At 36.7% G+C, this 72,089-nt stretch overlaps 1 protein-coding gene across 1 annotated transcript; it reads right to left on the bottom strand.

The window, feature by feature from the left end:
• Nucleotides 1–25,700: 25,700 nt before the first annotated feature.
• On the bottom strand, nt 25,701–54,287 carry LOC123555187 (transformation/transcription domain-associated protein-like). The gene is made up of 4 exons (XM_053548873.1): nt 54,210–54,287; nt 48,234–48,376; nt 27,062–27,164; nt 25,701–25,812 (listed from the first exon to the last, which is right to left on the bottom strand). The coding sequence occupies exons 2-4, from the start codon at nt 48,311–48,313 to the stop codon at nt 25,720–25,722; spliced, it is 276 nt and encodes a 91-aa protein (XP_053404848.1). The 5' UTR covers nt 48,314–48,376; nt 54,210–54,287; the 3' UTR covers nt 25,701–25,719.
• Between the last annotated feature and the right edge of the window lie 17,802 nt (nt 54,288–72,089).

Raw genomic sequence — 72,089 nt, 5'->3', positions numbered from 1 at the left:
ACCTGAGTACCATTGCTTTCGCCAAAAATAAAAAGAAAAAATTCTTACAAAGTACAGATATGTCAATATACACCTAAAAATTGGGATACCATCCATGTTGTACCACAGAAAAGTGGTCTCAGTTTTTCCCTACGGCCAATAATAAAAAAGTTACTAAATAAGCTATTTATAGTAATATAAAAGGGAAGTAATAAAAAAATACTGCAAGCAAACAAAAGAAGGATCTGCCAAATAAAAACAAGAGCACTGCAATGCAACGCAAATGCAGAGCAATATTCACATAAAACAAAGTCATATGACCTTTGGTCCTTAAGTGTGATCTTGACATTGAGTTTAGCCATCCGAAACAAGCACTCTGCACGTCCTTTCAATGAGTGAACATTTGTGTCAGGTTTCTCTGAAATCCATGAAGGGGTTCAAAAGGTAACAGAGCGGAAGGGAAATTGCTAACCAACACACAGACAGACAGACAGACAGACAGACAACGAGGCGATAACAAAATACGTCCCTGCGGCATATAAAAAAGAATCAAGATCTTATGGTGATACAAGTTGTGTGCAAGTTTGGTTAAAATCAAATCAAAAATGAAGCTGCTATTGTGCAGACAAGGTCAAAATAGCCAATTCTGGCCCTTTCAGGGGCCATAACTCTGGAACCCATTATGGGATCTGGCCGGTTCAAGAATGAACAAAGATCTTTTGGTGACACAAGTTTTGTGCAAGTTCAATTAAATTCAAATCATAAATGAAGCTGCTATTGTGCAGAAAAGGTCAAAATAGCTAATTCAGGCCCTATCAGGGGCCATAACTCTGAAACCCATTAAGGGATCTGGCCGGTTCAAGAAAGGAACCAAGATCTTTTGGTGACACAAGTTTTGTGCAAGTTTGGTTAAAATCAAATCATAAATGAAGCTGCTATTGTGCAGACAAGATCAAAATAGCTAATTTTGACCCCTTCAGGGGCCGTAACTCTGGAACCCATAATGGAATCTTACCAGTTCCAGAAAGAAACCAAGATCTTATGGTGATACAAGTTGTCTGCAAGTTTGGTAAAAATCAAATCATAAATAAAGCTGCTATTGTGCAGACAAGGTCAAAATAGCTAATTCCGGCCCTATCAGGGGCCATAACTCTGGAACCCATTTAGGGATCTGGCCAGTTCAAGAAAGAAACCAAGATCTTATGGTGACACAAGTTTTGTGCAAGTTTGGTTAAAATCAAATCATAAATGAAGCTGCTATTGTGCAGAAAAGGTCAAAATAGCTAATTTTGACCCCTTCAGGGGCCATAACTCTGGAGCCCATAATGGAATCTGGCCAGTTCCAGAAAGGAACCAAGATCTTATGGTGATACAAGTTTTGTGCAAGTTTGGTAATAATCAAATCATAAATAAAGTTGCTATTGTGCAGACAAGCTCAAAATAGCTAATTTTGGGCCTTTCAGGGGCCATAACTCTGGAACCCATAATGGAATCTAACCAGTTCCAGAAAGGAACCAAGATCTTATAGTGATACAAGTTGTGTGCAAGTTTGGTAAAAATCAAATCATAAATAAAGCTGCTATTGTGCAGTCAAGCTCAAAATAGCTAATTTTGGCCCTTTCAGGGCCTATAACTCTGGAACCCATAATCGGATCTGGCCAGTTCAAGAAAGGAACCGAGATCTTATGGTGATACAAGTTGTGTGCAAGTTTGGTTAAAATAAAATCATAAATGAAACCACTATCGTGCAGACAAGAAATTGTTGACTGACGCACGGATGGACGGACGGACTGACGAAGGGCGATCACAAAAGCTCACCTTGTCATTATGTGACAGGTGAGCTAAAAACCAATCAACCGTGAAGTCAGTAGTCCCACAATAGCCGTTTTGCACGAAATTCACGTGCGCCTGTAATAACAAATTTTCTTTGTGAAATTTTATTGTGCATTGGAAATATTGAATAATTGGGCTAACACGAAAAACAGCATAAAGTTTTTAAAAATATTGTTGGTTGCACCACACACAAATCAAATTTAGCATCTAGCCCCAATTTGGAATACAATCACTGACATACGCTAGAAGATATAGCCTTTCAAACGTCTATTCAGGTACTACTGACTTCAAGGCTGATTGATTTTTAAAAATTTATCAAGTGTAATTTTGGTATGAAACAATTCAAATTTGAAAATTTTTTTTATTTCAAAATATATCAGTTACACTTCTGGATAGTTTCTTTTGCTGTCCAGTATACTAACCCATTTCAATTGCGCATTTCATACCTAAAACAAGCAGTTCGGTAAACGTGTACTATGGATATTAAACAAGTGGTAATTTATCTACCGTTGTGAGACGGTCGCATTTCTTTAATACTTCTTATCTTAGAATACAACGCTTAGTTTATAGCTTTTTTAAACGTTACACAAAAAACTTGCTTGAACTTCCTGGTGAAGTTTTTGTCTCAGATTACGAAAGCATTCTGACTGCATATTGTGTAAATGTAGTCAGTCGTCATTTACAATTGTTAGATAAAATGTGTATAGCAGCATAAATGTACAAAAGGAATTAAATAAACAGAAACAAATGATGTACTTTACCAATATGATTTCAAATTCAAAATCAGATCTAAATAAATTCATTTATCATTTCGTGTTTTATTGTAAAAAGTAAATATTTTGCATTCTTGTTTTTTGTTTATTACATTTCGCCAAACTTAGTGTACACTGCCATGACCTCTAACCAGAGTTCATGGCAAGTTTTTTCTGTAGCATTGACGAAAGCATAAATATGCGAATCATCTCTACAATAGGAATACTGAATAATGTGAATGGTGCACGATGGAAGTTAAATACACTTGTTCAATATAACTAGTATCCCATTTACAAGAACTGCGTGTTTTAAGAGAATGTATGATTGTGTTGGATAGTGGCACTTCCCTTCATGACCAATGGTTCTTATAGAATACCTAGTGGATGGTAGAACATGTACAAGGCATTTTCTTTCTGGTCTGTGCCAGTGGGCATGGCCCTCTTTTCACCCCAGGGTTATAATATAACTATTTTGTAGATGACCGCTTACCAAATCCCTAATACCTAGGTCTAGTGGTTTCAGAACAAGAAGATTTTTTGAAGTTTTTGATGTTGGTGAACAAGTCTATGTAAAACTTCAGGACGACCCGGGGCGGCGCTCTATGATGATTTCACCCCAGGGGCTAATTTGACCAATCTTCATAGAGATCATTAAATGAATATGACATCCAAATATTGGGGGCTCAACGCCAGCGTTTGGACAAGAAAATTTAGTAAAGTTTTTCCTTTAGGTTGCCATGGCAATCCAGAGTTTCAGTGTTGAATACAATTCTTTGAGACAACTTTGGAAGGGGACCTTCCAAGAACACTCTAGCCGAGTTTCCATCACTTCCACCCAAACGGAGAGATGTTGGTTCAATAGGAAAGTGTGGACGGATGACGGACGGAGCAACACCGGTCAGTTGAGCCAATACAGAAGAGCTAAAACAATGTGTTCCCCGCCCTATTATATCTTTAGGTCTTGCACCCATTTTATGCGCGAAGGCAGAACGTGTCATCGTTATGCACAACTAGCTTATTACTGATCACTCCTTTAAGTTTCATCGAAATCTGTCCAGTACTGACCTGTAAAGCTGTAATTTCCATTTTTTAGCTCTTATGGCCCTTTTTCTGCAGCGACGCAAACGTGCTTAATAACGCCACAACTATGCTGGTACTGATCTCCGGTGAATGTCGTTGAAAATCCAGCCAGCAGTTTGGACCTTGAAAACTTACAAGAATTTTCTTTCTTTCTTTGGCTTCTGCATGCCCATTTTTTAGAGAAGCGGAACGGCCATGATATTCACAACTAGTTAGCTCATCCTTAAGTTCGGGCCGTCGTAATCCAGCCACATTTGGACCTGTGAAAGCCAGATAAGATTTATCTATTTTCAGCTCGGTGGCCATTTTGTAGCAAGAGTATTCCTGCCATAGGCACAACTAGGCTGGTACTGATCACTCCCTGTAAACAAAGTTTCAATAAATCTAGCCAGCAGTATTGACCTGCAAGCCGGACAAAATTTTTTCTAGTTTCAGCTCTGGGCGGCCATTTCGGGCAGTGAACAAACGTGGCTAGCGACATGCGCAACTAGGCTGGTTCGCTGATCACTCTGTGAATGTTTCATCTTATCTGGCCAAGCAGTTTGACCTGTGAAAGCATGTATGCATATACAGCGACTGCCAAACAGAGTCAAAGGCCAAAAACAGTAATGTCTCCCCGATATATCAGAAGACATAATTTACAATCTGTATTTTTTTTTCAAAACTTTTTTTTCAAATGTTCAAGCATCCACAATTTTTCACACATGAGCTGGAAATTAATATGACAAGTAAAACTTTGCAGATGAACCTGTTTTCTAAAACAAACTGATAGTACCTTGATATACTGTTCTGATAGGTACGTGGGAACAAAGAGCCTAGACTCCTCCACAAATGCAGGTATTGCAATGGCATCACATCCTTCTGAACAACAAGGGCTACCACTACACAAAAGGGAAAACTAATCGCTCTAAGCAACAAAATGAAAATACAATGTCAGTTAAAAAGTGAAAATAATCAACAAAGGGTCATGAATGACCCTAATCGCTCACCCTATAATATGAGTCTACATGTTTCAAATGTCAAACTGAGATTTTTAGAACTTTTTTGGAAGATTTTCCGACGTACATTCAAGTAACCCCTGGCGGGCCTAATTTTACCCCAGGGTCATGATTGAATAAAGTTTGTAGAGTCCCACTAGGCAATGCACATGTCAAATATCTAAGCCTCTCAGGCCTTCTGGTTTTATTTTTAAAATTTTTTGAAGATTTTCCTATGTAAAATCAAGTGACCCGCTGTGCATGGTCATTTTGAACTCGGGGGTCCATGATTTGAACAAATTTTTGTAGAGGTTCCACTAGGCAATGCACATGTCAAATATCTACTCTAGGCTTTTACTGTTTTGAGAAATGATTTTTTAAGATTCACCTAGTAAAATTCATATGATCCCTCGGGCAGCGCAATTTGGACCCCAGGAAGCTTAACACCAGTCAGGATTAAAAAAAATTGTAGATGTCTACTATGAATGCTTCACACCAAATACTAAGCTCTAGGCTTCTGGTTTTTTGAAAGAAGATTTTAAAGTTTTTTCCTTTCGTTGCCATGGCAACCAGAGTTCTGCATGACTTCAATATTTGAAACTATTTTTTGTAGAGCAAAAATCACCCAAGAAACATTCCTGTGAAGTTTGGATGAAACTGGCCTAGCGGTTTATGAGGGAATGTCGTTTGAAGTAAAAGTTTACGGATGGACGATGGACGCCTGACGGTGAATGATCACAATATCTCTCCCTGAGCCTTTGGCTCAGGTGAGCTAAAAACAAACTTATATAGATAAACTTCACGACTATAGTAATCTTACATCAGTCTAACTAAATTTAACATACCTATAAATGCTTTTTAGAATATTCTTAATGAAAATCACAGAAGCAATTGTAATTGGTACCCCCTCCGAAAGGGTTTTTTTGTGAGGAATGGCAAAAAAAATATAATCCGCAAAAAGTTAAGGATGTTACTAAGAAGCAAATAATTTCAATAGTCAAATCAATTTAACAGAAAATGAAATGCTATTTTTTTTGTGTTGGGGGTAGGGGGCGGGATTGAGGGTACAAAACATCACATGTTGATTATAAATATTGATGGAAAATCAAAAAAAAAAAAACAAAAAAAAAAAAAAAAAAAAAAAAAAAAAAAAAAAAAAAAAAAAAAAAAGCCAAAAAAACAATAAAACAAGAGGGCCATGAAGGCCCTGTATCGCTCACCTGACCTACTGACCTAAAGATCATCAGATTAACTTCTGACTAAGTTTCATTAAGATTATGGTCATAATGTGGCCTCTAAGGTGGTTTTGATTTGACCCCATGACCTAGTTTTTGACCCGACATGACCCAGATTGAAACTTGACCTAAAGATCATCAAGTTTAAAACATTCTGACTTAGTTTCAGGAAGATACAGTCATAAATGTTGCCTCTAATGTTAACAGCTTTTCCTTTCTGATTTGACCTAGTGAACCCTTAGTTTTTGACCCCTACCGACCCAAATTTAAAGTTGACCTAGAGATCATCAAATTAATATTGGACCAAGTTTCATTTAAAATATGTCAAAAATGGGCCCTGAAGTGTTAACTACTTTTTCTTGCTTTGATTTGACCCCGAGACCAAATTTTTTGACCCATCCTTAACCCAGATTTGAACTTGATCTATAGATCATCAAGATTAACATTTGACCAAGTTTCATTTAGATAGGTCATAAATGTGGCCGCTACAGTGTAAACTAGCATTTCCTTTGATTTGACCGTGGACCTAGTTTTGACCCCAGACCACCCAATAACGAACTCCTCCAAGACTTTTCTGAGGATAACACGCTGACTAAGTTTCCATTAAGATGGATCAAATTGTGACGTCTAGAGTGTTAACAAAGCATTTTTTCATTGATTTGACCTGGTGACCTAGTTTTTTGAACCTACATGATCCAATCTTGAATTCGTCCAAGATTTTATTAAGGAACATTCTTCCAAATTTGTCATTATGATTGGGCCAAAAACTGTGACCTCTAGAGTGTTAACCTAGCGTTTCCCTTTGATTGACTCTGTGACCTAGTTTTTATCCCAGATGACCCTATATCAATTCGTCCAGAATTTTATTAAGGGTAACATTCTGACCAAGTTTCATTAAGATTGGGGCCAAAAATGTACCTCCAAGAGAGTGTTAACAAGCCTTCCTTTTATTTGACCTGTGACCCAATATCAAACTCGTCCAAGATTTTATTAAGGGTAACATTCGACAAGGTTCTGAAGAGTGGGCCAAAATGAGACCTCTAAGTGTTTAAACATCAAATGTTGACAAACGGAACAGATACACAGGTATCACAAAAGCTCACCTTGGACACTACGTGCTCAGTGAGCTAAAAACACCAAGAGGACATGAATGGCCTATTTCGCTCACCTGAGTAAAGTCTCTCACTTGACAGATTACCTATGCTAGAGGCCTCACGCAAATAAAAAGTTGTTCATCTGAGTGCCCCTCGTATATTTTCTTTGCTTGCGCTCGCCCCATTGGAAAAAAATCTAAAAACTCTGTCTAATTCAGACGTAAGAGTATTTGTTTCTCCTGGTGTAGACTTTGACATAAATAACTTATTCGAAGTTTCATATCAAAAGCTTTAATGGTCTGATATCATACAGAGATATATGATGTATTAAACAAAATGGTAAAAAACTTTGTAAAGTCAGCTAAAATCAACAATTTTCATAGCAGCAGATATTCAAGTCACTATGTAAAGTGATAATATGGTTTTAAGGTTATGCATGTTGTTTTATTACATATTTGCTAAACAGCATTACAAAAACGCGCCCGCACCGCTTAGTGCGCAGTAGTAAGAGCTTGTCTAATCACGATCACGGGTCGCGAGTATTCGATCCTCGGCGGGCGTATGTTTCACCGTGACTATTTGATAAACGACATTGTGTCCATAATCATTATCCTCGCACCTCTGATTCATGAGGGAAGTTGCAGTTTACTTGCCGGAAACAGGTTTGTACTGTACAAGAATCCAGAACACGGATTAGTTAACTGCCCGCCGTTACATGACTGAAATAACCTGTTGAAAAACGCGTCAAACCCAAAACAAACACCCAACAAAAGCAAACAATTATTTGATTACAGTGTACTGTAATCCAATGTATTACCGTTTTTTCACGAGTTCGCTTTGGTGTGCGCGCAGGTCAGATTTTCTCAATCGCCCTTGACTTACTTTTTTAATTTAAAAGGACTATACATTCTATTTTAAGTTTTTTATTATCAGTTCGAGAGCTAACTGAAGACATATATATTTCTTTTCCTTCTTCGCCTCGCTCCTGATTTTCTCAAAACCCAAAAGAAATATTTATACTATATTTTTTCGCTCGCCGCCTTCAATTTTTGCAGAAAAAAATCCGATGAACAACTTTTCAATTTGGGGTGAACCTTAAGCTTCAAAACAAGAAAGTTGGTCAGTAGGTAATATTCATGGTCACTGAAAGTAAGTCAGTTCTAAGATTATTGTATAAAACTGTACATATCATCCGAATTTCCAAGGATTTATCTTTAAAAACTAGAAAGTAGTCATAGGTCAAGGTCCCAGTCCAGTGACCCTTATCATTTAGGGTCATCAGTAACATTAGTATTAAACAGTCCCATGAATACGATCTATAATATTTTGAAGTATTTTTTTCTATATAACCCATACATCAAGTGACCCATGGGTGGGCCTCTTTTCACCCCAGGCATAATTCAAACTAAAGGGGTCATGATGACCCTTACTCGCTCACCTGAGTAAAAATTGTTTTTTCAAATGGCACAACTGTACATGTCCAGCCAAATTTCAAGCTGAATCTTAAACAGGAGTGCCACAAGCAAATTACACCAATGACACACAGACGACGTAAACCTACTGATTTAGTTTTTGAACGCAGTTGTCCCAGTTTCGAACTTGACCTAGATGTCATCAAGATGAATTTTCAGACTAACTTTCATACAGGTCCCATAAAAAATATCACCTCTAGAGAGGTCACAAAGTTTTTGTATTTTTAGACCTACTGACCTAGTTTTGGACCGCACGTGACCCAGTTTCAAACTTGATCTAAATATCATCAAGGTGAACATTCTGACCAATTTTTATGAAGATCCATTGAAAATATGGTCTCTAGGGAGGTCACAAGGTTTTTCTTTTTTTAGACCTACTGACCTAGTTTTTAACAGCATGTGACCCACTTTCAAGCTTGACTTAGATATCATCAAAGTGAACATTCAGACCAACTTTCATGAAGATCCATTGAAAAATATGGCCTGTAGACAGGTCACAAGGTTTTTCTATTTTTAGACCTACTGACCTAGTTTTGTACCGCACGTAACCCAGTTTTGAACTTGACCTAGATATCACCAAGGTGAACATTCTGACCAATCTTTATGAAGATCCATTGAAAAATATGGCCTCTAGGGAGGTCACAAGGTTTTTCTATTTTTAGACCTACTGACCCAGTTTCGAACCTGACCTAATCTGACCTAGATATCATCAAGATGAACATTCTGACCAACTTTCATAAAGATCCTATGAAAAATGTGACCTCTAGAGTGGTCACAAGCAGAAGTTTACGGACGAACGCACACACGCACGGATGGACGGACACCATGCGCACGTGACCTACTTTCAAACTTTACCTAGATATCAGCAAGGTGAACATTCAGACCAACTTTCATGAAGATCTATTGAAAAATATGGCCTCTAGAGAGGTCACAAGGTTTTTCTATTTTTAGACCTACTGACCTAGTTTTTGAAAAAACGTGACCCAGTTTTGAACTTGATCTAGATATCAGGGTGAACATTCTGACCAATTTTCATAAAGATCCACTGAAAAATATGGCTTCTAGGGAGGTCACAAGGATTTTTTATTTTTAGACCAGCTGACCTAGTTTTGGTCCGCACATGACCCAGTTTCAAAACTGACCTAGAAATCATCAAGATGAACATTCTGACCAATTTTCATGAAGATCCATTGAAAAATATGGCCTCTAGGGAGGTCACAAGGTTTTTCTATTTTTAGACCTACTGACCTAGTTTTGGACCGCATGTGACCCAGTTTCGAACTTGACCTAGATAACATCAAGATGAACATTCTGACCAACTTTCATAAAGATCCCATGAAATGGTCACAAGCAAAAGTTTATGGACGAACGGACGGACGACGGACGCCACGCGATCACAAAAGCTCACCTTGTCACTTTGTGACTTGTGAAATATAAAAACAAGAGCTGTCACTAATGGTGACAAATGCCCCCGCAGCGCCTTGACTTTTGACCTAGTGACCCAAAAGTCAATAGGGGTCATGTACTCAATAAGTACTTACAGCATGTGAAGTTTGAAGGTCCTGGGTGCAGTGGTTCGCGAGTAAAGTGCCTTCATGCAAAAAGTTAACATTGGCCCCTGTGACCTTGACCTTTGACCCCAGTCTGTAGGGGTCGTGTACTCAATAAGTACTATCAGCATGTGAAGTTTGAAGGTCCTGGGTGCAGTGGTTCGCGAGTAAAGTGCCTTCATGCAAAAAGTTAACATTGGCCCCTGTGACCTTGACCTTTGACCCCAAAGTCAGTACGGGTCGTGTACTCAATAAGTACTATCAGCATGTGAAGTTTGAAGGTCCTGGGTGCAGTGGTTCGCGAGTAAAGTGCCTTCATGCAAAAAGTTAACATTGGCCCCTGTGACCTTGACCTTTGACCTGTTGACCCCAAAGTCAGTAGGGGTCGTGTACTCAATAAGTACTATCAGCATGTGAAGTTTGAAGGTCCTGGGTCAGTGGTTCGCGAGTAAAGTGCCTTCATGCAAAAAGTTAACATTGGCCCCTGTGACCTTGACCTTTGACCTGGTGACCCCAATGTCAGTAGGGATTGTGTACTCAATAAGTACTATCAGCACGTGGAGTTTGAAGGTCCTGGGTCCAGTGGTTCGCGAGTAAAGTGCCTTCATGCAAAAAGTTAATGTTGTGACGAACGAAAGAACGGACAGCTGAAAACTAATATGCCTCCCTTTGGATAGAAATAAAAAGGAAAGAAAAATTATTTCTTTTTTTTTTCTTCTTTTTTTGGGGGGTTGGGGGTTGGGCGGAGAAGGGGGTGTGATCAAGGCAAGGTTGTGACCAGGTGTGGGTACACAACTTCACATGTTTATAATAAATGTTCATGGAGAAGAATGAAAGAAGTTTAATGAAATTCTACCAATGGGTTGGTTTGTTATGTACAAATCTGTAGATTTTAAACAATTAAAGGGCAATAACTCTAAGGAAAATTGACCAATTAAAAAAAAAATGACATGCATCATCGAAGTATGTTGGTTCATATTTATTTCAAGTTTCATGAAATTCTACCAGCTTGTAACTGAGAAATGTCTGCAGACATGGATTTTTCATTAAATCAAGGGCAATAACTCTAAGGGAAATTGACCAATCCAAAATAAAACTTGACGGGCATCATCGCAGTATGTTGGTTCATGTTTATTTCAAGTTTCATGAAATTCTACCACATAGTGACTGAGAAATGGCTGTGGACGGACACACGGACGGACGTTACGGACTGACAACGCCATTTCAATACCCCCCTTCTGATTTCATCAGCAAGGGATAATAAAGTCACTGAATCTAAACATATATTGTTCAATAAGATCTGAAATGAAAGTTTTGAAAGAGTTAGTTGCCCTTACCTGTTGTTGTTTTTTTAGACAGATCCTTCCATATCCTCGGGTATAAATCCATCCATGCCAGAAGGCTGAGATCAGTCATGCAGTGACAACAACTGGCTTAAAGCCCACAAATACTGCACAGTCTGTAAAACATCAGAAGTTCATATAACTACTGGGTGGGTTTTAAGTCATACCAATACAGTTCATGTCATTTGGCAAATTTTCAGTTAAATGTTGGAGGAAGACCCCATATACCACTGCACAATTATTTCAGGTACATGGGTGGAACAAGAGACCTTCTACAAGCAAACTGGTTAAAATTGCTTCCTGATATGATGGCTTGGGAGAGACTCAAACTTACAGGGTTAAGGCCACAAATAGGCCACATCAGGAAATATCTAAATATAGATGCTACAAAATCGCTAGTAAATTCACTCGTCATTGATTACTGTAAAGCGCTCTTGTATAGTGTTCCGAAATCCGTGCTGAATAGACTTCAAAATCTTCAGAACACTGCAGCTTGAATCATAACGAGAATATTGCGATATGATCACATTACAACGGTCTTAAAAGAACTGCATTGGATACCAGTTACTCAGAGTGGACTTTATGATTCTAGTTCACACAAAGTATTGCATGACATCATTCACCCATCTATTGTTAAAGACTTGCTAGAACTCTTAACAAGCTGTTGTATGACTGTGCAATAGAAGTTATTTATTGTTGTTTAGTGTTCTTTAAAATATGTAGTATAATTAATATGTAGAGTCAAACCTGATTCTAGCTAACTACTTTTAATGTTGATATTTTTTTAAATATATTTTTGTGTTGTATTGTGTGTCCATATCATTCTGTGATATGTAGTTTGTACAACGCTTTTGAGAGTTTATTTTATAGATGAAAAGAGCGCCATAAAAATCTAGTAAATAATAATAATAATAATAAGCAAATTCGATAAATTGGTATCCCCCGCCGAAAGGGTTTGTGGCGAGGAATGACAAAAACTATCTATCCGGCAAAAAATTAAGGACGTTACTAAGAAGCAACAAATAATTTCATTAGTCAAAATCAATTTAACAGAAAATGTATGGGTTTTTTTGTCTGTTTTTATTTTTGGGTGGGGTGGGGGGAGTTTAGCAGCGGTGACCGGGTGAGGGTACAAAACTTCAAATGTTGATTATAGATATTGATGGGAAATTAAAAATGAAAACAAAAAACTAATAAAAGAGGGCCAAGATGGCCCTAGGTCGCTCACCTGAAAAACACACCATAACACACCATAACAGTGTAAACATGTTTGACCTAGTGATTTCATGGAAAAAATTATTCTGACCAATTATCATTAAAATTGGAGCAAAAAATCTTGAGCATTAATAAGTATTTATAAGGTTTTTCTTTGATTTGACCTAGTGGCCTAGTTTTTAAACCCAGATGACCCATATTCGAACTTCACCTAGATTTCACCAAGGCTATCATTCTAAAATAATTTCATGAAGATCAATTGAAAAATACAGCCTCTATCCATACACAAGGTTTTTCTTTGATTTAACCTAGTGACCTACGTTTTGACCCAGATGACCCATATTCGAACTTGTGCTAGATTTCATTAAGGCAATCATTCTGAACAAATTTCATGAAGATAAATTGAAAAATACAGCCTCTATTGCATACAGAAGGGTTTTATTTGATTTGACCTAGTGACCTACTTTTTGACCCAAGATACCTGTAATCAAATTCAATGTAGATTTTATAAAGGCAATCATTCTGACCAAATTTCATGAAGATCAATTGAAAAATACATCCTCTATCGCATACACAAGGTTTTCCTTTGATTTGACCTAGTGACCTACTTTTTGATCCAAGATGACCCATATTCAAACTTGACCTAGATTTTATCAAGGCAATCATTCTGACTTAATTTCAGCTAATTTTGGCCCTTTCAGGGGACATAACTCTGGAACCCATAATGGGATCTGGCCAGTTCAAGAAAGGAACCGAGATCTTATGGTGATACAAGTTATGTGCAAGTTTGGTTAAAATAAAATCAATAGGAGCACCGCCTTGCGGGTGCTGACGCTCATCTGATTTTTTTTGTATAATAGAAAAATTGTCCTACCCCTGATTTTCTAAGTCCAAAAAGGGCCATAATTCTTGCAAAAAGCAGGATGGAGTTATGTTTCTTGATGTACAGTGTCCACTTATGATGGTGGACAACTGTTGCAAGTTTCAAAGCAATAGCTTGAATAGTTTAGGAGAAAAGCTGACCTAAACATAAAACTTAACCAATAAATCTGATATTTTCTAAGTCCAAAAGGGGCCATAATTCATGCAAAAGGCAGAACAGAGTTATGTTTCTTGATGTACAGGGTCAGCTTATGATGGTGAACAAGTTTTGCAAGTTTTTAAAGCAATAGCTTTGATAGTTTATGAGAAAAGCTGACCTAAACACAAAACTTAACCAAGAAATCTGATTTTCTAAGACCAAAAGGGGCAATAATTCTTGCAAAAAAGGCAGGACAGAGTTATGTTTCTTAATGTACAGGGTCAGCTTATAATGGTGAACAAGTGTTGCAAGTTTTAAAGAAATAACATGTTTATAAAAAATGTTCATGGAAAAGAATGCAAGAAGTTTAATGAAATTCTACCAATTGGTTGGTTTGTTATGTACAAATCTGTGGATTTTTAAACAACTACCTGATAGTTACTGAGAAATGGCTGCAGACGGACATTTTTGGGCATTTTTCATTAAATCAGCGGGCATCAACGCAGTATGTTGGTTCATGTTTATTTCAATTTTATGAAATTCTACCTGCTTGTTACTGAGAAATGGCTGCGGACGGACATTTTTCAGTAAATAAAGGGTAATAACTCCAAGGGAAATTGACCAATCCAAACAAAACTTGACGGGCATCATTTCAGTATGTTGGTTCATGTTTATTTCAAGTTTCATGAAATTCTAACTGCTAGTTACTTAGAAATGGCTGCAGACGGACGGACGCATGGACAATGCCATTTCAATACCCCCTCCCGATTTCATCAGCGGGGGATAATAATAATTTGAAGACAGTGGCCTTAACCACTAATGCACAGAGGCTGAATATATAATTGACTGACTGTCATATCCATGAATACATTAGTTTGCACTTTTAAAAATCTGTTTGATTATTGGGGATATTCTATTTCAAAATCACTTTATAAACCTCTAGATCCACTAGATAGCATAGATATTCTTTAATTTACTTCAAAATGATGCTCTTGTATAAATTAAGGCAAATTTATATAATTTTTGACAGTCAAATTCTTCAATGACATTTTCTACAGCCTTTGACCCTTGGGTCTTGTCTCACAAGGCCTTTGCCAACATTTTCATCAATGTATCTTCCTTCTAAAGACACCCCAACATGATAACTCAGGCTTTCCATTTTTACTTCTCACTGGCTCTTTGTACTGGTTACTCTTTCAATGAGCTCATCATAGTTTATTCTAATCAAAGTCTACTGTCTTCCCTACATACATCTACCAATGTTAGCTTAACTTAAAACTCTTACCTTGACTTCCCTATAATTCTCCAGGAACTTTGCTTGGCTCTGCAGTAATGTCTATAAGTTCTGTTTCAGGTCATGTATCTCTTTCTTTGGAGATTCTGTCTGTGTTGCCTCATCAGCAGCAACACAAAGTTCTACATCTATCTCATCCTGTATCAGATAAAGCACATAATAATCTCCATACAACAATATGGTATGACTGACATAAATATGTTTTATCTTCACCCATAGCCCAGCTTATAAATCCTAAAATATGGCCGAACCTTGCACATTTTAGTAGAGACTTAAGATAATACATTTCTTAAAGAACAATACCAGAAGATAAATTCTGGATATGGAACACTCGAATCAGTCAACCATGAAAGCCTGGGCAAACTGTTTTATGACGTCATCTTTAGGACTATTGAATTCGTAAAAATAATTTGATCATGTTCAGCAACGTTTAAAATTTTATCACCTTTTTCGAAATTTCTAATAATCTGGTGACAAAACAATTGGGCTATGTAGAGATGTAGAGCTTTTAAAGTTACATTATTCTAAGGAATATCAAAGAAAGGTTACTTTTGGAATAATTTGTATGAACAGGGATAAATTATCTAAAACGATGTATCACATTTCTTAAACTTTACATCCTGTTTTCAAACAACGACAAAATTTTTATAAAATAGTGTTAATATAAAAATGAGGAAACATGTGTTCATAATTAGATTATATCGCTTTAGAATTGTTCCGACTATAAATGCCTCATATTTTGCTCATTCTAAATGTTGTATATTTCTTTCTTGTGGATACGAACTAAACCTCGTATCTATGTAATAATCAATTCATATGTAGATCTTAATTTGAAATAAATACTTTCCTATACTTTTGCAGCGATATATTACTTGATATAACATAATGAAGAACAACGTAGAGTGGTTAATTTCATGACTATTTCGCAACAGAGCTAGGCTAAGGGATGGCATATAAAATACTAAGAAAAGCAAACCCTTTCTAACTGCTAGAAAGCAAGAAACATATATAAAACTGAAAGAAGAAATATTCCCTTAAAAATATTTGTAGGGATAGGTCAGAGAGATTTTATTAGTACCGCGATGTTGCATACAGCTGTAAACTGTATGACAACATGCACTTACCAAATCTTATAGCGTCATACTTAAGACTTTTTCAAATACCGTTCAAATTACTACATGCACATATTTTTACTCATTTAGAAAAATATATTGATAGTAAAATGTCAAAATTACAGCTAATTGAAACATGCAATATCAAATACTTTTATTCACATCAATGTCTCAACCCATTTAGAAGCGGCTCAATAAAAAACCTAATATATCTAAGTATCTAGCTCATATTTTATTGTTTATTGTAGTCATTTAAAACATTTGTTTGGAACTATAATTTTAAAAGTGATATGTGAGATAATATTTTGACACAAACTAATGCAAGTTGATCCCGTTAAGGTAAAATATCCGGAAATAAGGTGTGTGTGTGTGTGTGTGTTGTGTGTGTGTGTGTCTGGATGGGGTGGGGGGGGGGGGGGAGAGAGAGAGAGGGGGATACTCATCCGAATACACTTTTTAACTGATGAATAAAACTGAACATTTGCGCATGTTTGAAATGATTTATTTCCTTACTAAATTTCATTTTTGGGGTGTTTTTACCTGTCAGAGATACATTATTCTATCATATAAATTAATACGGAAAAATGTATGATTGCTTAATAATATTGTGGCGAATTTGATCTAACATATTTATATCAAACTGTATTTCACCAGTGAGATGATATACTGTGTTAGTCTGTCCTATGACTGTAGACAAAGTATTTATAAATGTACTTTTACATAATATTATGTTTCTAAGTCAAAAAAGTACATTACAATTTGGACAGGCTACCTCATTAGTATATGTTAAAATTGCTTCTGCATTATAAATGATAAACCTATGTACCATTATAGTGGACGCGACTTGACCCCGATGGTTGACCTTTGCATTATAATACATAATGAGGCACAACCTATTATTGAAAAGGAGTGTACGTAAAACACGAGCTGCACGAAAAGAAGGAAATATATATTTATGTAAATATAAATTAGTGTATTTGAAAGTTTTAACTGATTAAATGTAAGTATATATACTTTGATACTGCAATGTATACACACTTATTCAATATAAATATACATGGCTACCCTAAGCACCCTTGATTACGCACCCTTGCGCACCCTTGATTACTATAATGAAATAATCGATATGAATAATCAGCCTAAGGTCAACCATCGCGGTCAAGTTGCGTCTACTATACTATGACTTTACGTAAAGCTGGAACAATTGCGGTATGGTAAATGTGTATGTTACCGGATGTGACCAATGGGAAAAGTGCATTGTGACACCACATCAATACATTTGCTGTATGGTTCCCCAAGAAGTATAACTCCCAAAATATGTAAAATTAAACTGAATATTTCAAGTAGTAGTGATAAGATACACATCACTATCGTGGTATATTTTGGTAAGAAATACATGATTTTTATTCAAAGCGCGTGTGAAGACTACAGCCGTCTGTAAGCTAAACACGTCCATATGTTTCATACACAGATGTGAACCACTAAACCACAGTCTATTTCTTAATGAAAGGGAGTGTAAGATGAGCATAAGCATTTTACACATCTTAGTACTTTAAAACGATTGCATTTGATGAAATGAAATGAAATAAATAGTTCTACCGAAGTTAATTGGCTTTACAAAACGGGACTACAAATATCAGAACGTTTGGATGTACGATTGCTTACAGACGTCGCATCGTCATTCTTTTGTGATTACACTAGACAATAGTCATAAGACACTTTCATGATGTTGCATGCTAGTATAAATATATGCCCTAAGTTGAAATGTTTATCTATAACAAGAGCTGTCTCCGTAGGATGACACATGCCCCCGATGGCACTTTGAATGAATAGTTATGGCCGATGTTAGAGTTTAGGACCTTTGACCTACGGAGCTGGGTCTTGCGCGCGACACATCGTCTTACTGTGTCACACATTCATGCATAGTTATTTTAAAATCCATGCATGAATGACAAAGATATGGACCGGACATGCCCATCAATGCACTATCATGAAAAATGATCTTTAACGTCTAAGTGTGACCTTGACCTTTGAGCTACGGACCTGGGTCTTGCGCATTGCATGTCGTCTTACTGTGGTACACATTCATGCCAAGTTATTTGAAAATCCATCCATCGATGACAAAGATATGGACCGGACACGGCCATTAATGCACTATCCTTTAACGTCTAAGTGTGACCTTGACCTTTGAGCTACGGACCTGGGTCTTGCGCATTGCACGTCGTCTTACTGTGGTACACATTCATGCCAAGTTATTTGAAAATCCATCCATCGATGACAAAGATATGGACCGGACACGCCCATCAATGCACTATCCTTTAACGTCTAAGTGTGACCTTGACCTTTGAGCTACGGACCTGGGTCTTGCGCACTGCACGTCGTCTTACTGTGGTACACATTCATGCCAAGTTATTTGAAAATCCATCCATCGATGACAAAGATATGGACCGGTCACGAAAATTGCGGACAGACCGACAGACAGACAGACGGTTCAAAAACTATATGCCTCCCTTCGGGGGCATAAAAACAGTTAAAGTAATGCAAAACTGAATCAGTGTAAACAATATTAAAGAAAGACAAATAACTAGAAATGTGTCCATGGGACACAGATGCCCCCACTACATGACATTAGTCAGGGGCCAGAACTCCTACAATACTGAATGAATCCGGATGCGAAACCCCAGGTGCACAACTACACATGCTGACCAACATTCCTGTAAACTTTGGTGATTCTAGGTCAAATACTTCTGGGGCTATGCGCGACACAACATTAAAATGACCAATTTTTTACTAAGTCAGGGGCCATAACTCCTACATGACTGGATGAATCCGGACGCGAAACCCCAGGTGCACAACTACACATGCTGACCAACATGCCTGTAAAGTTTTGTGACTCTAGGTCATATACTTTAGGAGCTAGGCACGACACAACATTAAAATGACAAATTTTTACAAAGTCAGGGGCCATAACTGCTACATGACTGAATGAATCCAGACGCGAAACCCCAGGTGCACAACTACACATGCTGACCAACATTCCTGTAAACTTTGGTGATTCTAGGTCAAATACTTTTGGAGCTATGCGCGACACAACATTAAAATGACCAAATTTTTACTAAGTCAGGGGCCATAACTCCTACATGTCTAGATGAATCCGGACGCAAAACCCCAGGTGCACAACTACACATGCTGACCAACATGCCTGTAAAGTTTTGTGACTCTAGGTCATATACTTTTGGAGCTAGGCACGACACAACATTAAAATGACCAATTTTTATAAAGTCAGGGGCCATAACTTCTACATGACTGAATGAATCCGGACGCAAAACCCCAGGTGCACAACTACACATGCTGACCAACATTCCTGTAAAGTTTTGTGACTCTACGTCAAATACTTTCAGAGCTACGCGCGACACAACATTTTCGGAAGGACGGACGGACGGACAGACGGACGGACAGACAGACGGACGGACGGAAGGATGGACGGACAAGAGCAAATCTATATGCCCCCCCCCAAAGTGGGGGCATAAAAATGTGCTTATAATGATATAAACAGCAAATTAGCAGTTTCCATTTTTGTATGTACTACACTGACGCGTCCGAAATACGCACCCCTTAACATTTAAAACACGAATATATTTAGCTGATTTTTATTTTTCACTTTGGCCAAAGACCTTTAGGATAATAGGTCAATAACAACTTTGTAAGATGATAGGTCAATAACAACTCTGTAAGACTTTTTCATGCTTTGTGTGATTAATTAAATTATGTTCTCATGTCAATTTTCTTTCAATCTAAAATATTCATTTGTCACATAGTTTGGTTAACGTAAGAAATAAATTGCGACTTAGTACTGTTTATTTGAGTATATCTTTAATTACATTAGTTTGCAAAAATATAAAGAATGATAGACACATCATGCTGTTACAAGAAGAGTAAAACAGCTTTGTTAGATTTATAGAAACATTTCACTTAAAATATCACACCCATGTCAAGCTTGATATAAATCACGCTGTTAAAAAATATCGCATTTTAATTAGATATATTAAAACATTTTGGTTCAATTACTGCGCATCTGAGCTCTGAACTGTGATAAATAAGGTGAAAAACCACTCGACGGCATTCTTTATTTTTATTCTTACATGGTCATTGAAATTTCATGATAAAATTTTGCTGGGCTTCATTTATCCAAGTAGTAATAAACTGGACGTCATGTCACCATATGACGTCATAATGGACTTCATAATGCTGTCATACCGGTCCGTGCGTCAACCGTTGTTTATCGCAGATTCTAACACAACCGAATTCATTTTACTATCTGATTATTGTGTATTTTTATATATCAATACATTTTCCTGAGAAAAGAAATCAACACAAACTAGAAAATAGGCAAATACTAGCATCTGATGGATGTCGTTGTGTGTGTGTGTTCGGGTTTAACGGCTTTTTCAACAATTTTTCAGTCTTATAAATGACGGTTTCTACTTGTAGCAGTGAGCACAATGTCCAAATTTATAGTGCTGCCACACTGGCATACCACACCGTAGACACGTGGCATGATACCCCGCCAAGTCGGTTCGAGTCTCACTCGGTGCGTTGAATTCTTCATGTGAGGAAGCCATCCAGCTGGCTTACAGAAGGTCGGTGGTTCTACCCAGGTGAAATAATGCACGGAGGGCCACCCGGGGTCTTCCTCTACCATCAAAGCTGGAAAGTCGCCATATTACCTATAATTGTGTCGGTGCAACGTTAGACTCAACACAAAATACCCCACCAAGTCACATTATATTGACATCGGACTGACACTATCCTTGCACTATCCTCTCAATGCTGAGTGCCAAGCGAGAAAGCTGCTAGTACCATTTTTACGTCTTTGGTATGACGCGGCCGGCGATCGAACCCACGACCTCCCACACTCGAAGCGGGCGGTCTACAATTAGGCTACCGAGGCGTACTTTGAAGTCTTTTGTAACGTGTAAGAATCGAAATAATATATCAAATTTAGTGATATGCTCTTCATTGTTTGTCATCTGATGCGTATTATTATATCATTTGAGCTATGCCCTAGTGATATTAATTCTTATTTCTTAAACATACAGATACTGACTACTTTTTCTTTGTTTATTAAACTGCAACCAAATCCAGCTAGGTCAGAATGTGCAATTTATTTAATGGTAAATCGCCATGAATGATTCCACTTAATTATTCTTTATGAGACCTCGAACCTTTTAATCTAAATACATAAGTGACTAACCAATACCAATATTATAACACATAAATCACGGTAATGCGACAAATATACACAATATATTTCCATTTACCGATCACCTCCCTTTTAATTGCGTTAACTGATTATTTTTCAGGAAAATGATATATTCGTTTGCAGATAATGTCACAGAAGTGTAATAAGTGTTGTTTTAAGGGTTTTGTATTGAAAAATGAGTATTATATTACAAACATTTTACGGTAATTTTAATAAAAAAGAATGAACGGTAGCTGTTTATAGATCACAATGAATATTTTATTCTTTTTCTGAAATATATTATTTATTTACATTATTTCAATTTTGCATTCCTATAAGGATAAATTATATAACAATTTTGTCAGGATTCATTAAACAAGAGGGCCATGATGGCCCTATATCGCTCACCTGTTATCATTGCACTTGAGGACAAAAAGGTCTTCAGAAAAAATATCTAAGTCCAAAGGACAGGAACAACAAAGGGAAGAAATTTAACCAAAAAGAAAAAAAAAATTCTTACAAGGTAAAGATATGTCAAAATACACCTAAATATTGGAGGTACCATCCATGTTGTACCACAGAAAAGTGGTCTCGGTTTTTCCCTACGGCCAGTAATAAAAAAGTTACTAAAAATAAGCTATTTATAGTAACGTAAAAGGGAAGTAATTAAAAAAAAAATTATTATAAGTGAACAAAAGAAGGATCTGCCAAATAAATCTGTTGACATTTCAGATCAGTATCTTCATTAGTTACGGAAATATACCCATTTTAATTTGAAACAAGAGCCATGTTAGACATGGCCAATCCCCCCGCCGGGTATATTTTAATTGAAGGCTAAAGTTCCTGGCAAGTTAGTGTCTGAAAGTATTAATTTTGGGGAAAGCTTTGAAGAACCGTTTAGATGTGGTCCGCATCAGGGGTTTTAAAGATGTGGAAGAAAGAATAAGTCAGTAGTGAGGTGGTTTACTGCTAAATTTTATTAATTTTCATGAACAGTATAGCTATGATGTTTTTCTACATGGCTACTGTAAAAAGAAGGAATGGAAAGCTAACAGGGAACAAGAGTGCCAGAATGTCACAATATATGCCCGTCACAGCAAATTTCTTTACTCTAGCAGCTGTATTTGCAAATGGAATTTTAATTTTGTGGTTGTTTAGTAATCAATGTAAGTCTTTTGTTTTTCTAAGTCCACAAGAAACCTCCTTACCAGGTAGAGATATCTTAAAATACACCTAAAATTGGAAAGTAACATCTATGTTGTACCACAGAAAAGTAGTCTTGTTTTTTCCCTATGGTCAATTATAAAAATGTTACAATATAAGTTATTTATAGTAACAATTAAGGGAAGTTAATCTTTAAAAAAAAAAAAAAAAAAAAAAAAAAAAAAAAAAAATTTAAGTCCACACAAAAATCTTTACCAGGTTAGAGATTGGTCAAAATACACCTCAAAATCGGATGTAGCATGCATGTTATACTACAGAAAAGTGGTCTCGATTTTTCCCTACAACTAGTAATGAGAAAGTTACAATAAAAGCTATTTAAAGTAACAACAAAGGGAAGTAATTCTAAAGAAGGGAACTGCGCATGACACTTCGTCTCATGATGGTGTATAATTGTGCCAAGTTACATCAAAATCCCTCCATGCATGAAGAAGAAATGCTTCGGACAAAGTCATTCTTGTATCTGACCTTTGGCCTCTAAGTGTGACCTTGACCTTAGACCTAGGAACCTGGATCTTGCGCATGACACTCTGTCTCGTGGTGGTGAACATTTGTGCCAAAGTATATCAAAATCCCTCTATGCATGAAGAAGAAATGCTCCGGACAAGGTTTTCATTTTTGTATCCTTTGACCTCTAAGTGTGACCTTGACCTTAGACCTAGGGACCTGGTTCTTGCGCTTGACACCTTGTCTCGTGGTGGTGAACATTTGTGCCAAGGTTTATCAAAATCCCTCCATGCATGAAAAAGATATGCTCCGGACAATTTTTTTTAAGAAAATATGATAAAGGGGAATAACTCAAAAAAAAAGGCAAGGCAGAGTTATTGTTCTTGAACACTGCAGTTCCTCCCAATGTGTTCTATCAGTGTATGAAGTTTGAAGAAAATCCCTCCAGTACTTTTGGAGTTATACTTCGGACAAAATTTTTTAAGAAAATAAGATAAAGGGGAATAACTCAAAAAATTGGCAAGGTAGAGTTATTGTTCTTGCACACTGCACTTCCTCCCAATGTGTTCTATCAGTGTATGAAGTTTGAAGAAAATCCCTCCAGTACTTTTGGAGTTATGCTCCGGACAAAGATCGTTGCGGACGTACGCACGCACGCACGGACGGAGAGCATTTCTAATATCCCCTTCGCCTTTGGCGGGGGGATAAATAAAGGGAGGTAATTTGACATAAAATCAGTCTATAGTTATCTACCCTGATTGGCTCAGTCCAACTAATGACAATAATGAAATTTCAAATAAGTCCTATAAGTACTTACTGATATAAATCCATTTTGATTACAATCAGGGGAGGTAATCAGATATAAAATAACTCTGGAACCTACGATTGGATCTGATTTGCCATGGAATTCAAGATTTATCGTTGTTGAAGATATTTTGGAAGTTTGTATCAAATATAACCATAATGAAGTCTCTATATGGCTGCAAAAGCCAAAATAGCCAATTTTGGACCTTTAAGGGGCCATAACTCTGGAACCCAAGATGGAATCTGGCCAGTTCAAGAAAGGAACCAAGATCTTGTGGTGATACAAGTTGTGTGCAAGTTTGGTTAAAATCAGATCATAAATGCAGCTGCTATTGTGCAGACAAGGTCAAAATAGCTAATTTTGGCCCTTTCAGGGGCCTTCACTCTGGAACCCATTATGGGATCTGGCTGGTTCAAGAAAGGAACCGAGATCTTATGGTGACACAAGTTTTGTGCAAGTTTGATTAAATTCAAATCATAAATGAAGCTGCTATTGTGCAGACAAGGTCAAAATAGCTAATTCTGGACCTTTAAGGGGCCATAACTCTGGAACCCATAATGGAATCTCGCCAGTTCAAGAAAAGAACCAAGATCTTATGGTGACACAAGTTGTGTGCCAGTTTGGTTAAAATAAAATCATAAATAAAGCTGCCATTGTGCAGATAAGGTCAAAATAGCTAATTTTGGCCCTTTCAGGGGCCATAACTCTGGAACTTATAATGGAATCTCGCCAGTTCAAGAAAGGAACCAAGATCTTATAGTGATACAAGTTGTGTGCCAGTTTGGTAAAAATCAAATCATAAATAAAGCTGCTATTGTGCAGACAAGGTCAAAATAGCTAATTTTGGCCCTTTCAGGGGCCATAACTCTGGAACCCATAATGGGATCTGGCCAGTTCAACAAAGGAACCGAGATCTTATGGTAATACAAGTTGTGTGCAAGTTTGGTTAAAATAAAATTATAAATGAAACCACTATCATGCAGACAAGAAATTGTTGATGCACGGACATACGGACTGACGACAGACGAAGGGTGATCACAAAAGCTCACCTTGTCACTATGTGACAGGTGAGCTAAAAATATAACTACTAAGAGCATTTTTATCAAAATAACGGAAGTCGTTGTGCATGAATAAGCTTGAGAGTAAACCTGCTTTTGATACTATTAACACAAAACACTTAAATCCCAAAAATCTTAAAGATTCATTAAAAATTGAGTGAAATATGAGGACTTAAAAAGAAATTTGCTGAAAATATCCTTTATATGAGTTGTCTGCCCCTGACAAGAGAAGGTGCGAAAAGTCAGTGTTCCATATCCAGATTTCTATTTGACATAACCTTCAATCATTTTATGTTCATGGCTTGTCTCTACTAAAAAGTGCAAGATCGAATGACTTATAAGCCGGGCTACCAGGGAAATAAATGAATAAAACAGACAGTTTCTGTTTTAAATCTGTAAAGATAATAGTGCTTGTACTCATATCCAAACCTGACATAGATTTATAGTCTTGCAGCTAACAGCTTCAATTTTTCTGTTGATATTAAGTTTGTTTTGTTTACTTTTGTTGGGTTTAAGTTTACGTCACACAGACATATTTAATATGGTAACTGTCCAGATTTTGATGGTGAAAAAATCAGAAAGCTAACAATGGCTATCATACTTCTTAGTATTTATCACAGCAGACAAATATAAGCATCTTGGCATTTTTTTCAAAATATTTACAGCAAACAAGTGATTATAACAAATGATCTACACTGGCAGTTTGAAGATGTTTTAAGCCTTCAAAATTATTTCTTTCATTGGTAAAACAGTCCTTATTCGGCGATGTCAAAAAAGTTGTTTTCCATCATTACATGTAAAAATTTAGACAGCATAAGACCCAGTTTCTGTTGGTATCAGTTAGGTACCATCACACAAGACAGCAGAACAACAGTTTTCAAGTTTAAAGTTGTCAAAATGTTAAAAATATGAAACTATCTACTTTGTTACTTAAGTTAAACATACTTTACTCAAACTGTAGAATTCCTTACCTCAATTCACTGCCTGATCTAGAAGTGTCCACCCATCAGTTCCAAGTTTTGTGAACATGTTATGTAGATCAGTCTTTCAAACACTCTACGTGGAATACTGCTGTTGAAAACCTTTAACAAACAAGAAATGTAATATTAATATTACTATATACAGTAATCTAACACTGTGAAATCATTAATATCGACCAGGTACTGATTTTTGCCCGTTTGTCAGGTTTAGTGTCACACAAACAAATTTAATAGGTCATATGGCTACATTCCAGCTTTGATGGTTGAGAAAGACCCTAGATGCCCCTCTGTGCTTTATTTTATCACAAGTGTGCACCTGGGTAGTGACCTTCCGTAAGCCAGCTGGAAGGCTTCCTCACATGAATAATAGAATGCCCTAAGTGAGGCACTAACCCACATCTGTAAGTGGCAAATTATTCAAAGTCTGCGACCTTAACCACTCAACCTAGGAGGCCCCACAAATTTTTGTGGATTTGTGGCATGAAATCAGTCCAGGAAATTTAATCTCAATGAACAAGTAAGACTTCCACTCATTTTATGTCCAAAAGTTGAAATGCATTAATTCATATCAAAACAAAATAGTCATTTTGACCAAAGCAGCAAAATTTCTTATCCCCGAAATTAAATGATTTCAAAGCATAAAAATACTCAATATTCCCCATTCAACCTGGCTGAGTTTTGTTTACCTCTAAAAGCCTATTTAAACAACTGTATTTGACTCAGGACTGATTTCTTCTGAAAAACAGCAAAACAAGCCTGTATGATAGGACTGGGTCAAAGTAAAAGTCTATCAGTGCCTGTTAATCAATGGTAGGTCAATAAAAAGAGAAATAATGCCAACATAGCATGGTACAGCTCTAATCAACATTTTTGTTGCATGGTAACAACAGATGTTCAAAAAAAGGTTTGTAAAGATAATTTCTACTTTTTCCCTTAAAAGTATGACAGTTTTTAGTATATTATGGTTTTTCTAATCTGTACAAATTAGGTCATAAAACAGTCGAGTAACAAATCACAGTAAAAATTTATGTTATCTCAATTATCATTTTCAGTTCTTAATTTTTTTCTTACAGCCTGATAATAAATGTAAAATGCAGATGAATGTAAACAAACTATCTTACCTTACTAAATAATCTTTTAAATTCATTTCACTACAATCTGTTCATTCTTAGTCTAAATGAACCATCCTGTCCAAAAGTTTTACTTTTTGCCAGGCATTTCAGAAGGACATGGTATTTTAGCCAAAATCAACTGAGACCATATTATTCTGCTATTCTGCAAAGCAGCATACTTTTACAGCACGATTCAAAACCCATTATCTTATGACAAATATATAAATTATTATATTCACCTCTACAAATTTCCCTTGGATGAGTGGTTGCTGACATCTGAGACCGGCCAGGAAAGCCTGTTCTAATTTTGTTGTCAACACTGTCCCACTCAGGCCTTCATCCCTGAAAAGTATACAAATAACATTCAAATCTATGCAATCTTGAGAATGAGGTCCTTTACACATATTAAGATCAAACCAAAAACTTTATATCAAAGAATAATAAAAAGTGAACATATGTCTCCCATAATGCTCACAAAACAACCAAGATATTTTGATTAAACTATAATTAACATATTAAACTGAAATGAACATACATTACGATGCAATTCAATAATAATGTAAATATTATACTAGAAATGTGTCTGTAGGACACAGATGCCCCAACTACATAACAAATTTTTTCCTATGTCAGGGGCCATAACTCCTACAATACTGAATGAATCCAGACGCGAAACCCCAAATGCACAACTGCACATGCTGACCAACATTCCTGTAATCTTTGGTGACTCTAGGACAAATACTTTTGGAGCTACGCGCGACACAACATTAAAATGACCAATCTTTAACTAAGTCAGGGGCCATAACTCCTACAATACTGAATGAATCTGGACGCAAAACACCAGGTGCACAACTGCACATGCTGACCAACATTCCTGTAAACTTTGGTGATTCTAGGTCAAATACTTTTGGAGCTATGCGCAACACAACATTAAAATGACCAATTTTTTACTAAGTCTGGGGCCATAACTCCTACACAACTGAGTGAATCCGGACACAAAAGCCCAGGTGCACAACTACACATGCTGACCAACATTCCTGTTAAGTTTTGTGATTCTTCATCAAATACTTTTGGAGCTAGGCTTGACACAACACTAAAATGACCAATTTTTACAAAGTCAGGGGCCATAACTCCTACAAGACTGAATGAATCTGGACGCGAAACCCAAGGTGCACAACAACACATGCTGACCAACATTCCTGTAAAGTTTTGTGGCTCTACGTCAAATACTTTTGGAGCTAGGCGCGACACAACATTCTCGGACAGATGGACGGAAGGACGGACAAGGGCAAATCTATATGCCCCCCCCCCCCCCAAAAGTGGGGGCATAAAAACAGATGTGTCTGTAGGACACAGATGACCCCACTACATAACAAAGGACACAAATTTTTTCCTAGGTCAGTGGCCATAACTCCTACAATACTGAATGAATCCGGATACGAAACCCTAGGTGCACAACTGCACATGCTGGCCAACATTCCTGTAAACTTTGATGACTCTAGGTCAAATACTTTTGGAGCTACGCGCGACACAACATTAAAATGACCAACTTTTTATTAAGTCTGGGGCCATAACTCCTACACGACTGAATGAATCCGAACACAAAACTCCAGGTGCACAACTACACATGCTGACTAACATTCCTGTTAAGTTTTGTGACTCTACATCAAATACTTTTGGAGCTAGGCGCAACACAACACTACAAGAGCTGTCGGATGACAGCGCGCTCGACTATCCGAAGAATTGATTGAAGAATGGGGTCAAAATATTACCACAGATATTCAGACAAAAGAAAGAAAAAAAGATTAGACAAACAATGTTCCTTATTTGTGGATTTCGATAAGTCTTGCACTAAATGGCAATGTGTGAATAAATTTCAATGTCTAAAAAGGGCCATAATTCAGCCAAAATAGTTGTCAAAGTTATGTACTCTTGCCTACAGATTGAAATCATGATGATAAACAAGTGTTCAAAGTTTAAAAGCAATATGTCAGATAGTTTTGACAAAACATGGACTTGTATGAAAACAGAACAAATTTCCAAGTCCAAAAAGGGCCATAATTCAGCTAAAATAGATGACAGAGTTATGTACTCTTTCCTACAGATAGAGACTATTATACTGAATATGTGATGAAAGTTTCAAAGCCATATGTCAAACACTTTACACAAAATATTAACAGGTACGAAAAACTTAACCCAGATTTCTAAGTCAAAAGGGGCCATAATTCAGCCAAACTCCTTGATGGAGTTATGTACTCTTGCCTATAACTGGACATGGTGATGGTAAACAGGTGTTGAAAGTTTCAAAGCTTTATCTCAAAAGACTGTCAAAATATGAACTGGTACGAAAAACTTAACCCAGATTTCTAAGTCAAAAAGGGCCATAATTCAGCCAAAATCCTTGATGGAGTTATGTACTCTTGCCTATAACTGGACATGGTGATGGTAAACAGGTGTTGAAAGTTTCAAAGCTTTATCTCAAAAGACTTTGTCAAAATATGAACTGGTACGAAAAACTTAACCGAGATTTCTAAGTCAAAAGGGGCCATAATTCAACAAAAATCCTTGATGGAGTTATGTACTCTTGCCTATAAATGGTCATGGTGATGGTAAACAAGTGTTGAAAGTTTCAAAGCTTTATCTCAAAAGACGTTGTCAAAATGTGGACTGGTACGAAAAACTTAACCAAGGTGTGACACCGACGCCGACACCGACGCCATGGTGAGTAGGATAGCTCTACTTATTCTTTGAATAGTCGAGCTAAAAATGACCAATTTTTACAAAGTCAGGGGCCATAACTCCTACACGACTGAACGAATCTGGACGCAAAACCCCAGGTGCACAACTAAACATGCTGAACAACATTCCTGTAAAGTTTTGTGACTCTAGGTCAAATACTTTTGGAGCTAGGCGCTACACAACATTCTAGGACTGACGGACAAGGGCAAATCTATATGCTCTCCTCCACCCCCCCAAAGTGGGGGCATAAAAAGATCTGACAGCATATCTTTAGTCTTTAACAGTTAGTATAAATATATTAATTATTATGTAACTCCTTATATTACTCATGCTGACCCATCTTTAGTACAATACAAATTCAAGTCAAATCTTAAAGACAAAAGTTATGAAAGTTTATTTCTGATGTCATGTTATAAAACAAATATTGAATGGCATAACAGTCAATAGTCAAAAGTATTGCATGGATCTGAGGCAATAGTTTTGACTATTGACTGGCAAGCCATTCATAAATGCAAAATACATACAGAGATTACCAAATCATGACAAAAGTGTCTTCGTGTAATATGTACATGTACAAGACATAGTGCTCTGCACACAAACCCGTCTTAACCCTAATCATGCTGGTCACGATTTGTTCTGCCTTTGTGACCAGTGTAGATCATGATCAGCCTGTATTTCTGTGCAGTATGTTCCTTATCTCACTGTTCACTATTCAGTCAGTATCTGTTTTGGTAAGCACCCCTTATAGTGCAGCCATATGGTGACTTAAGTTCATAAAATCATATCATTTGTGGGAAAAGCATCAGACTTGGTAGAAATGTTACTGGGTATTATCTACATAAGAAAACGAAAGGAATTTGCTGTATAATCCAAGATGGCCGGCTTTAAAAATGGCCACAAATCTAAAATTTCTTCCAATAATCCGTTATCATACCAAATATTTCTAAAAACAAGAGGGCCAAGATGGCCCTAGGTCGCTCACCTAAGAAACACACCATAACAGTGTAAAACATGTTTGACCTAGTGATTTCATGGAAACAAATATTCTGACCAATTTTCATTAAGATTGGACCAAAAAATTGGTCTCTTGCGATAAAACAAGCATTTTCTTAGGTATGACCTAGTTTCTGACCCTAGATGACCCATGTTCAAACTCGACCTAGATTTTATCAAGGCAATCATTCTGACCAAAATTCATGAAGATCAATTGAAAAAAACAGCCTCTATCACATACACAAGTTTTTTCTTTGATTTGACCAAGTGATCTAGTTTTTGACCTCAGATGACCCATATTCAAATTCGACCTAGATTTCATTAAGGCAATCATCCTGACCAAATTTCATAAAAATCAACTGAAAAAAACAGTCTCTATCGCATACACAAGATTTTTCTTTAATTTGACCTAGTGACCTAGTTTTTGACCTCAGATAACCCATATTTAAACTCAACCTAGATTTCATCAAGGCAATCACTCTGACCAAATTTCATGAAGATCAATTGAAAAATACATCCTCTATTGCATACACAATATTTTTCTTCGATTTGACCTAGTGACCTAGTTTCTGATCCCAGATGACCCATTTTCCAACTCAGCCTAGATTTTATCAAGGTAATCATTCTGGCTAAATTTCATGAAGATCAGTTGAAAAATACAGCCTCTATTGCATACACAAGGTTTTTCTTTGATTTGACCTAGTGACCTAGTTTTTGACCCCAAATGACCCATTTTCAAACTTGGTCTAAATTTCATCGAGGTAATCATTCTGACCAAAATTCATGAAGATCAATTGAACAAGAGGGTCATGATGACCCTGGATCGCTCACCAGAGTAATATGTTTCAAATGTCAAACTGATGATTTTCAGAAATTTTTTGGAAAATTTTCCAATGTACAATCAAGTAACCCCTGGGGCGGGGCCAATTTTACCCCGGGGGTCATGATTTGAATAAAGCTTGTAGAAGTCGACTAGGCAATATTACACATCGAATATCTAAGATCTAGGCCTTCTGGTTTATTTTAAGCAAATTTATGAAGATTTCCCAATGTACAATAAAGTAAACCCTGGGGCTGGGTCAATTTGACCCTGGGGGGTCAAGATTTGAACAAATTTTGTAGAGGTCCACTAGGCAATGCTACATGTCGAATATCTAAGCTCTAGGCCTTCTGGTTTATTTTTAGAAAATATTGAAGATTTTGTTATGTACAATCAAGTAACCCCATGGGGCGGGGCCAATTTGACCCTGGGGGTCATGATTTGAAGAAATTTTGTAGAGGTCCACTAGGCAATGCTACATGTCAAATATCTAAGACCTAGGCCTTTTGGTTTATTTTTAGAAATTTTTTGAAGATTTTCCTATGTAAAATCAAGCGACCCCTGGGGCGGGGTCAATTTTGACCCTGGGGTCATGATTTGAATAAATGTTGTAGAGGTCCACTAGGCAATGCTACATGTGAAATATCTAAGCTCTAGGCCTTCTGGTTTATTTTAAGAAAATTTTTGAAGATTTTCATATGTAAAATCAAGCGACCCCTAGGGCGGGGTCAATTTTGCCCCCGGGGGTCATGATTTGAACAACTTTAGTAGAGGTCCACTAGGCAATGCTACATGTCAAATATCTAAGCTCTTGGGCTTCTGCTTTTTGAGAAGAAGATTTTTTAAGGTTTTCCTATGTAAAATCAAGTGACCCCTGGGGCGGGGTCAATTTTGACCCCGGGGGTCTGATCTGAACAAATTTTGTAGAGGTCCACTAGGCAATGCTACATGTGAAATATCTAAGACCTAGGCCTTCTGCTTTATTTTTAGAAATTTTTTGAAGATTTTCCTATGTAAAATCAAGTGACCCCTGGGGCGGGGTCAATTTTGACCACGGGGTCATGATTTGAACAACTTTAGTAGAGGTCCATTAGGCAATGCTACATGTCAAATATCTAAGGTCTAGGGCTTCTGGTTTTCGAGAAGAAGATTTTTTAAGATTTTTCTATGTAAAATCAAGTGACCCCTGGGGCGGGGTCAATTTTGACCCCGGGGTCATGATTTGAACAAACTTGGTAGAGGTCCACTAGGCAATGCTTCACACCAAATATCTAAGCTCTAGGGCTTCTGGTTTTTGAGAAGAAGATTTTTAAAGTTTTTCCTTTCGGTTGCCATGGCAACCAGAGTTCTGCATGGAATTCAATTCTTTGAACAATTTTTAGAGAAGACCATCCAAGGAACATCCCTGTGAAGTTTCATCAAAATTGGCCTGTTGGTTTAGGAGGAGATGTTGTTTAAAGGAAAGTGTGGACGGACGGACGGACGACGGACGGACGGACGGACGGACGGACGGACGCCGGACGGTGAGCGATCACAATAGCTCACCCTGAGCACTTTGTGCTCTGGTGAGCTAAAAATACAGCCTCTATCACATACACAAGGTTTTTCCTTGATTTGATCTAGTGACCTAGTTTTTGACCCCAGATGACCCATTTTCAAACTCGGCCTAGATTTCATCCAGGTAATCATTCTGACCAAAATTCATGAAGATCAATTGAAAAATACAGCCTCTATCGCATACACAAGGTTTTTCTTTGATTTGACCTAGTGACCTAGTTTTTGACCCGAGATGACCCATTTTCAAACTCGGCCTAGATTTCATCAAGGTTATCATTCTGACCAATATTCATGAAGAATAATAGAAAAATACAGCCTCTATTGCATACACAAGGTTTTTCTTTGATTTGACCTAGTGACCTAGTTTTTGACCCGAGATGACCCATTTTCAAACTCGGCCTAGATTTCATCAAGGCAATCATTCTGACCAATATTCATGAAGTTCAATTGAAAAATACAGCCTCTATCGCATACATAAGGTTTTTCTTTGATTTGACCTAGTGACCTAGTTTTTGACCCGAGATGACCCAATTTCCAACTCGGCCTAGATTTCATCAAAGTTATCATTCTGACCAATATTCATGAAGATTAATTGAAAAATACAGCCTCTATCGCATACACAAGGTTTTTCTTTGATTTGACCTAGTGACCTAGTTTTTGACCCGAGATGACCCATTTTCGAACTCGGCCTAGATTTCATCAAGGTTATCATTCTGACCAATATTCATGAAGATTAACTGAAAAATACAGCCTCTATCGCATACACAAGCTAAACGTTGACAGACGACAGACGCCAGACAACAGACAACGGACGCCGGACATTGAGCGATCAGAAAAACTCACCTGAGCATTGCTCAGGTGAGCTAACAAGAGGGTCATGATGATCCTGGATCGCTCAATTGAGTAATATGAGCTACATGTTTCAAATGTCAAACTGATGATAAAATATTAAGAAAGTCAGTAAGTCACATTCATGGTCAATGAAATTCAGATTTAAGATTTGTGTGCAAAACTGTGTATGTCATCAAAATTTCAAGGCTGTATCTTAAAAAACAAGAAAGTAGGTCAAGGTCACAGTCAAGTGACATCATATTACTTGGGGTCATCAGGTACAGTCGAGACTGCCTTAACGACCCCCTGAATTTAGCGACTCCCTGTCATATGCGGCCCTATTTTATGCTCCGGACGTAATTTACTATTAAAAGAGTCTGAATTAAGCAACCCCCTGCCTTATGGACAAGTGACTGTGAAATCAGGCTCCCGAATCGATATTTAGACCGTTTTCAGCAACTTTGAGATGCTCCCTCGCAAGATTTTACACGATAAGAGTTACCGTTCTTTATCTCGCGTGAAGTTGTTTGAGACGAGAACTTATTTGTTTACAAAAAATGGCTGATGAAAAACATAAAAAAGAACTGTTTTGACATTAGAAAAGCTGTTAAGGCACTTGAATTGCTCGATTAGGGAAAACCAGTGTTTAAAGTCGCTGAAGAATTCGGAGTCGGTGCATAAATTAACTTTATTCCTGGTGAAACAAAAATAAGGCGGTATTTAACAGGAAACGACGAAGTAAACACAGATTAAAGATGCAGTCAATAATCGAATAAATGTCAATGAACAATTAGTACACAAAAATAAATATCATAAACCTCAGTGTGTAAATAGTTCAAATGGAACATTTATACTTTACTGCTCCCCTTTATTTTCTTGCCAGATCATGAGCGTAAATTTGTTTTATCAACATCATACGAATGATGCAAATTATTTAAAAAATTTATTTTATCAATATGCATTTAAAGAAATAGTATTTAATCATTTTCCACTCCTACCTTAAAAGAGGCCAATATATAAGTATCCGATATTCATGTACTTTAATTGGAAAAATATATGAAACCAGCGTCATCCTGTTAAGTGAGACTGTTTTAAGAGACTCCCTGTCATATGTGACCTTTTTCGCTGCTTCTCAAAGTTGGTCTCTTAAAACAGTCTCGACTGTACTTATAATTAAACAGCCTTGGAAATAGGATCAGATGATTTTTTAAGTATTTTTTCCTATATAACTCACATAATAACTAAGTGACCCCAGGGCGGGGCCTCTTTTAACCCCAGGGGCATAATTTGAACAATTTTGGTAGAGGACTACTAGACAATTCAACATACCAAATATCAAAAGCCTAGGTCGTATGGTTTCAGACAAGAAAATTTTTAAAGCTATTTCTATATAAGTCTATATAAAACTTGGGACCCCCAGGGCAGGGCCTCTTTTCACCCCAGGGGTACAATTTGAACAATTTTTGTTGAGGACCATTAGACAATGCTACAAACCAAATATCAAAACTCTAAGTGTTGTGGTTTCAGACAAGAAGATTTTTAAACTTTTTTTCCTATATAAGTCTATGTAAAACCCCCGGGGCGGGACCATATTTGACCCTAGGGGGATAATTTGAACAATCTTGGTAGAGGACCACTAGATGATGCTACACACCAAATATCAAAGCCCTAGGCCATGTGGTTTTGTACAAGAAGATTTTCAAAGTTTTCCCTATGTAAGTCTATATAAACCATGTGACCCCCGGGGCGGGGCCATATTTGACCCTAGGGGGATAATTTGAACAATTTTGGTAGAGGATCACTAGATGATGCTACACACCAAATATCAAAGCCCTAGGCCCTGTGGTTTTGGACAAGAAGATTTTTAAAGTTTTTCCTTTCGGTTGCCATGGCAACCAGAGTTCTGCATGGAATTAAATTTTTTGAACAATTTTGAAAGGGGGCCACCCAAGAATTAGAGATAGTACCTAAGTTTTTCAAATCATAGGTATGAAGTTAAAAAGCTTTAAAATGAAGACAAATGTCCATATATTTCTCAAAAATAGATATATTGACAATATTTCAACCAGAAGCGAAGAGTTAAGAGCATTTAACATTTTCATGTAAACGAAAAATTTGTGATCAAGGAAATGTAACTCTTCTTGAACCTGGAGAGCAGAAACATCAAAGGGACATAATATAGCGAATATTTTCTACTTGGGTGCATTTGATTTAACATTCAACTGTGACCTGAATTTCTAAATAATGATCTATGATACTGTGTGCTAAAAATATAGAACAACTGGAACAGTCTGTAAACAGCAAAAATATGCTGTAGCAGAATGAAAATTGTTAAGCTCTAACTGGGACTCGAACCCAGGACCTCTCACTTCTAAGGCAGACACTCTACCACTTCCCTATAACAGCAGTAGCTATAGCTAGGCAGTTCAAGTGCACCGATTACATTACGTGAACTGGAACAGTTTTGTGACAATAACACATAATCGGCATACTCCGGATTATCGGCGTATTCGCTTTGTTACCTAACAGCAATTTTCGTGTAAAGAAAAAATATAATCTAAAGCTGCAAACATTTTAATCGGTCAAAACTGCCAAAATTTCTCCGACGTGTTTTTTAGAGTATGAACTTACTAACTGGTAGTACCAGTGAAAAAAAACTTACACTGAATCTTATATATTTGCCTTTTTAGCAGCTGGCGAATGGCAAAGACAGTGGGCTTTGTCCAAATATAAGCAATTACTTTACCAGTTTCGAGAGGATATCAATTGATAGGAAATTACAGTTACAAACTAAATACCTTTCTGCAACACATGGAGTCATTAGCACTTACTGTCAATCAGTATTATGACTAAGATCGACGAACATTCATTCATTCAAATAATTTATAGACAGAGTCCATTGTTTACATTTTTAATCGTAACCGGTGCTCTTGTAAAAACCACTTTTTTTGAAAAATCGAAGAATGCGAAGAGCTATGGTGTGGTCTCTACAAAAATCATTCCTGTGAAGTTTGGTGTAGTTCTGCCAAGTGGTTTTCAAGAAGAAGATTTTTTTAGGAAATGCTGACGGACGGACAACGGACTCCGGACATTGAGCGGTCACAAAAGCTCACCATGAGCCTTTGGCTCAGGTGAGCTAAAACAAGAGCACCGCCTTGCGGGTGCTGACGCTCATCTGATTTTTTTTGTGTAATAGAAATATTGTCCTACCCATGATTTTCTAAGTCTAAAAAGGGCCATCATTCTTGCAAAAAGCAGGATAGAGTTATGTTTCTTGATGTACAGTGTCCACTTATGATGGTGAAAAACTGTTGCAAGTTTTAAAGCAATAGCTTTGATAGTTTATGAGAAAAGTTGACTTAAACATAATACTCAACCAAGAAAATGATTTTCTAAGTCCAAAAGGGGCAATAATTATTGCAAAAAGCAGGATGGAGTTATGTTGCTTGCTGTACAGGGTCAGCTTATGATGGTGAACAAGTGTTGCAAGTTTCAAAGCAATAGCTTTGATAGTTTAAGAGAAAAAGTTGACCTAAACATAAAACTTAACCAAGAAATCTGATATTTTCTAAGTCCAAAAGGGGCCATAAATCTTGCAAAAAGCAGGACAGAGTTATGTTTCTTGCTATACAGGGTCAACTTATGATGGTGAACAAGTGTTGCAAGTTTTAAAGCAATAGCTTTGATAGTTTAGGATAAAAGCTGACCTAAACATAAAACTTAACCAAGAAAACTGATTTTCTAAGTCCAAAAGGGGCAATAAATCTTGCAAAAAGCAAGATGGAGTTATGTTTCTTGATGTACAGGGTCTGCTTATGATGGTGAACAAGTATTCCAAGTTTCAAAGCAATAGCTTTGATAGTTTAGGAGAAAAGTTGACCTAAACATAAAACTTAACCAAGAAATCTGATATTTTCTAAGTACAAAAGGGGCCATAAATCTTGCAAAAAGCAAGATGGAGTTATGTTTCTTGCTATACAGGGTCAGCTTATGATGGTGAACAAGTATTCCAAGTTTCAAAGCAATAGCTTTGATAGTTTAGGAGAAAAGCTGACCTAAACATAAAACTTAACCAGGCAACGCCGACGCAGACGCCGACGCCGACGCCGACAACCGCTCAAGTGATGACAATAACTCATCATTTTTTTTCAAAAACATGGTTCATACAGGACTTGGCAAAAAAAATTCAAGGACTTTTCAAGGACTTTTTAAGGACTTTTTATGGATTTTCAAGGACTATTTTAATCGCTTTAAATCTTAAATTACAAAACCATTTAGGCTCTTCATAAGGCATTATGACAAAAGAAAAGTCACAGAACAGTTTTATTTTCCATAAGCTACAATAGCATATCTTAACCTTTATGAGATCTTCAATGGGATTACCTTTTATGAGCTATATTTGCCTGTATACATACTTAGTACATGTTTTTTATAAGTCTTTCAAGCTCTCAAGACTACATCTGTAGTTTTCAATTTGTCCTCAAGGGACTTCACTTCTTGTTTTCGCGTGTGATTTCAACGCACTTTCTCCCATAGTTCCGACATCAATGAGTTTATCACATACACTTATGCTTGTCTGACTTAAACTTCTTTAACCACGATGAATAATCATCCTGTGTAAGCCATTTATTGGCGAAACTACATTTATTTTTTGGGCCACTCATTGTTGTTGTTGATAGTCACGCTACAATGACCTTGCGCATAATATTTTAATGTTGTGAAAATCGCTATTCCATATCTAACTTCCGTACCGAAACGGTGTTCAACTAGCGTTCCCTCCGTGGGTGTGCATGTATTTTTATTTTACACCGTTTTTTCGCTCGTTTTGACTTATTTATTATTTATTTTTTGTATTTTTCCCCTACAATACGATTGCATCCCCGTTTTTAGCAAAATTTAAGGACTTTTCTACCTTTTTTTTCAAAATTCAAGTACTTTTTCAGGGGATTTTTGGAAGAAAAAAATCAAGGACTTTTCAAGGACTTAGGATCAAATTCAAGGACTTTCAAGGACCTGTGCGAACCATGAAAAAATCAGATGAGCTAAAAATGAAAAAAATGCTCAATATTTACACAGTATGATATTTACGGCTGTATACTGTATTTGCTGACATATACTGTTTGCTACTGTGTTATCCAAATGGCCACAAAATATGAATTTAAAGTAGTGATTTATTTCATGAATTGTGTAAATTAAGAACATAATTATTATTATTATTATTGATCACGAATATGAATATTAAATACAAATACATGGGAAAAAATACAAAGACACAAAACCATTTTATAGAGTATTCTTCATACGCATGTGATTAGGCTCAAAATGGTGGAAACAAGAGGGCCATGATGGCCCTGTATCGCTCACCTGAGAACCATTGCTCAAAATGATATGATCAAGTTTTGACATACAGCACATATGCATACACATTAAATATCATCAGGATAAACATTTTCTTGTAACAGTCCCTTTTAACCTAGTCAGGGCCAATTTCCATACCAAGTTTGAGGGTCCTAGGCTCAAATGCTGCATTTTTGTACTAACATGACTATTCCTTACCCTTGAAGACTTAAATAACATTTAAAACCAATCTCATTAGATGCTGCTGAGATATATTCGTTTACATAAAATAAAGGGAGGTAATTTGCCATAAATTCAGTCAAAAGTTATGTTCGAGTCCATCTGATGGCACAAATGACATTTCAAATCAGTATCTTCATTGGTTACTGAGATACACCCATTTTAATTTGAAACAAAGGGAGGTAATTTGACATAAAATCAGTCCATAGCTATCTACCCTGATTGCCTAAGTCCAACTAAAGACAATAATGAAATTTCAAATGAGTTCTATAAATATTTACCGAGATAAATCCATTTTTATTAAAATCAGGGGAGGTAATCATGCATTGGTATTATGCATGTAGAAGATACAGAGTACAAGCCTATACAACAATATATTAGTAAAGCATTCATATCGATAAATGTTCCATCAAGAGTTATCTAATATGACTGTTTCTTACCATGGAACAGGGGTGTAAAATTCCACTCGCCCGCTCGCATTGGCGAGTTAAAGTCTGAGTAGGACGAGTGGACCTCGCTGTATACTCGACCGATCGGGCGAGTGGTTTTTTACGTCCTTACTTTACCAAAATTCAGAAATTACAATTCCAAAATGTCAACAAACTTTGAGATGGTTCAGTCGCTACCTGGATTGACTGGAATTTACCCGCGAATCATAAAGATATCAAAACGTCATGCCGGTAATTTTCCATTCCACAAGCACGTGCAACCTATCATATTAAATATCTAATTTATATCGACATGTACACAAAAACCGTGCGTAGTGCATTCATTTTTTAACATTTTCGCATCAAGTTTTCAACACTTGTTGAGAAATAATACTATTTGAATTCTATAATGATTTTAAAAAGATATCGACAGAAATGTAGGCAAAATTCTATAAAAACGGTCGAATTTTCATATAATCATTTGTAAAAATTCAAACAGCGCGATCTTAGTTACTTATTTCTTTCTAAAAGTAAATAAATGATGAATACTCTGGGCATAAAATTCAGACTTTTGACCAGAAAGAACAAAAAACAGAATAAAAAAATCTTAAATAATGAAAAAGCGGCAGCAATTACAATACATGGAGTAAAACGATTTTTGGCAAACAGATTTCTGTTAGTGCGACAGAACAGGTTACGTGATCTCGTGAACGTAAATAGAAATGCGATTTTAAAATAAAGCAATGTGATTTCATTGCGGTTTTTAATAAGTTTTAAATGAATCTTTGTACATGTATTTTTTGACCATCAATTTAAAAGTTTTTCTTGTCAAACAATAATGTAAATTCCTTGAGAGCAAATAGGTCACAGAGGTAGGATATCCACTATAGTAACTATTCTTTGAGACAATTATCTTTTATACGGGATATAGCACATTTGCTTTTGATAACAAATTAAAGAAGAAACTTTTTACTGATTTCTATTTCTCAGCATTTTTAAGAACCGATGCGGTACGATCAGACAGTGATGTGTCACATGGCGCGAAAACATGACGTATTGCCATGACAATCTAGAGCAAAAATACCGCTTTGATCTCCACTTCAGATGTCAAGATACTGACACACTTCTTTTAGCTCTTTGTGGGGGTGTAAATTGATCATGAAAACAAGGTCAATTACTTAGTTTATCAACAGAATAATTACCGATAATCTTTAACGTTTTCTTTCCTCTCTTTCAACACAGGTGGATGGGCGATGATTATTGTGTCCAAATTTTTTAGACACTTTTCAAAATAAATATTTTTCGGGAAATAATACTATTGTACATAATACTCCTTTCATAAAAGTGACAGTATTAAAAGTGTCAATTATTAGGGCGAGTGGCTGTTCACTAAGGGCGAGTAGATATTACTGGCTACTAGTCCTGCAGGGCGAGTGGTGTGGAAATTTTTTTTACACCCCTGTGGAAGACATAAATAACATTTCAAACCAATCTCATTAGAAGCTGCTAAGGTGTATTCATTTAGATAACAAGAGTTGTCCGTAAGACAGCCAAGCTCGACTATTCAAATATTGTCCTAGAAGCAGGAAAATTTTACCCAAAAAGGTAAAATATCAAAAGAATTTCAAGTTCAAAAGGGGGAATAATTTGACCAAAATGCATATCAGTTATAGAACTTGCTGCTATCAACTAGTTTTATAACCCCGAAGGCACATGTGAAGTTTCAATTCAATATCTGCATTAGTTTTGGAGATAGAAACTTGCATGTAAAACTTTAACCAGAATTTTCAAAGTCTAAAAGGGGGCATAATTTGCTCAGAGTTATGGGTCTTGAACCAGTGAGGTAAGTAATTGATCTAGAAAAAGAAAAAATAAGTTTCAAATTTATATGCCTTTTAGTAATAGCTGTATGTACTTGCACGCAAAATTTTAACCAGAATTTTCTAAGTCCAAAAGGGGGCATAATTTGGCCAAAATTAAAGTCAGAGTTATGGGACTTGCTGCTATTAACTAGTTTTATAACCCCGAAGACACATGAAGTTTCAAATCAATATCTGCATTAGTTTTGGAGATAATAACTTGCATGTAAAACTTTAACCAAAATTTCTAAGTCTGAAAGGGGGCATAATTTGCTCAAAATACATGTCAGAGTTATGGGACTTGACCCAGTGAGGTTGGTAATTGATCTAGAAAAAGAAAAAATAAGTTTCAAATCTATATGCCTTTTAGAAATAGCTGTATGTACTTGCACGCAAAACTTAAACCAGAATTTTCTAAGTCCAAAAGGGGGCATAATTTGGCCAAAATGAAGGTCAGAGTTATGGGACTTGCTGCTATCAACTAGTTTTATAATCCCGAAGACACATGTGAAGTTTCAAATCAATATCTGCATTAGTTTTGGAGATAGTAACTTGAATGTAAAACTTTAACCAAAATTTTCTAAGTCTAAACGGGGGTATAATTTGTTCAAAATACATGTCAGAGTTATGGGTTTTGACCCAGTGAGGTTGGTAATTGATCTAGAAAAAGAAAAAATAAGTTTCAAATCAATATGCCTTTTAGAAATAGCTGTATGTACTTGCACCCAAAACTTTAACCAGAATTTTCTAAGACCAAAAGGGGGCATAATTTGGCCAAAATGAAAGTCAGAGTTATGGGACTTGCTGCTATCAACTAGTTTTATAACCACGAAGACACATGTGAAGTTTCAAATCAATATCTGCATTAGTTTTGGAGAGTTATTGGACCTGACCCAGTGAGGTTGGTAATTGATGTAGATAAAGAAAAAATAAGTTTCAAAGCTATATGCCTTTAATTGATGGCTGTATGTACTTGCATGCAAAAACTTAACCAAGGTGTGACGCCGACGCCAGGGTGAGTAGAACAGCTAGACTATTCTTCGAATAGTCGAGCTAAAAATAAAGGGAGGTAATTTGTCATAAATTCAGTCAATATGTATTTTCACTGATTGTCCAAGTCCATCTGTTGACATAAATGAAATTTCAGATCAGTATCTTAATTAGTTACGGAGATATACCCAATTTAATTTGAAATAAAGGGAGGTAATTTGACATAAAATCAGTCCATAGTTATCTACCCTGATTGTCTCAGTCCAACTAATGACAATAATGAAATTTCAAATAAGTCCTATAAGTATTTACTGATATAAATCCATTTTGATTACAATCAGGGGAGGTAATCAGATATAAAATAACTCTGGAACCTACGATTGGATCTGACAGATTCGTCATGGAATCCAAGATTTATTGTTGTTGAAGATATTTTGCAAGTTTGTATCAAATCAAACCATAAATGAAGTCTCTATATGGCTGCAAAGGCCAAAATAGCAAATTTTGGACTTTTAAGGGGCCATAACTCTGGAGCCCATGATGGAATCTGGCCAGTTCAAGAAAGGAACCAAGATCTTATGTTGACACAAGTTTTGTGCAAGTTTGATTAAATTCAAATCATAAATGAAGCTGCTATTGTGCAGACAAGGTCAAAATAGATAACTCTGGAACCTATAATGGAATCTGGCCAGTTCAAGGAAGGAACTGAGATCTTGTGGTGATACAAGTTGTGTGCAAGTTTGGTTAAAATAAAATCAAAAATGAAGCTGCTTTTGTGCAGACAAGGTCAAAATAGCTAATTTTGGCCCTTTAAGGGGCCATAACTCTGGAACCTATAAAGGAATCTGGCCAGTTCAAGAAAGAAACCAAGATCTTATGGTGATACAAGTTGTGTGCAAGTTTGGTAAAAATCAAATCATAAATAAAGCTGCTATTGTGCAGACAAGCTCAAAATAGCTAATTCTGGCCCTTTCAGGGGCCATAACTCTGGAACCCATAATGGGATATGACCAGTTCAAGAAAGGAACCAAGATCATATGGTGATACAAGTTGTGTGCAAGTTTGGTTAAAATAAAATCATAAATGAAATCACTATCGTGCAGACAAGAAATTGTTGACGGACGACGGACGAAGGGTGATCACAAAAGCTCACCTTGCCACTATGTGACAGGTGAGCTAAAAAGAGCTGGTCAACCCCATGTTTATTGTGGCTGGAATTTTTTCTCTTGAATAGTTCTGTTGAGTTCAGGTAATTTTAGGGTGGAGGGGGGGGGGGGGGGGGGGGGGGGGGGGTTGGGGGGTGGAATGCATGCAAAATTGCAATAGTGTCCAGTGCCTATATAGAACATATAGTAACAAGAGCTCGTCGAACACGAAATGCTCCCCTTGATGCATTCAGTAATTGCACAAGGAACAGAAATTATATGCTCACTGTAAACAAAAGTTCTATTGTTCTGGTTCAACCTGACCTTGACCTTTAACCTACTGACCCAAAAGTAAACAGGAGTCAGCTGCTGGTCATGATCAACCTCCCTATTAAGTTTCATGATCCTAGGCCCAAGCATTCTCAAGGTATCGTCTGGAAAGGGTTTAACTGTTCTGGGTCAATGTGACCTTCACCTTTGGCCTACTGACCTCAAAATCTACAAGGGTCATCTACTGGTCATGACCAACCTCCCTATCAAGTTTCATGATCTTAGGCCAAAGCGTTCTCAAGTAATTGTCTCGAAATGGTTTAAATGTTCCGGGTCACTGTAACCTTGACCTTTGAACTACAGACCTCAAAATCTATAGGGGTTATCTGCTGGTCATGATAAACCCTCATCATCTTTCATGACCCTTGGCCTATGCATTCTCAAGTTACCATCCAAAAATCGTTTCACTGTTCCTGGCCAATGTGACCTTGAACTTTGACCTAATGACCTCTAAATCAATAGGGGTCATCTGCTGGACATGACTAATCTCCTATCAATTTTTCTAATACTAGGCCCAAGCGTTCTTGAGTTATTGGCCGAAAACCATTTTACTGTTCTTGGTCATTGTGACCTTGACCTTTAATCTACTGATCTCAAAGTCAGTTGGGGTCACCTGCTGGTCATGACCAACCTGCCTATCAACTTTCACAATCCTAGGCCCAAGCAATCTGGAGTTATCATCCGGAAACCGTTTAACTGTTCAGGGTCACTGTGACCTTGACCTTTGTCATACTGACCTCAAAATCAATAGGGTCATCTGCTGGTCATGACCAACCTCCCTATCAACTTTCATGATCCTAGGCCCAAGCGTTATTGAATTATCATCCGGAAACTGTTTAACTGTTCAGGGTCACTGTGACCTTGACCTTTGACATACAGATCTCAAAATCAATAGGAGTCATCTGCTGGTGATGACCAACCTTCCTATCAACTTTCATGATCCTAGGCCCAAGCGTTACTGAAAACTGACATGAGCATCATTTTGAAGGTCGGTATCTAAGCAATCACTCTCAAATGGTGTGAATTCATGGGGAGTTATTGACACTATGTTGCTATGTTCATGAAATACAGTGTACATATGGGTCACAAACTAAATCCCAAAGTTACATATATTTGCCGTTAGTGAAAAAAGGAGGTGCTATTGAATGATTTGTTGTTACTACACCAACACCTCTCAGTTGTTCTTTCCATTTAAACCTATAAAAGCTACAGTTTGGTTTTACCACATATTATAACATGCTCAAATTCAATGCTGAGAAAACAGAAATAATAATGTTGATATCAAAGTATAATTCCACATGTTGAGGAAGATCAGTGACTCTGCAACTATGAATGTGAGGAATAGATGAATCTCAGACAGTGTTAGACATTAAAGACAACTTGCTGCAGTTTCTTGTATGAGAGATGGGGTAAAAATTTCCCAATAATAGAATTTGTTCAAATTTATATATGAACACAGTTTAATGTTAAAAACAGAAAAATGCAAAAACAATCATAGGTCACCGTGCTTGTTTAGGAGTTATCTGCCTTTAAAACTGGTTTTTATCTTAAAATTTGCATACTCAAGGGCAGATAACTCCTGAACAAGCATGGTGACCTTTGATATTTTTCAAAATTCTCTTTCTAACATGACACTGTGTTCATATATAAAGTTTGAAAAAATTATATTATTAGGATTTTTTTACCCCAAACTGCAGCATGCATCCTTAACATGTTCAACTCTGTATGCAGGGCTGTGTATCCACAATTGTACATAATAGGTCAGACCAGATGGTACCTAACCTGTGATGCAATAAACATTTTTACCAATTGCTTTCCTACCTCGCATTTGATCACTGCAATGTGTTGTTTCATGGTATTCATAGCACCATATTGCACAAACAACAACATGTACTGGCACCATTCACAAAACATTATTTAAGAAATAATATATCTCATTTAGTGATTTGTCGCTGAATAAATCATTGTTTTGGAGTTCAGATGTGAAGAAATTATATCACGAGGGCGCAGCCCAAGTAATATCATAATATGCATCTGAACGACAAAAAATGATTTTATTTAAGAGCAAATCACTAAATGAGATATATCATTTCAATTCTAACACGTTACCAAGGATTTAAAGTATATTCTTGACTGCATTCATTAAATATTTGCCCATTTTCAATTGGTTTCTTTTCCAGCGCGCCGTTATGCCGTTTGGCGCTATGACGTAATAATTATGACATCACAATATTGAATTGTTGTATAATAATTCACTGTTTTCAGCCGCCTTCTTTGTTTAATAGGAAAATGAATCGGTTCATATTAGAATTGTCATTTATATCTAAACAGCATGTTTAAAACAAAATTTTAAGTTATTAACTATTTTGAAATGACTATCCAGTACTGATGGTCAGTGTCTGGTGGTATTTAGCCTTCAGGATTCAGTAAAATTGATATTAAAATTTCAAACTCAAACTCAGCTGAGACCGTTTTGTGAACACGAGGCCAGAACTCAGCAACTCGGATTGTAACTAGAACATCTGATCATAGAAGGAATCCCATTGGGCTAGCAGCGAAAATACATACTCAAACCTAAAAATTTCTACTCAATCTTCCTCAGTCTTATTATTTACAACATGTAGAGATAGTACCTAAGTTTTTCAAATCATAGGTTTGAAGTTAAAAAGCTTTGAAATGAAGACAAAATTAATGTCCATATATTTCTCAAAAACAGAAATATAGACAATATTTTAACCAGAAGAGTGGAGTTATGAGCATTTAATATTTTCATGTTAAAGAAAATTTTGTGATCAAGGAAATGTAACTCTTCTTGAACATGGAGAGCATAAACATCAAAGGGACATAATATAGTGAATATTTTCTAATTGGGTGCATTTGATTTAACATTCAACTTTGATCTGGATTGCTAAAGAAGATTTTTAAAGCTTTTTCCTATATAAGTCAATATAAAACTTGGGACCCCCAGGGCAGGGCCTCTTTTCACCCCAGGGGTACAATTTGAACAATTTTGGTTGAGGACCATATGCTACAAACCAAATATCAAAGGTCTAAGTGTTGTGGTTTCAGACAAGAAGATTTTTAAACTTTTTTTTCCTATAATTATAAGTCTATGTAAATCTTGGGACCCCCGGGGTGGGGCCATATTTGACTCTAGGGAGATAATTTGAACAATCTTCGTAGAGGACCCCTAGATGATGCTACATACCAAATATCAAAGCCCTAGGCCATGTAGTTCTGACGACTGACGACGCACTGCGGACGATGGACATCAAGCGGTCACAATAGCTCACCTTGTCACTTTGTGACAGGTGAGCTAAAAACTCATTGAAAACGGAATATTATTTGATTAAGTATAGTAAGCAATATAAAAATGATCTGAAGTTTTCTTGGTGCTATTTTTTATTTATTAATCTTTGGAAAGGTGTTTAATTCAATTTATGTGGTGGAAAAACAAACTAACGACAACATACATGAAGTACTTTAGTCTGAATATTGAGTTGTATTCTCTACCCTATGCATCTAAAAATGTTCAGATAATATTTTTATTACACTTTGTTTTGTCATTTGGATTAAGACTATTCTTATAGATATTTTAGGATTTTTAACATTCTGCAGAGATCAAGCCATCTGTGGTATAAATAGTGAAACTGCAACAAAGGGAAGTAACTCAATTTCTGTAATTATATATAGTAAAGAAAAACCATAAATAGCTGAAATCTATTCTTAAAAAGTGTCTTAATCAGTATTTGCATAAAATTGATTTAAAAACTGGCTAAAAACATTTATTGAGTGAGTTTGATCTTTACCTTACTTTTATTCATTTTTTTATAAATGGCAGCCATTTTGACATTTTGAATAACTTCGGCCATACTAATTTTTTCGAACTTAATTCCTTTTACTTGTTATCAAAGACACCATATTCTTGCTTTCTATCAAGTTTGATGCCTTTCCCGCAAACAGCATGATTTTTTCACCATATGCCTGCACTATTATAACAGTTAATGGTTCTGTCCAAATTGGAAGATGGACAAGTTCATTACAGACATCTAGCATGGTTAAATAAACATGTCTAAAGGAAAAACAGAACTTTGTCTTTTGTGCACTGAAAGAAAATTGTGTCTCATAAATATAATAATTACCTGTAGATGATGATGACAAGTTCTAGAAATTGTGCATTTAGTTCCTGATCATCAATGAATCTTTTCCCTATATGTACCATCAGTTTAACTAGTAGAATGGCCTTTTCTCGGATAAATGGCGCCTGATTCAAAGCGATTGTACCCTATATAAATATAAAAATACATAATGTAAACAAAAGCTGTCACAGGAGACAGCCTGCTCAACTATTTCGATACTGGATAGTGAAACTGGGCACATCTGAGGAAACTGGAGCTGTCAATGAAGTGTTTAATGACTCCAATGGTGGATGAAGATATTGCATAATAGCTTGAGTGTGTGTCAAACATATAAAGTAGTAAGAGAGGTAAAGACAGTGTACTAAAACACTATGTAAGTACAATTCTAAGCAAAAAGGGGGCATAACTAGAGGATGCTTTTGTAAAAACTGAAAAACTGAAACTGCTTTATTTGATTAAACGCCTAATTTTACATATAGTATATTCACTGGCGTTGTACATTAAATTAAAAACGAAAAATCATGATAAATTATATACATAATGGTATCAAACAAGCAAATTCGATGAATTGGTATCCCCCGCCGAAAGGGTTTGTGGTGAAGAATGGCAAAAATATATCCGTCAGAAAGTTAAGGATGTTAATAAGAAGCAAATAATTTCATTAGTCAAAATCAATTTAACAGAAAACAAATGTTTAATTAAAGAGTACATAATAAATGTATGATACTTTGATCCTGACTAAAGAATTTATTTTGAATGGGATATGCTTATTGTAATAAGCTTAGCTTTTAAAATTAAATGCAGTTAATTGAAATGTGAGCTTGAAGTTTAACTGGAACAAAATATTGTCTTTGAGTGGTTTGGCACCAGGTGTTGCTGATTAACATGTACATTTCAACTTAAACGAACAGATGTCCTTAAGAGAACACAGGTAAGATATCTTGAACATGGCTGAGGGCATTTAGGTTTGTGCAGTCACAACTTAACATGTATCTATTTTTTTTTTTAGGGGGTGGGGTGGGGGTGGGGTAACGGGGAGAGGAAACAAAATTTCACATGTTGATGGAAAATTAAAAATGAAAAAAAAAAAAAGGGTTAAAAGGGTGAAGTTGGGGGGGGGGGGGGGGGGGGGGGGGTGGCAGAGGATGCATGATCAGTGGTGGGCATGACTGTATGGTCAGGAGTGAGGTGGGGGAACTTGCATGTTGATAAATAATCATGGAAGGTTTGAAAAAAATCTAAAATAAGAAATGAAAAAAAAATATATTATTATTTGTTTTTTTTTTGTGGGGGGGGGGGGGGGGTGACCAAGGCAAGTGGGTGACCAGGTGTGGGTGTGCAACTTCACATGTTTATAATAAATGTTCACAGAAAAGAATGAAAGAAATTTAATGAAATTCTGCCAAATGGTAAGTTATGTACGAATATGTGGATTTTTAGACAATTAAAGGGCAATAACTCTGAAGTTACAAAAGAAATCCATATAAAATTGTGTGTGCACAACCACATTATAGTGCTCTAAATTCTGTTAAAGTTTCATAGTCCAAGGTCAAATATATCAAAAGTTATGATGCAGAAATTGCCATATCTATAGATCTATAGTACCCTAAGTAATATAGTTAACACTAGAAACTTCTAAGGGCCATAACTCTGGATGTTACTTGGGCAATCTGTCTGAAACTTGATGGGCCCCATAACCTCATGGTGAACATGTTTATGAAGTTTGTCTGAAAAAAATGTAAAATAATGAATTTTTTTTTTTTTTGGGGTGGGGGGGGGGGGGGGGGGGGGGGGGGGTGTGACCAAGGCAAGTGGGTGACCAGGTGTGGGTACACAACTTCACATGTTTACAATAAATGTTCATGGAAAAGAATGAAAGAAATTTAATGAAATTCTACCAAATGGTAAGTTTGTTATGTACAAATATGTGGATTTTTATACAATTAAAGGGCAATAACTCTTAATTTACAATAAATCCAAACGAAATTGTGTGTACACAACCACATTATGGTGATCTAAATTCTGTTTAAGTTTCATAGTTCTAGGTCAAATATATCAAAAGTTATGATGCAGAAATTGCCATATTTATAGTACCCTATATAGTTAACACTAGAAACTTCTAAGGGTCATAACTCTGGTGTTACTTGGGCAATCTGACTGAAACTTCACGGGCCGCAAGAACTCATAGTGGTGAACATGTATATGAAGATTTAAATAAATATTCCCAACCATTTCCTAGATATGGCTCCGGACGGACAGACGGACGGACGGAAAGATGGACGGACGGAAAGACGGACGGAAGGACGGACAACGCCAAAACTATATCCCTCCGACTTTCGTCGGGGGAAAACAATGAAACACAACATATTTGACAAAAATTCTGTACAGTGCAAATTACAACATTGCGTATAAAGCATACGTCGATCACACTACATAATAGAGTATACTCAGCATCTCTACTATATTCAGTGCACCAACAGAGAAATAATCAGAACCACGATTCAAAGCTTTTAAAAAACAGTGTTTTGAGCTTTTTCTTAAAAGTGTCTACCGAATCAGAATTTCTCACTTCTAATGGTAGTTTGTTCCATAGTTTCGGCCCTACAGTTTGAAAACTTCTATCGCCAAATGTTTTACGTTTGTTAAATGGTACCTCGTAACAACCTGTAACAGAGTCTGAAGACCTTAAACTACGTTTTGGTACTTGTTCCGATAATAATTCAGTCAAGTAAGATGGAGCTTGGCCGATTGAACAATTAAACATGACAGTTAAAATCTTAAATTCAATTCTAGCTTTGATAGGAAGCCAATGCAGTCGGAACAAAGCTTGTTTTGAACTTTCGTATTTGCTGAGTCTTAAAACGAGTTTGGCACCCATGTTCTGTATCCTTTGCATTTTCTGAATTTCACAGTGAGGAATACCATACAATATTGCATTGCAATAATCTATATGTGAAATGACCAGTGATAATGCCAGAATTTCAGTAGCCTCTTTAGTAAGGTATTTTCTAATATTTTTGATTCTAAGATAATTAACCATTGCGGTCTGACATTTTCTCTTGAAATGATCCTTAAAACTAAGATTTTCATCTAAGAACGCCCCTAGGTACCTTATACAATGTACTGATTTGATTTTGTCACCAGCAATGTCAATTTGTAGAAGTGCATGTCTCCCCAAATGCAAGAAATCAATAGGGGACAGGAGCAAAAGTCAAAGAGACACTGACGGTAGGCTGCAATAGTGATAATTACTTGGCATATCTGATCATCCCACTTAGTTTCAACATTCTGAGCCTAGTGGTTCTCAAGTTATGAACTGGAAAACAGTTTTCCATGTTCAGGCGCCTGTGACCTTGACCTTTGATCAAGTGACCCCCAAAACAGTAGGTGTCATATACTCTGCATGTCCAATCATCCAATCAAGTTTCAACAGTCTGGGTCAAATGGTTCTAAAGTTATTGATTAAAATGTGTTTCCTATGTTCAGACCCCTGTTACCTTGACTTTTGATGGAGTGACCCCTAAATCAAGAGGGGTCATCTACTCTGTAAGTACTATCACACTATGAAATTTGAAAGTTCTATGTCAAATGGTTCTCAAGACTAGGGATGGATTACCATGTTCTGTCCGCTGCAACCTTGACCTTTAATACAGTGAAACCAAAAACAATAGGGGTCATCTACTCTGTAAGTCCTATCACCTTATGAAGTTTCAACATTCTGGGTCAACTTACTAACCAAAATGGATTTCCTTGTTCTGTAAGCTGTTACCTTGACCTTCAATAGAGTGACCCTAAAATCAATAGGGGTCATCTACTCTACTTGTCCAATCCTCCTATAAAGTTTAAACATTCTGTGTCAAGTGGTTCTCAAGTTACTGACCGGAAATGGTTTTCCATGTTCAGACCCTGTGACCTTGACTTTTAATAAATTCTGCATGACCAATCATCCTATGAAGTTTCAACATTCTGGGTCAAGTGGTTCTCAAGTTACTGATCAGAAACAGTTTTCCATGTTCAAACCCCTGTGACCTTTAACTTTGATGGAGAGACCCAAAAAACAATAGCGTTCGTCTACTCCACAAGCCCTGCCGACCTATTAAGTTTAAAGCTTCTAGATCAAATGGTTCTCCAGTTATTGATCGGAAATGAAGTGTGACAGACGGATGAAGGGAAGGACGAACAGACAGGGCAAAAACAATACGTCCCCCAGTGGGGGTTGGAGGAGACATAATTCATAGTTTAGTTTATACTAATTTATTTATTCTCAATTGCCAAACAAGTTCTTACAACTTATATTAATGGCTCTCTCGACTCATTCCAGACGGAACCAACCTCTAAGAGCAGAGAGAGAGAGAGGCAATGTGGAATTAAAGTGTCTTGAAAAGGACACTATCACCAAGGCAGTGGTCGGGATCGAACAGGGGACCCTTCGATCTCAAGGCGGACGTGCTACCACTGCGCTACGGCAGCTCCACATATTTCATTAAACATTGGTGCAAGAGTTATGCACCTTGTGTCATATGATGCGGGTGATAATGTGGAACAACTACTTTAAGTTTGAATCAAATGCATTTCATAATAACTTAAATATAGTGAAAATGCATCAAAATTAACCTTAAATTCTAAGTAATTCTAAGGGGGCATAATTCATGACAAATTGCTGCCAGAGTTATGCACCTTCTGTCATATGATGTTAGAGATAAGGTGAGCAAACTATTTTTTTATTTTGAATCAAATCCATTTGGTAATAACTGAGATAGAGTGAAAGTGCATCAAAACTTCTAACCTGAAATTCTAATTCAATTAAATATTGGTACCCGAGTTACGTGCCTTGTGTCATGTGATTTGGGAGATGATGTGGAACAACTACTTTCAGTCTGAATCAAATCCACTTAGGAATAACAGAGATAAGGAGAGAAAAAAAGAAAAAGTGTAAAAAAAACAAGAGCTGTCTCCATAGGATGACACATGCCCCCGATGGCACTTTGAATGAATAGTTATGGCCGATGTTAGAGTTTAGGACCTTTGACCTACGGACCTGGGTCTTGTGCGCGACACGTTGTCTTACTGTGCCACACATTCATGCGTAGTTATTTTAAAATCCATGCATGAATGACAAAGATATGGACCAGACACGCCCATCATTGCACTATCATGAAATATGACCTTTAACGTCTAAGTGTGACCTTGACTTTTGACCTACGGACCTGGGTCTTGCGCGCAACACGTTGTCTTACTGTGGTACACATTCATGCCCAATAATTTTAAAATCCATGCATGAATGACAAAGATATGGACCGGACACGACCATCAATGCACTATCATGAAATATGACCTTTAACGTCTAAGTGTGACCTTGACCTTTGAGCTACAGACCTGGGTCTTGTGCGCGACACGTCGTCTTACTGTGCCACACATTTATGCGTAGTTACTTGAAAATCCATCCATGGATGACAAAGATATGGACCAGACACGCCCATCAATGCACTATCATGAAAAATGACCTTTAACATCTAAGTGTGACCTTGACCTTTGAGCTACGGACCTGGGTCTTGCGCGCGACACGTCGTCTTACTGTGGTACACATTCATGCCAAGTTATTTGAAAATCCATCCATGGTTGACAAAGATATGGACCGAACACGAAAATTGCGGATAGACGGACTGACGGTTCAAAAACTATATGCCTCCCTTCGGGGGCATAAAAATTAACCTAGGTGGGGACGTGTAAAGATGCCGACACCGGGTTGAGTAGGATAATTCAGCATATAGTTGAGCTAAAAAGCAAAACGAAAAATCACCAGAACTGTAAAAATTTCTGCTTGTGTTTGATCACTACTTTATATTTTATTGACAGTGGTCTTTAATAACACTATTCTCCAGTAATATCAAGTTTTACATAAAAATGGAGGTAGGGGGATAAGTGTCAACAGTCTATTGTACATATTTATCTGCACAAAATAATCAAGCATGATGTTACCTTAGTTTTGACCAGTCTTCAACCACTTTTGTCCGAGCCTTCATCACTTTACAATTTGGTGTTTTCTCAACAAGCCCGACCAAAATCTGAAGAACTCTTCCTCATTACCATTGCCATGACAACAACCCCATTCTTCACTAGGTCAAAGCTGAGTTCACTTGCAACTGTAAATGTACATTATTATCTGACGTTAAGTCATCTGTTTCTTTAAATTTTATGCTTCAATGACATTCTCTCTATATCTGAACAGAACAGTATTTGCTTGACAATGCTTAATAATTTGTTTAAGTTTTACATATCAAAAACTTATTCAATACAACTGACAAAACGGCTGGTCAAATATTCATATCAAATCCATACTTCTGTAAAGTGAGTTACCATAGATATACAATGTAAGATATAAAGAACTACAATATATTTTCATACAATATCTATCTAGCATTACATAAATGTTTAACTGTTAAATAACAGTAATTTTCCCTTTCTTGAATACCATACATTACACCCAGCAACTCATACATTGCTCCCTCACCGAATTAAATTCAATCTCCAAAACAAGATGCCCATGGGCAACATGTCGAGCCTGCTAGCTCTCATAAGGACAATGAGTTGCACTATAAGGATTTTACATGCCTGCCTGTGTAAGACGGGGTTTTCCCTAACCGAGGGATAGTGTGGAATGGAAAACCAAGCGTTAGCGAGGTTTTTTATCCATGCTGTCCCGAGGGTAGGGAAAACAGCTGTCTTACACAGGCAGACATGTTAGATCATTTTTCTTGCCTACCATGTTCAAAATAGATCGTGGAGACAAATAGGTTTGGGTATTTCCTGATATTATTTATAAAGTTTATGACGTCACAATGGTACCAGTACTATGTGACGTCACCTTAGTGCACGCTATTTTAGGCAAGGTTTTTTCCCTAGGGAAAGACAGGAATATCTATCCCCGGCGCATGCTCGGATAAATGTATACTTTCCCCGCTAGGTAGGCAAGAAACAATGCTCTAACTCCACACAGTCATTCTTGTAGCTGAACTTTGACCTCTAAATGTGAACTTGACCTTAGACCTAGGGACCTGGTTTTGTGCATGACTCTCCAGCTTATAATGGTGAACATTCATGCCAAGTTACATCAAAATTCCATCGTGCATTAAGAAGAACTGCTCCGGACAAATTTCAACTGACCTTTGACCTTGACTGTGACCTTGACCTTTGAGATAGGAACATGGGGTTTGTGCATGACACTCCTCATTGAGGTTAACATTCATGCCAAATATAAACAAGATTGGTCCATACATGTTCAAGTTATGGTCCGGACAAAATTGAGCGCATGATATACACCAAACTGCCAAAGGTGGCGACTAAGTCGAGCTCACTGCAAGCGGGCTCAACAAAAAACAAAAATATCCTATGCACCTATACATTAATTTCGAATTCAGATTAAATTGATCCAAAATCAAGAATTTACCTGGGTTAGATATTGTAGTGCTAAATGCTCCCTTGCCATTTTAGTAAGCACTTTCATAAAAGTTGTGATCAGTCTGTCTGTATAGCACTGGTTGTGTGCACATGCTGCCTTCAATATCATCAGTGTACTGAACAACTGGCAGGTTGATCTATTTGTCGCCCTGGAAACAGCAGAAGTTCTATTTCAAAGGCTTTGCATGAAAGTGAATGTACATAAAACCTCTCATTGAATAATGCTAAAGTTGAAATAAATGTGCAAAATGTTGTCTTGTATGACTGTAGACTTTATCATTGTGTACATAGCCTTTTATCAATGTGTACATAGCCTTTTATCATTTTGTGTATAGCCTTTTATCATTGTGTACAAAGCCTTTTATCATTGTGTACATAGCCTTTTATCATTTTGTGTATAGCCTTTTATCATTGTGTACATAGCCTTTTATCATTGTGTACATAGCCTTTTATCATTTTGTGTATAGCCTTTTATCATTGTGTACATAGCCTTTTATCAATGTGTACATAGCCTTTTAGCATTTTGTGTATAGCCTTTTATCATTGTGTACATAGCCTTTTATCATTGTGTACATAGCCTTTTATCATTTTGTGTATAGCCTTTTATCAGTGTGTACATAGCCTTTTATCATCGTGTACATAGCCTTTTATCATTTTGTGTATAGCCTTTTATCATTGTGTACATAGCCGTTTATCAATGCCTTTTATCATTTTGTGTATAGCCTTTTATCAGTGTGTACATAGCCTTTTATCACTGTGTACATAGCCTTTTATCATTTTGTGTATAGCCTTTTATCATTGTGTACATAGCCTTTTATCATTTTGTGTATAGCCTTTTATCAGTGTGTACATAGCCTTTTATCATTGTGTACATAGCCTTTTATCATTTTGTGTATAGCCTTTTATCATTGTGTACATAGCCGTTTATCAATGCCTTTTATCATTTTGTGTATAGCCTTTTATCAGTGTGTACATAGCCTTTTATCATTGTGTACATAGCCTTTTATCATTTTGTGTATAGCCTTTTATCATTGTGTACATAGCCGTTTATCAATGCCTTTTATCATTTTGTGTATAGCCTTTTATCATTGTGTACATAGCCTTTTATCATTTTGTGTATAGCCTTTTATCATTTTGTGCATAGCCTTTTATCATTGTGTACATAGCCTTTTATCATTGTGTACAGCCTTTTATCATTTTGTGTATAGCCTTTTATCATCGTGTACATAGCCTTTTATCATTTTGTGTATAGCCTTTTATCATTGTGTACATAGCCTTTTATCATTGTGTACATAGCCTTTTATCATTTTGTGTATAGCCTTTTATCATTTTGTGTATAGCCTTTTATCATTGTGTACATAGCCTTTTATCATTGTGTATAGCCTTTTATCATTTTGTATATAGCCTTTATCATCGTGTACATAGCCTTTTATCTTTTTGTGTATAGCATTTTATCATTTTGTGTATAGCCTTTTATCATTTTGTGTATAGCATTTTATCACTGGGTATATAGCCTTTTATCATTTTGTGTATACAGTCTAACCCCTCTTAAGCAGCCAGCCAGGGGAAACAGACAATTTGGCAGCTATAGCGAGGTGACCGCTGATGGAAGGGCAGCCAGAATATTTATATATTTCAGACTTCTGACCAGTGTTCAATCATAACTTAAGGCCAGTTTCTTTTTCGTTTTACTCATCATTTTACCAGAATACATTGATGTGCATTTAATTTCGCAATTCTTATGATCTCAGCAATCGACAACTCCAGCATGTGTTGGGAAAAAAAAACTGTCATCTTCGCCATTTCGGTAAAGGGAAACTACTCTATGAGCTTTTTGTATAAACTAAAATCTTAGATCGCCGTTAAGTTCCTTAAAAGAACCAGGTAGTTTATATTTCTTTCAGAACAATTTTTTTTAGTATTTTGAGAAAAAAATATAAATAAAATCACAAATCTCTTGAAACTAATTAAAGATCAAATATAATTATCTTTTACCGAGATCAAACTGTGAATAACAAAACTGGCACGAGTTGACACGCTAATTGCTGATAATTACTGGCCATTTGATCATAACAAAAAGACGATCACACCTTTTGTTATCAGATTGAATTGAGAAGCTTCAACGACCGCAAAGTGAGCATCCAAAGTCATACACTTCCGTTTAGAAGACAAAATCCTTGTTAACACATAGAATTCCAACTAAGAGATCATAATCAGTAATTATTATCAAACTGTTGCAAAATAAACAATCTGTCCCTAAATATACAAATGTTGATATTTTCGGATACGTCCTTTGTGCTCGAACAGTCCCGAGATTTTGGAAAAATTAAAATGATTGGATGCTGACAGGGGTAAATATGGTGGCCGGGAGGCAAATTCGTTGACCGCTGAAGCAGGTAATAAAATAGAGTAACAAGAGGGTCATGATGACCCTAAATCGCTCACATGAGTAATATGAGCCACGTTTCAAATGGCAAACTGATGCTAAAATATCAGAAAGTAGGTCAGTAGGTCACATTCATGGTAACTGAAAGTCAGTTTTAAGGTATTAGATCACTAATAGAGAACCTCCTTTTTGAAGAGTATTCAATTCCTACCACAAACCTACTTTTACTGCAATTCTTAGGGGGGCATAGGTTCAAGCCCTACTCGGACCAAATTTTTTTTTCATTTTCCTTTTTTTTCTAGTAAGTTTTTACTTCTTTCAAGACTTATTATTGATTTCTTGTACAAAAATGGAAAAAGATGAATCTTATAAGCGATTTCTTGGTGCTCAAAGTGAATTTACTACTTAAACCGAAGGGGTAGAGTTACACATCTTTAAAAATATCGAGTAACATGCGGTGAAAGTTCTCTATTTTGCTTTCACTCTTAGATTATATATTGTGGAAGAAATTTAGGTAGGTTTTACGTCTGCCCTAAGATTATTTTTAACTGGAGTAAGCAAAATTCAGAACAGAACACACAGCATTCGACCTTATTTTTTCAATGTTGAAGTATGAATTCTGTCTCATTAAATCCGTTTACTTGAGGCACCATAGAAAAAAAGATATTGACATTTTTATTTTGTATTTTATAATTGTTTACCAATAGTTTGATGTTTCTTTTATTAAAATTAATGGTCAAATGAGTTCTCTGCAAATGTTTTGGTTAGTGGCTATCACTTTGAAATTTGTCTCTACTTGAGCTTGAGGAGATACCATAAGTTATACAAAATTTATAACAAGAGGGTCATGATGAACCTGAATTGCTCACCTGAGTAATATGAGCCACATATTTTTAAAATGGCAAACTGATGCTAAAATATTACAAAGTAGGTCAGTAGGTCACATTCATGGTCAATGAAAGTCAGTTTTAAGATTGGTGGGCAAAACTGTACATGTCATCTAAATTACAAGGCTGTATCTTAAACAAGAGCTGTCTGATGACAGCGCGCTCGACTATTCGAAGAACTGATTGAAGAATGGGGTCAAAATATTTCCACGGATATTCAGACAAAAGAAATAAATAGATTAGACAAACAATGTTCCTGTATTACTTTGATTTTGATAAGTCTTGCACTAAATGGCAATATATGAGGCAATTTCAAAGTCCAAAAATGGCCATAATTCAGTCAAAATAGTTATATACTCTTGCCTACAGATGGAAATCATAATGATAAACAAGTGTTCAAAGTTTAAAAGCCATATGTCAAATAGTTTTGACAAAACATGGACTTGTATGAAAACAGAACCAATTTCAAAGTCCAAAAAGGGACATAATTCAGCCAAAATAGATAACAGAGTTATTTTCTCTTTCCTACAGATAGAGACTATTATACTAAACAAGTGATAAAAGTTTCAAAGCCATATGTCAAACACTTTACAAAAAATATGAACTGGTACGAAAAACTTAACCAAGATTTCTAAGTCAAAAGGGGCCATAATTCAGCCAAAATCCTTGATGGAGTTATGTACTCTTGCCTATAACTGGACATGGTGATGGTAAACAGGTGTTGAAAGTTTCAAAGCTTTATCTCAAAAGACTTTGTCAAAATATGAACTGGTACGAAATATTAACCAAGATTTCTAAGTCGAAAGGGGCCATAATTCAGCCAAAATCCCTGATGGAGTTATGTACTCTTGCCTATAACTGGCCATGGTGATGGTAAACAAGTGTTGAAAGTTTCAAAGCTTTATCTTAAAAGACTGTCAAAATATGAACTGGTACGAAAAACTTAACCACGATTTCTAAGTCAAAAGGGGCCATAATTCAGCCAAAATCCTTGATGGAGTTATGTGCTCTTGCCTATAACTGGCCATGATGATGGTAAACAAGTGTTGAAAGTTTCAAAGCTTTATCTTAAAAGACTTTGTCAAAATATGAATTGGTACGAAAAACTTAACCACGATTTCTAAGTCAAAAGGGGCCATAATTCAGCCAAAATCCTTGATGGAGTTATGTACTCTTGCCTATAACTGGCCATGGTGATGGTAAACAAGTGTTGAAAGTTTCAAAGCTTTATCTTAAAAGACTTTGTCAAAATATGAACTGGTACGAAAAACTTAACCATGATTTCTAAGTCAAAAGGGGCCATAATTCAGCCAAAATCCTTGATGGAGTTATGTGCTCTTGCCTATAACTGGCCATGATGATGGTAAACAAGTGTTGAAAGTTTCAAAGCTTTATCTCAAAAGACTTTGTCAAAATGTGGACTGGTACGAAAAACTTAACCAAGGTGTGACGCCGACGCCGTGGTGAGTAGGATAGCTCTACTTATTCTTCGAATAGTCAAGCTAAAAACAAGAAAGTAGGTCAGTTGGTCAAGGTCACAGTCAAGTGACCTCTATTCACTTGGGTAATTATAATTAAACAGTCTAGGAAATATGATCTGATAATTTTTGAAGTATTTATTCCTATATAACTTATATAACAAGTGACCCCAGGGCCAGGCATCTTTCATCCCAGGGGCATAATCTGAACAATCTTGTTAAGAGATCCACTAGGCAATGCTACATACCAAATATCAAAGGCCTAGGCCTTGAGCTTTCAGACAAGATTTTCAATTTTTTTCCTATATAAGTCTATGTTAAATTTGGGGCCCCAGGACAGGGCCTCTTTTCACCCAAGGTGCATAATTTGAACGATTTTGGTAGAGGACCACAAGGCAATGCAACATACCAAATATCAAAAGCCTAGGCCTTGCAGTTTCAGACAAGAAGATTTTTAAAGTTTTTTTTCCTTTATAAGTCTATGTAAAACTTGAGACCCCCCGGGACAGGGCCTCTTTTCACCCCAGGGTTATAATTTGAACAATTTTGGTAGAGGACCATAAGGCAATGCTACATACCAAATATCAAAGGCTTAGGTCTTGTGGTTTTAGACAAAAAGATTTTTAAAGTTTTTTTCCTAAATAAGTCACCCCAGGGGCATAATTTGAATAATCTTCATAGAGGACCATTAGATGATGTCACATACCAAATATCAAGGCTCTACACCTTGCAGTTTTAGACAAGAAGATTTTTAAAAAATTTCCTTTCGGTTGCCATGGTAACCAGAGTTCTGTATGGAATTCAATTCTTTGAACAATTTTGAAAGGGGGCCACCCAAGGATCATCCCTGTGATTAGTTTGGTGTAATTCTGCTCAGTGGTTTTCAAGAAGATTGTTTTAGAAAATGTTGACAGACTGATGACACACGTCACACGACGGACATTGAGCGGTCACAAAAGCTCACTATGAGCCTTTGGCTCAGGTGAGCTAAAAAAACGGCACGGTAAAAGTTGTTTAAAAATTGCAAAATAGTGCAAAACAAAATTGCCTTTCAGAAAATACCAAGCAAAGGCCATTTTGTAAACATTACTATTAGTGCTCTAATACCTTAAGACCGGTATGCAAAAACTGTACATGTCATCCAAATTTCAAGGCTGTATCTCAAAAAACAAGAAAGTAGGTCAGTAGGTCAAGGTCACAGTAAGGTGACATGTAATCACTTGGGTACATCAGGTAAAAATAATTAAACAGTCTAGGAAATCTGATAATTTTTTAAGTATTTTTTCATATATAACTCGTATAACAAGTGACCACCAGGGTGGGGCCTCTTATAACCCCAGGGGCATAATTTGGTCAATCCTGTTAGAGGTCCACTAGGCAATGATACATACCAAATATCAAAGGCCTAGGCCTTGAACTTTCAGACAAAAAGATTTTTTTTCCCCTATATAAGTCTGTGTTAAACTTGGGACCCCCAGGACAGGGCCTCTTTTCACCCCAGGGGCATAATTTGAACAATTTTGGTAGAGGACCACAAGGCAATGCAACACACCAAATCTCAAAAGCCTAGGCCTTGCAGTTTCAGACAAGAAGATTTTTAAAGTTTTTCCCTATATAAGTCTATGTAAAACTTGAGGCCCCCAGGGCGGGGCCTCTTTTCACCCCTGGGTAATAATTTGAACACTTTTGGTAGAGGACCACAAGGCAATGCTACATACCAAATATCAAAGGTCTAGGTCATGTGGTTTTAGACAAGAAGATTTTTAAAGTTTTTTTCCTAAATAAGTCTATGTAAAACTTGTGACCCACGGGGCAGGGCCTCTTTTCAACCCAGGGGCACAATTTGAACAATCTTGATAGAGGACCATAAGATGATGTCACACGCCAAATATCAAGGCTCTATGTCTTGCAGTTTTGGACAAGAAGATTTTTTTTTTAAGTTTTTCTTTTTGGTTGCCATGGCAACCAGAGTTCTGCATGGAATTTATTTCTTTCAACAATTTTGAAAGGGGACCACTCAAGGATCATTCCTGTGAAGTTTGATGTAAATCGACCCAGTGGTTTTCAAGAAGAAGATTTTTTAGAAAATGTTGACGGACACAAGATGCACGACGGACATTGAGCGGTCACAAAAGCTCACCATGACGGGGGCGTCACAGACTGACCGATGGGAAGGGGTGACCGCAAGGAGGGGTCAGACTGTAGTGTTACAGCCTTCACACCAGGCTTATAACAAATACGAAAATCTGAATGAAACATTCAACAAGAGGGCCATGATGGCCCTATATCGCTCACCTGAGTAGAGTTGCTTACTTGAACAAGATCTAGGCCTTCTGGTTTATTTTTAGCAAATTTATGAAGATTTCCCTATGTACAATCAAGTAACCCTGGGGCTGGGTAAATTTGACCCTGCGTGGGGGGAGGGGGGGGGTCAAGATTTGAACAATTTTTGTAGAGGTCCACTAGGCAATGCTACATGTCAAATATCTAAGCCTTAGGCCTTCTGGTTTTTTTTTTAGAAAATTTTAAAGATTTTTCTATGTACAATCAAGTAACCCCATGGGGCGGAGCCAATTTAACCCCAGGGGTCATGATTTGAATTTTTTTGTAGAAGTCTAATAGGCAATGCTACATGTCAAATATCTAAGATCTAGGCCTTCTGGTTTATTTTTAGAAAATTTTTGAAGATTTTCATATGTAAAATCAAGTGACCCCTGGGGCGGGGTCAATTTTGACCAAGGGGGTCATTTTTGAACAAATGTTGTAGAGGTCCACTAGGCCATGCTACATGTGAAATAACTAAGCTCTAGGCCTTCTGGTTTATTTTTAGAAATTTTTTGAATATTTTCATATGTAAAATCAAGTGACCCCTAGGGCGGGGTCAATTTTGACCCCGGGGTCATGATTTGAACAAATTTAGTAGAGGTCCACTAGGCAATGCTACACGTCAAATATCTAAGCTCTAGGCCTTCTGGTTTATTTTTAGAATTTTTTTTGAAGATTTTCCTATGTAAAATCAAGTGACCCCTGGGGCGGGGTCAATTCTGACCCCCGGGTCATGATTTGAACAACTTTAGTAGAGGTCCACTAGGCAATGCCACATGTCAAATATCAAAGCTCTAGGGCTTATGCTTTTTGAGAAGAAGATTTTTTTAAGATTTTCCTATGTACAATCAAGTAACCCTGGGGCGGGGTCAATTTTGACCCCGGGGTCATGATTTGAACAAACTTGGTAGAAGTCCATTAGGCAATATTTCACACCACATATCTAAGCTCTAGGGCTTTTGGTTTTTGAGAAGAAGATTTTTTAAGATTTTCCTATGTAAAATCAAGTGACCCCTGGGGCTGGGTCAATTTTGACCCAGGGGTCATGATTTAAATAAATTTTGTAGAGGTCCACTAGGCAATGCTACACGTCAAATATCTAAGCTCTAGGCCTTCTAGTTTATTTTTAGAAATTTTTTGAAGATTTTCATATGTAAAATCAAGTGACCCCTGGGGCGGGGTCAATTTTGACCCCAGGATCATGATTTGAACAACTTTAGTAGAGGTCCACTAGGCAATGCTACATGTCAAATATCTAAGCTCTAGGGCTTCTGGTTTTTGAGAAGAAGATTTTTTAAGATTTTCCTATGTAAAATCAAGTGACCCCTGGGGCGGGGTCAATTTTGACCCCGGGGTCATGATTTGAACAAAACTGGTAGAGGTCCACTAGGCAATGCTTCACACCAAATATCTAAGCTCTAGGGCTTCTGGTTTTTGAGAAGAAGATTTTTAAAGTTTTTCTTTTCGGTTGCCATGGCAACCAGAATTCTGTATGGAATTCAATTCTTTGAACAATTTTTAAAGAAGACCATCCAAGGAACATCCCTGTGAAGTTTCATCAAAATTGGCCTGTTGGTTTAGGAGGAGATGTTGTTTAAAGGAAAGTGTGGACGGACGGACGGACGGACGGACGGACGGACGGTGAGCGATCACAATACCTCACCCTGAGCACTTTGTGCTCAGGTGAGCTAAAAAGGGAAAGCCTACTTATACTTTATTTATAATTCCCATAGTCCTTGGCTTCATCTGTACACAAAGAACTGATTAAAGAATACTGAAAACTGAAGTCATGTTTATAAAATCTGATTCTTAAAAGACAGAAAGCGGAAAAAGAAGATACAAACTTGTCATTATTGGTGAGTTCCTCATAGACCAGCTTGCTGACACACGCATACAGACATTCTAGGTCCTTGTATTTTGATGCCACTGGCTCTCTGTTGGGAAAAAGCTCATCAGTCGTGATTACAGACTTTGTACTCCTTGTAACCTTGGTGTTTGGACAGTTCATACAGGCAGCTATCCCTTTTTGTAGAGGCTTAAAGCTGGCCAGTAACTGATATTTTTCCTGTAATGAACAAATGTCATAACTGTTACTTTTATTACTTCAGAAACTCGGCGTCTTAAGAATACTTACAAGTAATCAATCATATACTGGGAAATCATTTAATTTTGTGGGTAATAATTTTGCTGCTAAAAACAGCAATTTTATTGTGGTATTTATTTTTGGATTTCCACTTAACAAGGCAAGAGGGTCATGATGACCCTGTATTGCTCACCTGAGTAATGAGTTACATGTTGCAAATGTCAAGCTGATGCTAAAATATTAAGAAAGTAAATCACATTCATGGTCAAAAAAAAATTCTAGAGTAAGGCAACTGTGTCATATGATGGGTTGACAGTGTGGGAGAGGTGTAATAACCAAGATAAAGTGAAAGTGTATCACATCTTTAAACTGAAATTCTAAGTAAAAATGCTGCATAACCATAAGAAGTAGTGTCAAAGTTATAGATCTTGTGTTACACAATTTTGGTGATGATAGATACTAACTTATATAAGTTTGAATCAAATCCATTCAGTAATAAAGTGTGACAATGCATCACAACTTTAACCTGAAATTGTAAGTATATGGGGCAAAATGTATTAAATATTCGAGTTATGGGTCTTGTGTCATAATGGTTCATCAACAAGACAAGTATTTTAATTTAAATCTAATCCATTTAGCAATAACAGAGATCTATAGACTGAATGTGTAAAGTTTCAACCAAGTAAATGCATTAGTTTTAGAGATTATAATTTCCATGCAAACATTTAACCTGTTGTTTTTTAATTTTGCTGAAATATAATTCAGAGTTATAGCACATGCATATTTTTCCATGTTTCTTCCACTCAATAACTTGTTTCAATTCATTATCTGTACTGATTTATGGTGGGAGCAATTTGTATGCAAAACTTCAACCTAGATGTATTAAGTCCTAAAAGGGGAATATTTCTTTTGTAATTCATATAAAGGACTTGATGCTGTAACCTAGTGTTTATCACATGAAAATTGAGTTTAACATAGTATCTGCAATGGTTAAAAACACTGCAATGTATTCTGAACAAACTTTTATAAAACTTTATATGTTACAGAGGTGCATAACTCTAGAAACACTGCAGGTAGTCACACTAATGTCCAGTAACATTATGAGCAAGTTCTTACATAATGAAGAAGATACTGGACTTCATATAAACTTTAACCTTTATTTCTAGTTAACAAGAGGGCCATGAAGGCCCTGTATCTCTCACCTGATCTATTGACCTGAAGATCATCAAGATTAACATTCTGACCAAGTTTAATTAAGATATGGTCATAAATGTGGCCTCTAGAGTGTTAACTTCTTTTTCCTTTAATTTGACCTAGTGAACTAGTTTTTGACCTCACATGACCTAGATTTGAACTTGACCTAAAGATCATCAAGATTAACAGTCTGACCAAGTTTCATGAAGATACAGTCATAAATGTGGTCTCTAGAGTATTAACAAGATTTTCCTTCGAACTGGCTTAGTGACCTAGTTTTTGACCCAACCGGACCCAGACTTAAACCTGACCTATTGATCATCAAGATGAATATTCTGACTAAGTTTCATTAAGATATGGTCATAAATGTGGCCTCTAGAGTGTTAACTAGCTTTTCCTTTGATTTGACCTGGTGACCTAGTTTTTGACTATACATGACCCAGATTCAAATTGGACATTGGACCTTGGGCGGGGTCAATTTGGACCCCCGGGGTCATGATTTGAAAAAAATTTGTAGAGGTCCACTAGGCAATGCTACATGTGAAATATCTAAGCTCTAGGCCTTCTGGTTTATTTTTAGAAAAATTTTGAAGATTTTACTATGTATAATCAAGTGACTCCTGGGGTGGGATCAATTTTGACCCCAGGGTCATGATTTGAATAATTTTAGTAGAGGTCCACTAGGCAATGCTACATGTCAAATATCTAAACTCTAGGGCTTCTGGTTTTTGAGAAGATTTTTTAAGATTTTCTTATGTAAAATCAAGAGACCCCTGGGGCGGGGTCAATTTTGACCCCGGGGTCATGATTTGAATAAACTTGGTAGAGGTCCACTAGGCAATGCTTCACACCAAATATCTAAGCTCTAGGGCTTCTGGTTTTTGAGAAGAAGATTTTTAAAAATTTTCCTTTTGGTTGCCATGGCAACCAATGGCAACCAGAGTTCTGCATGGAATTCAATTCTTTGAATAATTTTGAAAGGGGGCCACCCAAGGATCATTCTTGTGAAGTTTGGTGTAATTCTGCCCAGTGGTTTTCAAGAAGAAGATTTTTTTACAAATTGTTGATGGACGACGGACATCAAGAGGTCACAATAGCTCACCTTGTCACTTCGTGACAGGTGAGCTAAAAACTTGGGACCCCCAGGGCAGGGCCTCTTTTCATCCCAGGGGTACAATTTGAACAATTTTGGTTGAGTACCATAAGACAATGCTACAAACCAAATATCAAAGGTCTAAGTGTTGTGGTTTCAGACAAGAAGATTTTTAAACTTTTTTTTCCTATACAAGTCTATGTAAAACTTTGGACCCCCAGGGAGGGGCCATATTTGACCCTAGGGGGTAATTTGAACAATCTTGGTAGAGGACCACTAGATGATGCTACATACCAAATATCAAAGCACTAGGCCATGTGGTTTTGTACAAGAAGATTTTCAAAGTTTTCCCTATAAAAGTCTATATAAATCATGTGACCCCTGGGGCGGGGCCATATTTAACCCTAGGGGGATAATTTGAACCATTTTGGTAGAGGACCACTAGATGATGCTACACACCAGATATCAAAGCACTAGCTACTGTGGTTTTGGACAAGAAGATTTTTAAAGTTTTTCCTTTCAGTTGCCATGGCAACCAGAGTTCTGCATGGAATTCAATTCTTTGAACAATTTTGAAAGGGGGCCACCCAATTTTTCCTATACAAGTCTATGTGAAATTTAGGACCCCCAGGGCAGGACCTCTTTCACCCTAGGGGCCAAATTTGAACAATTTTGGTAGTAGTCTACTAGGCAATGCAACATATCAAATATCAAAAGCATACACCTTGCAGTTTCAGCCAAGAAGATTTTTAAAGTTTTTTCCTATATATGTCTATGTAAAACTAGGGAACCCCGTGGCAGGGCCTCTTTTCTCCCCAGGGGAATAATTTGAACAATCTTGGTAGAGGACCACAAGGCAATGCTACATCCAAATATCAAAAGCCTAGGTCTTGTGGTTTCAGACAAGAAGATTTTTAAAGTTTCGTTCCTATACAAGTCTATTTAAACCATGTGAACCCCGGGGCGGGGCCATTTTTCATCCTAGGGGGATCATTTGAACAATCTTGGTACAGGTCTACTATATGATGCTACATAATAAATATCAAAGCCCTAGGCCTTATGGTTTTGAACAAGAAGATTTTCAAAGTTTTTCCCTATATAATTCTATATAAACCATGTGACCACCGGGGCTGGACCATATTTGACCCTAGGGGGATAATCTGAACAATCTTTGTAAAGGCCGACTAGATGATGCTACATACTAAATATCAAAGCCCTAGGCCCTGTGGTTTTTGACAAGAAGATTTTCAAAACTGTCCATATATAAATCTATGTGTACCATGTAACCCCAATCTGACTAAAGTACTTGATCTTCTAAACGAAGATCTGAGAACGACCCATTCACATTCGTCTTCTGTATATTTTGGATTTCCAGTATTGCTATTTTTATTTTATCCAATCAGACGACTTGTTCGAATGTCAAAGAGTAAGAAAAATGTGCTGTCATTCTAGGGCTCGAACCTGGGACCCCTCGCGTACACAGCAAGTGGCCTACCGACTGAGCTAGCCGGCTATCTGATACATTACGACATAAGAATTGTAAATATCAAAAGTCAAGGCTACAGGTAGATTTGCAAGATGTTGTAAGTTAGGCTCTGATTGGCTAGCGAAAGGGTCGTCAGAACGAGGCAATGAATAGGTCGTTCTCAGATCCTATGCGTAGCGTAATAGGAGATGTACTTCAGTCAGATTGCATGTAACCCCTGCCCCCAGGGCAAGGCCATATTTCACCCTAGGGGGATAATTTGAACAAACTTGGTAAAGGACTATTAGATGATGCCAGATACAAAATATCTAAGCCCAACTACTATGGTTTTGGACAAGAAGATTTTTAAAGTTTTTCTTTTCGGTTGCCATGGCAACCAGAGTTCTGCATGGAATTCATTTCTTTGACTATTTTTTAACGAGGATCATGCAAGGAACATTCCTGTGAAGTTTCATCAAAATTAGGCTGGTGTTTTCGGCTGGGAGGTGTTGATGGACGACGGACAGATGACGCCGGACAATCACTGACCACAAAAACATACGTCTCCCCTCCCCCCCTATGTATATCTTCAGCTCTGGTGGCCATTTTGTGCAGTGAAGCTAAATGTGTCAATGATATGCACAACTAATTTGATCACTCCTGTGAAGTTTCTTCGCAATCTGTCCAGCAGTTTGACGTATGAAAGCCGGACAAGATATTTCTATTTTTAGCTCTTATTATATAGAGACAACATTCTGACAAAGTTTTATGAAGAACAAGATGACCCTGACCTTTGACCTACTGAACTAAAAATCAATAGGGGTCATTTGCTAGTCAAGAGCAACCTCCCTATCAAGTTTCGTGATCCTAGGCCCAAGAGTTCTCAAGTTATCATCCAGAAGCCATTTAACTGTTCCGGATCATTGTGATCTTGACCTATGACCTACTGACCTCAAAGTTGGTCTTGACCTGTATTTTAGGATGTTACACCTGTGTATGAAAAATTATCTAAATCTTTCAAGCCCTTCATGAGTTATTGTCCGGAAACCATGAAAACTAATGGACCAACCGAAAAGTTCACTCCTATATACCCCTCCCCATCCCAAACTTCATAGCCTATCATGAACAAGTCACTTCTGTGTTCCTCTATTCAATAATTTGTATTACTAAGATAAAATAAACAACATCATGTTGCAATGCCCTCTAGCAAATCTACAGCTATTTAAATGGCATTTTTTCTCAAAGAATTCATAAAAATACATATGAATCCACCTAAGCAGTCACAGCCATTGGTTTTAGCCGCCTGTCAGCTGACTTCCATGACCGACTTTCCATTTAACTGCTACCTATCTTAAGCAAACACCTGACTTCAGCAGCAAAACTGCTGCTCCCTTGGCTGACTACTAGCTGCTCCCTTGGCTGACTACTAGCTGCTCCCTTGGCTGACTACTAGCTGCTCCCTTGGCTGACTACTAAGTACAAGTTTGAAAAGTTTGTAAAATATTACAATGCTTTGTGCTGACAGATTATTCAGACAAGTTTTCAAAATGTTTTGAAATACTCACTGCAGCAACAGTGTTGTCCAGGAAGTCCTTCACAAACTGGTACTGTGGAACATGTCTTGATGTGAAACATCTCAGTATATGAAACAGCAGCTCTATCTCATTCACATTATGCCTGAAAATAAAATAAGTTAACTCTGCCTTAGTGGCTACCTGTATTAAACAGCCACTTGTCTTACACAGGCAGTTAGCTTACTTCCAAAACCAATAATTATTGTTTAAGTTTCAACTTGTCTGAAGCAGCCACCTGCTATTGTGGATTTCAAATTGTAAACATTTCAGGAATTAATATTTTACTTATTTGTTAAGATTTAATTCTGTAAACTGACACATTCATGAAATCCATAAGAATTAGTTCCCAATTAATATGATAGGGTTATTTTAACAGTAGCTTGATCTGGCATGCTGTATTTGGCTAAGATTTTTGCCAGATTAGACTTTGCAAAATGCACGAGTCAAATACAAAATCCCAGATCTAGCTACTGTTATAATGAATCTTTTATTACATACCTGCATCTTTTTGTCTGTTGTTACTGAACAAAATCTTAAATGTTTATCGATGTTAAAATGGAACTTAGTGAAGTTTTTACGTGTGCTATTTATAGAACTGCATATTAATGAAAATAGTCTGGCAACATACAATACAAAAGGTATAATACATATTTATATTTTTTCCTGCTTGTTCATATTTACTTGTGAAATACAAGTTGATTTTTTACAGAATTTATATAGGTATATAACAAATGATTTTACTGTATATACACTTTTTGATACTAAAATATCAAGTGACAAAGTATGTTTCTTAACACTTCTAAACATACTTTGTTACTTAATATTTTAATATAAAACATCTTCCACAACAGATTGTCAACTGAAATTACTGCTGGCATCAAGACAAGGTCCTAGCATACAATTTGTTTTGAGCATTTAAGCAAACATTTTGATATAAACATTTTGGCGTACATTGAGTATTCATTTAAGGACACATCTTGTTACTAACATCTGACCATATAGTTCTTTTACTTACTTGAAATAATTCAGCAAACATTTCACAACCAGGGACTTGACTTTCCAGTGTGTATAGTCTGTCCTGTACCTGCAAATCATCCAAACTTAAAGTTAGTTACAGGAATATCAAAACAAGAGCACCGCCATGCAGGTGCTGATGCTCATCTGATTTTTTTTGTATAATAGAAAAATTGTCCTAACCATGATTTTTTAAGTACAAAAAGGTCCATAATTCTTGCAAAAAAGCAGGATGGAGTTATGTTTCTTGATGTACATAGTCAGCTTATGATGGTGAACAACTGTTGCAAGTTTCAAAGCAATAGCTTTGATAGTTTAGGAGAAAAGCTGACCTAAACATAAAACTTAACCAATAAATCTGATATTTTCTAAGTCCAAAAGGGGCCATAAATTTTGCAAAAAGCAGGATGGAGTTATGTTTCTTGCTGTACAGGGTCAGCTTATGATGCTGAACAAGTGTTGCCAGTTTTAAAGCAATAGCAGTTTAGGAGAAAAGCTGACCTAAACATAAACCTTAACCAAGAAAACTGATTTTCTAAGTTCAAAAGGGGCCATAAATCTTGCAAAAAGCAGGATGGAGTTACATTTCTTGCTGTACAGGGTCAGATTATGATGGTGAACAACAGTTGCAAGTTTTAAAGCAATAGCTTTGATAGTTTAGGAGAAAAGCTGACTTAAACATAAAACTTAAGCAAGAAAACTGATTTTCTAAGTCCAAAAGGGGCAACAATTCTTGCAAAAAGCAGGATGGAGTTATGTTTCTTGATGTATAGGATCAGCTTATGATGGTGAACAAGAGTTGCAAGTTTCAAAGCAATAGCTTTGATAGTTTAGGAGAAAAGATGACCTAAACATAAAACTTAACCAAGAAATCTGATATTTTCTAAGTACAAAAAGGGCCA

Source organism: Mercenaria mercenaria, chromosome 7 (genome assembly GCF_021730395.1).
Source record: "Mercenaria mercenaria strain notata chromosome 7, MADL_Memer_1, whole genome shotgun sequence".
In the NCBI taxonomy this organism is placed as follows: Eukaryota; Metazoa; Mollusca; class Bivalvia; order Venerida; family Veneridae; genus Mercenaria; species Mercenaria mercenaria.
This window is presented reverse-complemented; position numbering and strand designations above follow the sequence as displayed.

Coding starts and splice junctions, on each gene's coding strand:
- LOC123555187 (XM_053548873.1), bottom strand. CDS start 48,313: ATGGTACATATAGGGAAAAGATTCATTGATGATCAGGAACTAAATGCA. Junction 27,165..48,233: donor CTTGTCATCATCATCTACAG/GTAATTATTATA, acceptor TATACTTTTCAG/GGATGAAGGCCTGAGTGGGA. Junction 25,813..27,061: donor TCCAAGGGAAATTTGTAGAG/GTGAATATAATA, acceptor TGTTTGTTAAAG/GTTTTCAACAGCAGTATTCC.